Source organism: Leptonychotes weddellii, chromosome 15 (assembly GCF_054177405.1).
Source record: "Leptonychotes weddellii isolate Sample4059 chromosome 15, ASM5417740v2, whole genome shotgun sequence".
NCBI lineage: Eukaryota > Metazoa > Chordata > Mammalia > Carnivora > Phocidae > Leptonychotes > Leptonychotes weddellii.
The window spans coordinates 14,560,960-14,624,630 of NC_138383.1; the positions used below are offsets into that span (position 1 = coordinate 14,560,960).

General features: G+C 43.5%; 3 protein-coding genes and 1 non-coding gene across 11 annotated transcripts in view; 2 read left to right on the top strand and 2 right to left on the bottom strand.

Moving 5' to 3' along the window:
- Window positions 1-7,492: 7,492 nt before the first annotated feature.
- METTL2A (methyltransferase 2A, tRNA N3-cytidine) lies at window positions 7,493-29,661 on the bottom strand. 8 transcript variants are annotated; one of them, XM_081804756.1, is made up of 9 exons: window positions 29,504-29,638; window positions 29,205-29,296; window positions 27,177-27,535; window positions 25,179-25,228; window positions 24,829-24,889; window positions 22,514-22,653; window positions 20,261-20,367; window positions 8,139-8,196; window positions 7,586-7,680 (listed from the first exon to the last, which is right to left on the bottom strand). In XM_081804756.1, exons 1-8 carry the CDS (start codon window positions 29,611-29,613, stop codon window positions 8,180-8,182), a joined length of 936 nt encoding a protein of 311 aa, XP_081660882.1. In that variant the 5' UTR covers window positions 29,614-29,638; the 3' UTR covers window positions 7,586-7,680; window positions 8,139-8,179. The 8 variants fall into 8 exon arrangements, with proteins under 8 accessions (XP_081660881.1, XP_081660882.1, XP_006734409.1 ...); XM_006734346.3 differs by lacking the exons at window positions 7,586-7,680; window positions 8,139-8,196 and adding exons at window positions 17,554-17,756; window positions 18,563-18,628 and having other exon boundaries at window positions 29,504-29,637; XM_081804755.1 differs by lacking the exon at window positions 8,139-8,196 and having other exon boundaries at window positions 7,493-7,680.
- Window positions 15,172-15,316, top strand: LOC115941298 (small nucleolar RNA SNORA67). The gene has a single exon (XR_004076053.2). It is a non-coding gene; the product is annotated as a small nucleolar RNA SNORA67 (small nucleolar RNA).
- Window positions 29,662-33,104: 3,443 nt separating the features above from the next.
- On the bottom strand, window positions 33,105-60,623 carry EFCAB3 (EF-hand calcium binding domain 3). The gene is made up of 10 exons (XM_031029253.2): window positions 60,592-60,623; window positions 55,893-55,983; window positions 52,833-52,903; window positions 49,663-49,806; window positions 48,045-48,116; window positions 46,843-46,963; window positions 43,479-43,672; window positions 42,892-43,076; window positions 37,241-37,363; window positions 33,105-34,456 (listed from the first exon to the last, which is right to left on the bottom strand). Exons 1-10 carry the CDS (start codon window positions 60,614-60,616, stop codon window positions 34,130-34,132), a joined length of 1,353 nt encoding a protein of 450 aa, XP_030885113.2. The 5' UTR covers window positions 60,617-60,623; the 3' UTR covers window positions 33,105-34,129.
- A 2,427-nt stretch (window positions 60,624-63,050) lies between these two features.
- The window catches only part of LOC115941291 (uncharacterized), a 33,555-nt gene continuing 32,934 nt past the window's right edge, over window positions 63,051-63,671 (top strand). The window contains exon 1 of the mRNA XM_081805956.1: window positions 63,051-63,141. Within this exon, the coding sequence (XP_081662082.1) occupies window positions 63,051-63,141 (91 nt within the window). The remainder of the gene's footprint in view (window positions 63,142-63,671) is intronic.

Here is a 63,671-nt window from a genome sequence, read left to right on the forward strand (position 1 = left end):
CTGCGCAGCCTGGCCCTGCCCTGCCACAGAGACGAGGAAAAGGGACTTTGTCTCGCTGCCTGTCCAGAAACAGACCAGGAAAGGAGACATTCCCTGCTCAGACTAGACCTTGAACCTGGACTATTTCCTAAGGAAATAAAACGAGGGAGGGTGGGGGTTGGTTTGCTTAATTTTGTTATTATGATCATCATCATTATTATTTTGCTTCTAAATGGACTGTTTAATTTGTAAGGGGGCCAGGGTTACATCCAGATGGGTGTTTGCTGTGGAAAACCACTATTTCTGAGTTACACTAAGAGGGCATTTAAAACAAACTGCAGCCACAGCTTTTTCTCAGATCGGACAGAATCAAGTTTGGTCTTGATAAAAAGGAATATTAGAGACCTTTCCATATCTTGAGTAGCTCGAGTTTCAGCAACTCCTGGCTCCACCTCCCTCTCCTGGAACTCACTGCCTCCCTCCTGGTTTTTACCCCAAGGACCTCTGCAAGAGGCAGGCGTGGAAGGGAGCACGCTTCCCCCTGCCCCCTTTGCGGAGGACGTATTGGCAGGAGCTCCGCAGAGATAGGGCTGAACAGTGGGGTAACGGGGATAATCCTAGTCATGGGCTGGCTGCAAACAGCAGATGTGACAATAACCTCCCTCTTTCCGATTCCCAGGCCTGTCTGAGGGAGGCTTACACAGGATTTTCTTTGGTCTGTGAAGTTTCAAGACCATCCCTACCTAAGTTCTGTCCCTCACTCTCTCCTTTCCAAATTAATAGACAAAGCCAGGAGTCAGGACTCCTTCCCCTCCCCATCTCGATGGGCTCCCTGAACACCGCCCAAGGTCCAGACAACATTTGCTGCCCCTCTGGACTGTAGTGTGCTCAGCGAGGACCCAGTAAGCCGGAGCACGGCAAGTCCCCATGGCAAAGGAGCCCTGTCCCTGCCACCTCGTTACCTCTGCCTGCCAATCCGTTTTGCATCAATAAACTTTATGTTCAGGGCTTTGCAGAATGAATCAAAGGAGAGCAGCTAAGACTGATCTCTGACCTTGGCACATAAACAGCCTGCAGATTGGACTTGACAGTTAATAAAGGAAAGGCCCCGCAATTCTCGGATGCCTCTTTGCCTTGATTAGATCGAGCGTTCATAAGCTATGGGGAAATCTTCAGTTTGAAGAGAAAGACCCCACAAGGCAGGCAGTCACATCCCCACTCATTCATTCATCCGTTCAGACTGTCAGTCCCTTGTCAACAGACAGGTACTTGTCAAGCGCCCTGTTACCTGCGCCCAGTGCTGTGCGAAGGCTTTCGAGGAAAGGGCTACAGGAGCTCCAGCGTCCACACTGTGCTCTCCCGGAACCCAGCCGCTGGCCAGGCCATCGAGCACACAAGCTTCGGTGCAGACACATCTGAACTTGAATCCTGAATTCTGCCAGGTGGCCTGTGGCAAGTTATTTAACCTCTCTGCCCTTGGTTTCCTCTTGGGGTTAATAATGCCAACCGCCAAGGGCTGTCATCAAGACTAAGTGAGACCATCTGCACAAAGCATTCGGCACAGAGCTGGGCACCCAGCAAGCACGCCAGAAATGCAATTCCCAGGACGGTGCCCTTGGTGCCCTTGGCTCGCCAGCCGGCTCTGGGGGGGTAGGGGGTGAGGCTCAGCCGGTCACAGGGAGCCGGTGATGACATCCCCGGTCTCTGCCCTCAATGATCCTGGAGGCGACTGGTGACTGCTCTTAGTTTCTTCACCTCTAAAATGGGGCAGAGGTGGTGATCCCCCGAGAGGATCTGGAAAGAGCATTAGCGCCTTGCTGGGGAAGGGCCTGTGGGAATATTGAGTTCCAGCACAGCCTAGCCTGTGGCTTTGTCATCCGTGCCACCGCAGCCCTGCGGGCTGTCTTTAATAATAGATATTTTAAAATTCCCGAACCCACTTCATGCTATATTAGCTAGCACGCAGAGGTTTATTCAGTGTTAATCACATTAATCTGCTGTTTCATTTCACGCTGTGTGATGCCAACTTCAGTGAGAGCCAGGAGAGCAGAATTTACTCTCAAAGGGCTTCGTGCTGTGTTCACCCAAACGGCGCCTCGTCAAGGCATCTCAGAGGCCCAGGGACCTCTGGGCCACCCCCACACCCCTCAGGGGAGCCCCGAAGCCTTACACAGTCTGCCCTTCAAGTGTCTCTCCGTATATATTAGTTTTTACCCTCAATTAGAAATCTTGTAGGCAAGCGTCCAGTTTTTACTAGCTATCTCTAATTCTTAAACAATGCAAACACATGCTATTCAGTAAAAGCTCCCCAGCAGGTGCCTGTCACAAAGGGACTCTGAGCATACTGGAGTTTGGAGGGTCCTTTGAGATCTCCCAGTATGACCCCCTCACGTTACAGATGGAAAAACTGAGGTGTAAGGACTTGAATCTCTCCTCTCTTAGCTCCTTCCTTAAGCCAATGAATAACCTTCATTCAGATCTTAAACACAAAACAACACATTTGCCAGTTTTTTCTTGGCCCTGCGCCCCGATCTGCTTGAACCTCCCACTTGCCCTCGGGGTCCTGTCAGCCAGCTGCCAGCCCCAGATCCTACTTGCTGAGGAAAATGGAAGCCATCAGACAGGAACATCTACCACCAGTGACCCCGTGGCCCAGCCCAGCACGGAAGAGTGTCCCCCTGGGGCCACAGGCTGCCCTCTGTGTGCTGGTGGCCCTCCGCCACCTGCCTACCCAAGGACCTTGTCCCGCACCTCTCACCCCGTTCTTACTTCACCAATTTACCTTTCCATGGGATCATTCCTCTCGACATACGCACGTGCTCTCATTTAAAAAAATTTTTTTTTCATTTTTAAAAATTGTGTATAAAATCCTGCCTTGACCTTGCATCCTCCTCCAGCTGTGCCATTTCTCTCCTTCAAAATTCTGCAGTTTCCCTTTCCTCATCACCTGCCGCTCACTTTTTCTAAGTTGCTTTTTTCCCTTTTTTTTTCTTTTTCTTTTTTTTAAAGATTTTGTTTTGTTTTGTTTTTTTATTAGAGAGAGAGCACAAGTAGGGGAAGCGGCAGGCTCTCCGCTGAGCAGGGAGCCCAATGCGGGGCTCGATCCCAGGACCCTGAGATCATGACCTGAGCCGAAGGCAGACGCTTGAGCACCCAGGCGGCACCCCCCCACCAGTATTTTTTCTAGGAAAAACATAAGCCTACAGCAAAGTTGAAAAGTATTAAAGTACCCTCGACCTAGATTTTCCCCAATTAGCATTTTGCCACATTTGTTTTCCTTTTCTCTAAGAGATAATACACCTATATATAGTACATAATTTATATATAGGTAACAGATGCATAAATGAGTATATATAAATTATGTATATAAGTATATATAGGTGGGTATGTTTAGTTTTGTTGTTATTGTTGAATCACTGGAAAGTTGCAGGGATCCTGCTCCTTCACCCCTCAATACTATAATAAATACTACAATGTGTGTCTCATAAGAGCCAGGATACTCTTACTTACTTAACCACAGACCATTATTACAAGAAATTGAATGCTAGTACAATATTATTTAACATAAAGTCCGTTTTCGGATTTCTCCATTTGCACCAAAAATGTCCTTCATAATGATTTTTTAATCCAGATTCCAGTGAAGGATGAGGCCCACCCCAATTTAACTGCCAGATTAAACCTCCACCCAGACCTTCCAAGGTCAGGTAACTTCATTACCAAACCTAAAGGCTCTTTCTCTGGCCTCAATAGGGGCTCAGCCAGGGCAGTCTCCTCTGGACTTCCAGGTCTGCACACAGTCCTTTACTCCCTCTTTCCTGCTCCTTCCCTTCTCCCAGTCCTCCTCTGTCCTCTCCAGGCCTCTGTACTGAGCTCTCCTGTCCAGCTCCCAGGTGCTCTCATCTAGGCCCATGGCTTTAGCACCGGCTGCAGACGGATGCCACCCACACTTCCAGCATCCAGGGCCAACCCGGTCTAACCCATCTCCCCAACTCCAGACTGATGTACCCCACTGCCTTCTTCTCAGCCTCTCCCCTGGGACATGCCACCAGCACCTCCAACCTGAAATGTCCAAATGGAAGCCTCCATGTTTCCCTTCTTCCCCAACTCAGTAACAGCATCACCATCACCTACCACCTGGTCCCGAATCCACCCTTTCCTCCCCAGCCACGCCCCCTCTCCTGCCCCGCCCCACACTGGATCCTGTCTCAACTCACGCTGCCTCCATCTTCTGCGCTACCACAAAAGTCTGGTCCACCCTTAGCGGCTGGAATACCCCGGGGCGGGGGGGCGGTTGGGGGCTAGTTCCAAACTGCTCTCCACCCTTGCCCCACCCCCACAATACATTTTCCAGCTGTGTTAATCTTTTAAAATGTAATCCAGGTCGGACCACTCCCTCTCTTAAACCTCTCCAACAACTTCTCATTGTAATGAGAAAACATTCTAACTCAGCAGGGTTTATGAGGCACTTGGTGGTCTTATGAGCCCCGCCTCTTTCCCCACCTCCTCCACCATTGTTTCTGGTGACCCAACCCTGGCCTCCCTCGGGGTTTTTGTTTGTATGGTCGTCTGCCTCTGCCTGCTATGCTCTCACCCGGGATCTCAATGGCTGCTGGGCTCTCGGCCTTCAACTGCCCCCAAGCTCACACCGCATGGATCCGGCCACCAGCGTCAGCTGCCCTCTCACATTAACGTCCTGGGAAGGGCTCTGATTGGCTTAGCCCGTATCACATGCACACCCCATCCAATCATCTGTGGCCAGAGAGGTCATTGGGTGGAAACATGGCTGCCATGGTGCCTTGGTTCCTCTGGGGTTGGAGGACTGGGAGGGGGGACATTCCTGGAGAAGGGGGTTGTGTCATGAGCTGCAGTTTGCCTTTTCTACCTCTGCTCAGTCTTCAGTGCACGGGGCCGGTCAGCAGCGTTTAACCTATTGGGGACTGCCCCTTTTATTTGTCCAATGAAAGGTTGTTTTAACCAAAAAAAGGGCAATATATAGTTACTGATAAAAAAGTTCAAAAATACAGGGGGGCGCCTGGGTGGCTCAGTTGGTTAAGCGACTGCCTTCAGCTCAGGTCATGATCCTGGAGTCCCTGGATCAAGTCCCGCATCGGGCTCCCTGCTCGGCAGGGAGTCTGCTTTGCCCTCTGACCCTACCCCCTCTCATGTGTTCTCTCTCATTCTCTCTCTCTCAAATAAAAAAAAAAAAAAAAAAAAAATCTTAAAAAAAAAAAAAGTTCAAAAATACAGAAAATAATGGGGAAAGAGACCCCAGATTTCTACCAGCTGATGACAACCACTGTTAACCTCCTCTGGCTCTGTTGTCCTCTGGACAATTGCCAACCAGGAACCCGAAGGGCCGCTCTCCTCGCAGCTTCCTCAGAGTGCAGTTCTGATTATTTATTTATTTAAAGATTTTATTTATTTATTTATTTATTTATTTATTTGAGAGAGAGAGAGAGTGTGCGTGTGCGGTGGGGCGGGGGATGGGGGGCAGGGAGAGAGAGAGAGAGAGAGACCATGAGCAGGGGGAGGGGCAGAGGGAGAGGGAAAAGCTGACTCCCCGCTGAGTAGGGAGCCTGAGGTGGGGCGGGATCCCAGGCTCTGGGATCATGACCTGAGTGGAAAGCAGAGGCTTAACTGGCTGAGCCACCCAGGCACCCCCCCCCCTTTATTTATTTTTGTTAAGGAGGCTCTGCCCCCAAGCAGGGCCTGACCTCAAGACCCTGAGATCAAGACCTGAGCTGAGATCAGGAGTCAGAGGCTTAAACGACTGAGCCACTCAGACGACCCTTAGTTCCGATTCTTCTTTTCTTTTCTTTTTTTTTTTTAGGGTGGGGGAGGGGCAGTGAGGCTCTTAAGCTGGCTTCATGCCTAGCTTGGAGCCCAGGGTTCCATCTCACAACTCTGAGATCATGACATGAGCTGAAATCAAGAGTCGGATGCTTAACCTACTGAGCCAACCAGGAGCCCCCAGTTCTGATTCTTAAACCCATTTTTTTCTAATTCTCACTCATCCCGTGTGGTGGCTTCAAACCACCACCTTTGTGCTGGTGATTCCGTCATTAAATCCTCTCCTGCCTATTTCTTAGGTACAAATTTGTATCTGTCTGTTGGACCTGGCAAGTCCATGAGATGCCTGTGGGTGGCTCAGACTATAGGCTCGTCACACTCCCTCCATATCCTCACATCTCTTCCTCTCTTGACTGAAACCCTAATTATGGCATCCACATTCCTCCCATGGTTAAAGCCAGAAACTTCCAGGTTATTCTCAGTTTCTCTCACTCCCTGCCTCCCTCACCTCATACTCTTCACCAATCCTATCCATTGGACTGGTTAAATGTGACGGGCCCCGTTCTTGCTTTTCTGCTCTCATTTCCAAGCATTGGTTCATCCCATCTTGCTGTAACTCGTGGAATCTTCTTCCTGACCTCCCTGGCTCTAGTCTCCCCTGCCCCTGCATCACCCCCCCACCCCCCACACACACCCTTTCATCCCCTGTGATTATCTCTCTGAATTGTGGCCAAAGGTAATTTTCTTGAATGTCCCTGTAATTATTCTGTTGTCCTCCTTTTAGTGTCTCCAGTGGCCCTCTGCTGCCCACAGGATTAAGCCCCAACTCCTCAGCATGGTATCTGAGGCTCCCACAATCTGGGAGGAACTGACTGGAAGACATTTGTAATTCCCAGGAGACGCTCCAAGACCTGCGCCATGCTCTGTCCTCCTGAACAGCCACAACCCTGTCCACTTGTGGCTCCTCCCCATAAATGGGTCTTTGTGAAATTCCCTTCCTTTGATCAGACACCATCACCTCATCCCCATCCACCAGGAAAAATTTCACCCTCGGGGCACTTGGGTGGCTCAGTTGGTTAAGCAGCCGACTCTTGATCTCGGCTCAGGTCATGATCTAAGGGTCCTGGGATTGAGCCCCATGTCGGGCTCCCCACTCAGTGGGGAACCTGCTTGAGATTCTCTCTCTCCCTCTCACTGTGCCCCTCCCCCCAGCTCACACGTGCGCACACGCGCCCTCTCTCTCTAAAATAAATAAATCTTAAGAAAAAAACAAAAAACAACAACTTCACCCTCCAAGATCCTGCCTGAGGGTTACTTGCTTGTGACATCCTCCCTGAGACAAGTCCTGCTTTTCTGTGCTCTGGGAAAATGGAATTTTTTTTTTTTATTCTTATGTTAATCCCCATACATTACATCATTAGTTTTAGATGTAGTGTTCCATGATTCATTGTTCGTGCACAACACCCAGTGCTCCATGCAGAACGTGCCCTCCTCAATACCCACCACCAGACCAACCCATCCTCCCACCCCCCTCGGAAAATGGAATTTATAGCAAGAAATGTATAAACAGAAATCATTTCTGTAAGAATAAATGCAAAAGGCTAGATTTTGTTCCTTGATGCCCTGGGTGTTACCACACCAAACCCCTCACCCACAGATCCCGCTCCCAGTTAGGACCCGTCCCCCGCATGTGCATATATAAATGCTAAATACTTCACACAACGCTCCTGTCCACAGATAATGTTTCCCTGAGGCAGTGTGAGTTGGACAGAGAGGCAAGGCGGAGGGAAGGGCTCACCCACACTTACGTCTATCAGCTCGGCCCCTGCATCTGGGAGGCTGAAGCCAGCAGCATCCCACCGGGACTCACATGGGTCCTGAGCATTTCTGCATTCACGGGTCCTTTCCTCCCTTCAAAAAAAATACAGTTAACTGTATCACACATACATGTTGATACAAAAACAAACATAAGGCTGCCTTCATGATCATATATTCATTAGTGTTATATTCATTCTTTATTTTCTGGTTTTAAAATAAGTGATAATGAAGGGGCGCAGTTGGTTAAGTGTCCAACTCTTGGTTCAGCTCAGGTCAGGATCTCAGGGTTGTGAGATCAAGCCCCACAATGGGCTCTGCGCTCAACGCAGAGTCTGCTTGAGATATCCTCTCCCCCTGGCCCCCACCCCGCTGTGTGTGCACACACGCACACTCTCTCTCTTTCTGCTCTCTCAAATAAATAAATAAATCTTTAAAAAAAAAAATGAAAACATTTCCCAGGGCTCCTGAAGTACCACGGGCCTGAGGCACTGTGCCCTAGAGAATGTGCTCTGTACCTAATGGGGAAGCTGACCTTGACTAAGGGGAAATACTTGAAATTTGTTGAAAGCCCGGAGGTCTTACCTCCTCTTCTTCACAGCTCTTTGGGACCTTAGAGAAGAAACGTAGATTAGTGCTCTCTGCTACAATCTCATATACACTCACACAATAACACATGTTTATTCTCTCCAGGCCAAGGGATAAACCATTGATATAACTGCTAAATACACAACATATAATGACGTGTATCTTACACAAAGGAGTTTTATAAATACAGAACAGCCCACTGCAGTTGGCATTCAATGCCGTTCTCTGTGAGTTAGGCTTGTGTTGTGGGGGCCACTAAGGCTGCCAGATTATGTGTATTCTCTTACTTCTATCCAAATTACTGTTGAGGAAACTGAGAATTAGAGGAATCCAGTAACTGGGCCAAGATGGCACAGAGAACAGACGAAAGGGTGACTCCAGGATTTCAACCTCAGTGTGTGCTCTTATGAGTTGTTCTGGACAGTTTGAGTTTGAGGTGCCCAAAGGCCTTCCACTGGAGAGAGAGGTCTAGGAGGTATTTAGATAAACTAGCTCAAGGCTCAAGTGAGAGCCTTAACTCATGACACAGATTAGGGAATTATCCAAGTATTGGTGGCCTTTGGCAATTCAAAGTGGATCATCTTGTTCACTGTGTTGGTTTCTCTGTGTCACCGGGCCAGTCAGCCAGTTTCCCTAGTCCTGTTTCTGCACCTTTTTTTTTTTTTTTTTTTTACGATTTATTTATTTATTTTTAGAGAGAGAGAGCACGCATGCATGGGGGGAGGAGCAGAGGGAAAGGGAAAGGGAGAGAAATCTCAGGCAGACTCCCTGCTGAGCAGGGAGCCTGACGCGGGGCTCCATCTCAGGACCCTGAGATCATGACCTGAGCAGCAACCAAGAGCTGGATGCTTAACCGACTGAGCCACCCAGGAGCCCCTGTTTCTGCACCTTTAAACCATCCTGACTGGTCCTCCTCTTGGGAGCTGGGCAGCCTTGCTCCTTTGGTGGCTCTTACTCCCTAATCTTTTGCAGGGATGGCTGGTTTCTGAGAAAAGTTTAGGGGGCACCTTCCATCCACAGGCTCCGGGCTTCCGTCTCCAGACCCACCACTCCTCACTGGATGAGATGACAGAATTTGACTTTCTTCACTTCGGTGTCTGACATGCTCTAGGGACCCAGTTCCTGGGTGACGTTCTATGTACTCATCCACCTGAGAAATAGTTATTGAGCACCTACTATGTACCAGACATCATTGTAGGTACTGAGGATACAACTGTGATCAAAGTAGACAAAATCCCTGACCCCAAAGAGCTCATATCATAGTATAGGGGCAGGAGGCAGATAATAAAACATTAAGAACAATGCTGTGTGTCATGAGGAAGATAAGGCCGCATGATGTGGTATGATGGGGACGGGGAGGGAGGCAGGGAGAGGGCTCTAGGGGGTGGTGGTGACACTGGTCAAGGGCATCAGCAGAGAAGGACTCTCATAAGTCAGGGGACAGCCAAGTTGAAACCTGGATGAGGAGAAGCCACAAGTCATGGGAAGGTGGGGTACATGCAGGGCGCTGAGGTCAGGAGCAGCAAGTCCTGCGGGGTCCGGGCATGGCCTGTCTGGAAAGCCCGCCTGGCAGGAGAATGGAGAAGGGGCTTGGAAAGGCAGGAAGAGCCGAGGGTGGGCAAGGGATCCTGCCCTGGGCAAGAAGGCCCCACCCAGGGCAGCCAAGGATCAGCTGACTGGTGGGAAGGGAAAAGTAAGTCAAGAGAACACCACTCCTGGGGCGCCTGGGTGGCTCAGTCGTTAATCTCTGCCTTCGGCTCAGGTCATGATCCCAGGGTCCTGGGATTGAACCCTGCTTCGGGCTCCCTGCTCAGCGGGAAGCCTGCCTCTCCCTCTCCCTCTCCCCCTGCTTGTGTTCCCTCTCTTGCTGTGTCTCCCCCTGTCAAATAAATAAATAAAATCTTAAAAAAAAATCTTAAAAAAAAATTTTAAGGGCGCCTGGGTGGCTCAGTCGTTAAGCGTCTGCCTTCGGCTCAGGTCATGATCCCAGGGTCCTGGGATCGAGCCCCACATCGGGCTCCCTGCTTAGTAGGAAGCCTGCTTCTCGCTCTCCCACTCCCCCTGCTTGTGTTCCTGCTCTCGCTATCTCTCTCTCTGTCAAATAAATAAATAAAATCTTTAAAAAAAAAAAATTTTTTTTTTAAATCTAAAAAAAAAGAGAACACCACTCTTTCCTAAGAAGGAGAAAGAGGGAGGAAGAAGGAGCAAGAAGGAAGCAGCCGCAAGATGGTACACAATTTCCCTGGCCCTTTGTTAAAACGTACCAAGAATTCCCAGATGGCAGCAAGCAAGAGCATCGAGCCTCACTGGGCCCCTCTGAGTGCCTGGCGGAGCCACAGAACAGGACGCGTCCCTGATGCCGCCCCGGGCCGCGAGGAGCCCCTCCCGGGAAGATGAGGCGCAGGTCCTCCCTGCACTGCAGGGGGCTCACAGACAGGACTGGAGCACAGTGTCAAGGTGGTGGATTACATTTTTCTCTTTGGATGAAAATGTTGCAAATTGTACAATGTTGCCAAACCAACACAATTTATGTAGCTGATTTCGGGGACTCTACTTGTTCGACACTTCTGAGAGTTGCGGTGTTTTCTTTTTTCTTGGGAAGGCTGGGGTGGCTGGTGGGTGGAGGTGGGGCCGGTGCCCTTTCTCCTCCCTCCACCCCCGCATGGCAGGCCGCAGGGCTGACCTCTGAGCAGGTGTAGCATTTTCCAGACAGGCCCAGTTGGTTGGAGCCAAGAATGTTTAAGCCCATGCATTATGTCAAATACCATTTATATCAAAATACCCCTCCTTAATCTTAGGCTAATTACCTTATGATTAACACTAGTCGTCTGACCTCGGCAAACCATGTATCTCCCCTGAACATCAGAGTTCCTCATCTGTAAAATGGAGATCATTTTATATTTCACAGGGGTGCTGTGAGGATTAAATTATATGAAACGCTTTTTAAAGAGTATTAAGGTCTAAACAGATGCCAGTTAATGTTCCCGCAGATCTGCTCAGCAGCAGCTTCATCGGGGCAGATGGGGGACCTTGGTTCAGCCGCGGCTTGACAGAAACGTTGGGGCCACCTGACTCCCAGGCTCTAGTGTATTCTTAACTATCAACTTCTGATCTTCAGTTTCTCAAGTAGCTTCCTTTCCTGGGGGGGAATCCCCTCGCCTTTCAGTTATGTTTGAGATCACAGATCAATAATCCTGGCTTATGTGCCACATTCTTGTGAGTTGGGCTGGCTTCGTAATTTTAATTGTCCCTAGATGAACCGAGAAGAATCCAGACCTTGGACCTGAGGGTCAGTAGGGGACAGGTAATCATTCTTACTCATTTTCTTAGCACATAGTGCACTTGAGTAACACTCTCATTAAAATGTGCTTAAAGGCAGATGCATTTATGACAAGAGTGGGCAACGCAACGCTCCCGATGCTGTGGGGTGGAGAACGTGGGAGTCTTCCGCAATCCTCCTGCCTGTGTGGGGGCTGTTCCTTCTGCCTAGAAGGCTCTTCGCTCAGACACGCAGGAGGGAAGTCACCTCCTCCAGGAGACCCCATCTCAGAGGGCTCTTTCCTCCGCTCCCGCCTCTCCCTGTTCACCCGGCTCAATTCTTCCTGGCACATGCCCACCTGATTCATGTCCTATGGGCTTCTTTGGAATCTCTGCCACCAAATGTGAGCTCCAGGAGAGCTGTGACTGTTTGCTGTGGTGTTTCTAGGCTTAGGATTCACAGCCTTGGGCAGCAACGGGATCCAGCTAGCACTTACAAGGTTCTTTTGTTTTCACTGTATTTATTTATTTAAAAGATTTATTTTTTAGAGAGAGATAGAGCAAGGGGTGGGGAGAGGCAGAGGGAGAGGGGGAGAGAATCCAAGCAGACTCTGCACCAAGTGTGGAGCCCAACATGGGGCTTGATCTCACAACCCTGAGGTCAAGACCTGAGCCAAAACCAAGAGTCCGGATGCTTAACCCACTGTGCCATCCAGGTGCCCCTCACTGTATTTATTTTTAAAAATATCTTCTGTTGGTGCCTCTGGATGGCTCAGTGATTTAAGTGGCTTACTTAAATTTAAGAATGTAAGTTATTTTATTTTTATTATTATTTTGTGGGGGAGGGGCAGAAGGAGAGAGAGAGAATCTTAAGCAGGCTCCACGCCCAGCTGGACTTTTAACACACTGAGCCACCCAGGTGCCCCAGGATATTTTAAGTTTTAAGGGAGAAATCCAAACTCAGAGAAAGGAAGGTGGGGAATGAAGGACTGAATGCAATTTGGGGCTCACCTCAGGGTGAAGATGCCATGTTTGAGCCTTCGTCGAGGCTACTGGCCTCCATGTCTCGGAGACTCCCCCCGCCCCCCCCCCCAGCATGGGATCTGACTGTGGCTATTTGCTCGGTGACTTGATCATACACTATGTTCCATTGACTACATGGGAGACAGCGTCCAATCTTGGACCGAGAAATTCCCCGAAATAATGTGAGGTGGCGGCGCTGCACCATTTTAGTGTTTTTACCTGTGAAACTCACTGCCAGCACTTCTCCAAACCAACCTGCACGCCAAATTAAGAAGCATATAAAAGAGCTTGTAACGCATCGATGCAGCCGGGCTCTGAAAATAGCAGCCCAAACCACAAACCAGAGAACAGACCTTTGTGAACAGAGTGAAAGAAGCTGTTTGTCCTGGGCTCATCTTTTAAGGCACGGATACAATTCCCCACGATTACTGAAGTAACATCTTTTTTTTTTTTTTTTTTAAAGATTTTATTTATTTTTATTTGACACAGTGAGAGAGAGAGCACAAGCAGGGGGAGCGGCAGGCAGAGGCAGAGGCAGAGGGAGAAGCAGGCTGCCCACTGAGCAAGGAGCCCGATGCGGGGCTCGATCCCAGGACCCTGGGATCATGACCTGAGCCGAAGGCAGATGCTTAACGACTGAGCCACCCAGGCGCCCCTGAAGTAACATCTTGAGGCAAAGATAAGAATCAATTGGGAGGAAAGTAGAATTCTTAATACATTAGCTTTTCCTTTTCCTATTAAGTTTGCAAGGCCCTAATTTGCCAGCCGGAGCCCAAGAGAGCGAACTGACATGGAGGCAGGTCATGGAGCCAATGAAAAGCATAGGTTTGACAGCATTAGCAGAGGCCAGGCTCAGGATGAAGCATACAGACCAGGAGACGAATCTCAGACAATGAATGGGTTCGCAGTGCAAGAGCCCACACCCTCCACGTGTGACACCCTGACCCTGGGCACCACCTTCCCCAACACGGCTTTACCCCAGTGGTTCCAGTGCCCCGGTCTCAAATTAAACTGTTACTCATTTTTCAAACACCATTGAATTTCTCTCCTCAGCCGAATTACGACTACTTAGGCAGAGCAGTCGGTTTCGGAAACTTCTCCATTAGACCTGAATCTAAACCACGAAACTTCCTGAGCAGCTTCACACGTGGAGCTACCTTCCCAGCCAACGCAGCACTTTTCTTGCACCAAGAATGTCAAGAGATCAGACCTGAAAATACAAAGTACAAACTGGTGGTTGCCAGAGAGGAAGGACAAAATGGGTGAAGGGGACTGGGAGCTACAGGCTTCCAGCGATGGAATGAAGAAGTCACAGGGATGAAAGGCACCGCACTGGGAATATAGTCCATGGGACTAGAACAGTGTGTCGTGACCAGCGTAGCTCTGCATGCAGGGAACATAGCGTAACGTAGGCTGTTGAATCACTACGCTGTACATCCGGAATTAACATAACGTTGTGTGTTGACTCTATTTCAAAAAAAAAGAAAAAAAAAAACAAAACCAAAAACGAATACCAAGAGATACTGTTAGGAGTCAGACCCATAGTCCAGACAGTCTGTTTCTGAGTGGCACCAAAGTCCTACTTTCATCTACCCTGACCATGTTTAATTGTCCTCTGACCATTATTAGTGATTCCAAGGCTAAAAAATCATGCCAAGTCCCTTACGGAGTTTAAGGTAGCTTGACAGATTAAAAAGTCAGAGAGCAAGAGAAGAGAGTTTAGCAGATGACAGAGAAGATCAAGGAGAGCAGCAGGAGGGAAGAGGCTCATTTCTTACACTTAAAGCCCAAAGCTCAAGCCAGGTGGCCCGAAGATGGAGTAAAACCTCTTCCTGTTACTTTGAAATGCCTCAGAGATGCCAAAGGAAGGTCTTTAGTGGATCATTTAATAGATCTTTTCTTCCTTCCAAAAGATACATGAAATACCATTTCAGTGACTCAATCTTTTACAGTCTTAGGTAGATTCCGTGTAATGGAAGAGATGGGGAGCTAGCTCCCTCCCATCCTTTACAACTCACTAATGAAGCTAAGCAAGGTGGCTGTTAGTGCAAGAGTGGAAGGGTGTTGTGTGTGGGGGGGTGTTGGACCCACGGCAGGGTGAGGAGGTGTCTGTGCGAGGCAGGGAGCTGTGGCGATAGTAACTTGGAGTGGGGTGTCAGAGCCTGAGAGGTGAGGCGGCCCTCCATGTGTGAGTGGTGACAAAAGGAGGAATGTTATATATGAGGGCATTGGCCCAACGTATTGAGGGTCATGGGAGTTTGGGATCGTTGGAAGAAGAATCTACAAGTACAGAGAATAACAACTAGAAGAAATCTTGTGGTGCGATGCACTGAAGGCATTAATCTGAACGGATGGTTTTCAATATACATGTTTAAGTATAAAAATATAGATGCAAATATGCGTGTGTGTACATATGTGCAAATATCCCTGAGCCCCATCCACTGAGGGGGGTTGGGAACAGGAACACCCCAAAAGCAATGAGCACACTTAGCTTGGTTTCTAAACACCTTTCTGCATTAAAAGAAACCAGAACTCCTTGGGGGAAATTCAAACTGGGGCAGAGAAATGGGAAGATGAGCCTGGAACTTGTGCTTGAAGTGCTCAAAGAACATCGGGGAGTCACAAGGTCACAGAAGCTCTGAAGGGGCCCCCACTGGCCAAATCTGGGGTAACATGAGTACCAAAAGAATGAGAGTATATATAATGATCATTTAATAAAACAGAAATGAGTCCCTATTAAGAAAAGGAACAGAAAAAAGAAAGCTTTCATAGTAGCAACTTGGAATAAAATCTGGCATGCCTGAGGTTGCTGGGGGAGAGGGGATGTCTGTTTTCCTTTGTCTTCCTTTGGCTGCCTACACGCACTTCAATCCCTTCTGCATAGACTCTGTCCCCTCCCCTGACCTAGGCCAGAGACACTGATGTGCAGCAGGTTATTTTAGTCAATTATGACCTTCCCACCAACAGGGAACACTATATCCACAGAATCGGTCGTGGGGGATGATTTGGCCATAAGGGTGTGGCTATTAACATGATGACAGAAGCCAAGAGGATTCTTTGCGACATCAAGACCTTCTACAACACCCCATTGAGGAGACACCCCTCGATGTCGCTAACCTCATCTGCGGGGCTGTCCTGCTACCTAGCCCTACCCCGGGTTGTCTGGGGGCGGGCTGAAGAGGAGCAGGGGCGGGGAGGGAAGGGAGCCAAGGGATGGACATCTTGTCATTTTTTTTTTTTCTTGAATAAATGTCACTTTTTGAGGCAAAAAAAAAAAAAGAAAAAATGAAAAAGAAAAAAGCAAGCTTTCCTTAAAAAATGCCAACCAATAAATGTAGAAAGAATGGCGGGATTAGGAGACACTCACAGGCTACCATCATAGTAATTCAGCCAAGAAACTGCAACACAGATGCCAAACTAGTTTGATGAGGAATGGGTTATTTACCCGATTTCAAAGCACAACCCCACAAGATGCTTATTAGTAACTTTTCAGTGGAGAAACCCAGCAGATACCACCTCCATTAAGTCATCAAGGTTAACATCACCACTAATAGGGTGACTCAAAATCACCCTATTATGCCGGGATAACTCCCGACAGGATGGGAAGAGCACAGCATCACTTGATACTCCTGCCAGAAATGTGTAACCTGGAATCCAACCATGAGAAAGCATCAACAAACCCAAATTGAGGGACAGTCTGCAAAACAGCCTGTAATCTTCAAATGTCAAGGTCATTAAAACAAACCTGGATTGTTCCAGACTACAGGAGATGGAGACAGGACTACTAAGTGCAACTTTTTTCTGCTGATAGAATATTATTATTGGGGTCACTGGGAAAATTTGGTTATCTGTGGATGGTAGTGTTTTCAGGTTAATTTTTATTTCTGATGGATTTATTTGGTGATATAGAACAGCTTCAGTTACAGGAATTATGCATTAAAATATGCAGGAGTGTTGGGACATCACCTTGCAACCTATTCTTAAAAAGTATTCAGGAAAAAATGGACTATTCTTGCAATATTCTTGGTAATTGGTACTTTCCTTTAAATATGAAATTATTAGGGGCACCTGGGCAGCTCAGTCAGTTAAGCATCTGACTTGATTTCGGCTCGGATCATGATCTCAGGGTTTTAAGATCCATCCCCACGTTGGGCTCTGAGCTCAGCAGGGAGTCTGCTTGAGATTCTCTCTCCCTCTGCCCCTCCCCCAGCCCCCTCACCCCTGTTCTCTCTCTCAATTTCTTTTGTGTCAAACATTTAAGGGTACAATAAAAAAAGAAAATGAAACGATTTTGCTAAAAGTCAAGATCCTTTTAATTTTTTAGAAAGAGGTTACTTAGAGGGGAAACAGTGCTTAAAATTCCACAGAACTAAAGTTAGGTGGAGACCATGACCAAATAAATACATAACAAGGACTCGTTTTGATGCTCTTTAAAGCAGTGTTTTTGAATCAGGTAAACATCCAAAGAAAGAGGATTCTTCCTGATGTGCTTCTTGCTGAACAAAATTTGTATTCACCTTTGTATGTATCAACTGCCTAGCCTAGGTATTTGAACTCTGAAATAATTTAATGCAACTCAAATGACACTTTAACACATACAATACTTTTCTTGATTTCTTACATTCATATATAACAAATTCTTGATGCCTTTAAATTCATGATTCCCATGACCATTTCAGTTATGATAAATTACAAAATGGCAAGAAAGATCCTTTGAGATCTCAAAGAAAGAAACCAGAGGAAGGGGCGCCTAGGTGGTTCAGTTGGTTAAGCATTCAACTCTTGAACTCAGCTGAGGTCTTAATCTCAGGGTCATTGAGTTCAAGCCCGGCACTGGGCTCCACGCTGGGCATGGAGCCTACTTAAAAAAAAGAAAAACAAAACAAAACAAGAAACAAAACAAACTTGAGGAAAGTATATATTAAAGGCCTTCACAAATATGAAGGACAATTATTAAAATCTTGATAAAAAGCAATCTGTCCTAGGTTCAAGGTTCAAGTCTGAATCCTTGAACTTTCCAAGATCAAGACACCATTTGCATATGTTCTTTTTTAAAAAACTCCAATGATAAATAAATAAAATCTTTAAAAAAATAAAAAATAAAAAACTCCAATGAACTCCTATCATGTCAGGAGCATCAGCATCATCTCAGCCAGCACCAGACAGAAGAGGCTTGCGATATTTGCACTGAATCCAAACCCGGTACATTGTCAGCTGTTTCCCCCGGTTCACTTGCAATCGGCGATCCACCAGGTTTTGAACCTTTTCCAGTCCAGCAGTAGTGAAAAGCGTATCCAGCTCCTCTGGTTTGGAAAAGAGATGTTTATATATTTTCCGCTGAAGAAAAAACATGATCTACCACTTCCTATGTTTAATGGGGCTCCGTGAGACTGTTTTTATTTATATATTTTAAGTGGCTTGAGCCGTGCTGTTTATTTATAAATGTGGTAACAGTTTGGTAGCGGCAAGTTCACATTTAAATGGGGGAAGCCGAACCGTCTGGGAAGGGCAGCTTGGTATCCTGAGGGAGAGCTGAAGAGTTGGCTGACGGGGAGGAATTTTCAAGAAGGGCTTCACGGACACCTTAAGATTACATGCAAAAATCTACATAAATGTAACGTCAAAGCCACTTTTTTTAGGGGAGAGATTCCTCCACTTTCACCAGAGGCTCAAAAAAGTATGTGACAGAATAAAGGACCCAGGAATGGCAGTGGGCACATGGGCAGGGCCGGCCGCAGAGGAGAGCCATTCTGGTTACAGCCGAAGCCAGGGAGCACGGGCCTGGCTCCGGGGCCCCTACGGGGTGACCCAGCCTTCAGGGTGACACCAGTCGCACTGAAGTCCCGCAAAATGGGGCAGGTCTCCTGTTTTGGACAAAGGGACCGGGAGGAAGAGCAGACCGCAGGAGGGCCATGCGGAGGGCTGAAGGCTCCTGTAAGTGGAGCCTGTCTGCAGAACAGCGAACGGGTTCCGGGCAGCGGAGCGCAGGGTGGCGAAGGCCCCCACAGGTGGGAGGGCCCAACAGTCTTACTTCTGAGAGTACACGGAGCAACGTCTGAGCTGGTGTTTGGGGGACTACTGGCATACGCAAAGATGAGCGTTTTCATACCTTGTGTGAAGAAGTAAACTCTAGTACCGTCACCTCTCACGTAGAAATTTTCAGACAGACACTGACCTGTGGAGCGATGTGATAAAAATGAGAGAAACTTTAAAGTACTTCTTTGAATTTCACTGCCAATCAAATGTGCATTGTGATACCGATTTCTTGGGCAGAGAACAGAAGCCTTTCTTGGTTACTCTGGGCACCTTGCAGGAATTGGCAGTTTCGCTGCTATGAAGGAATGGTGCTTTGGAGCGAGCAGCCCCGGGGGCGCCATCAACCGCAGTGTTTGATCACACGGGCGATCCTCAGCCTTCTGTTCTAGAGCTGTTTCCTGTTGCAAACAGTGTTTCCCTCCTCCCTCATTCAATAAATACCACATACTCTTTGTAAAACAAAAATAAACAAAAGACAGGGACTTTAGCTACGCTGAAGGGAAGAAAACTTGAGCCACTGGGACCACTTCCCACGTCTCTCCATGCATCCACACACACTCACAAATACAACCCGCGTGCTGTTTTTATCATGGACGCTCTCCCCTCAGCTGCCAAGCCCTCTGACCTAATGTCAATTTACTAACCTGGTAGGTGATTCTGCACCTTTGGAATGTCAATATAATCTTACTTGCTTTACTTTGCTTATTTCTCCCCAGCCACTCTCGTATGTGCGATCAAGTTTAAAACAGTCACCTGCACACTGCTTTTCTCATCTGGGAATGCAGAATGGAAACCCTGCCAGGACTGCTGGTGTGGGGCCCACCTCATGCAGCAGGCACAATGTTCCCCTCTCCAGAGGCATTCACTTTGTTTCGAAGATTTTGCCTACATACACATTACATGCTAGTTCTTGAGTAATTCCCCAAAGGACTGTTAGACTGAGTAGATAACACCAGTGTGCTTCAAAAAAAAACCAAAAAACCCCAAACAACCCAAACACCATTAACAGGTTGTTATTTCTACCAGTAATGGAGAAGTGTATCTCCTTCTTTGAAATGGCCAGTGGTAGGTTTAAGAAGTGGTTATCTCACTCTAAGTTTTGTTACCTTGAAGTTTGTTTTTGGCCATTTGGATTTGCCCTTCTGTCAATCAACTCTAAAATTTTCCTTCCCTGTTTTTTGGGTGGGTTGCTGATCTCCTTATCAATTTACCAACAGGCCCTTGAAGAGCAGAGATAATAATTGAGTCTTTATCTGTTCTAGGCACCGAAATTATTTGTCTTTCAAATTTTTAATGGCATCTTTTGCCATGCCACATTTAAAATTACTTATGTAATCAAATCTTTTTCCAAAGGTAGCTATTTTTTTTTTTTTTAAGATTTTATTTATTTATTTGACAGAGAGAGACACAGCGAGAGAGGGAACACAAGCAGGGGGAGTGGGAGAGGGAGAAGCAGGCTTCCTGCTGAGCAGGGAGCCCGATGCGGGGCTCGATCCCAGGACCCTGGGATCATGACCTGAGCCGAAGGCAGACGCTTAACGACTGAGCCACCCAGGAGCCCCACCAAGGTAGCTATTCTGAAAGTAGCTGTCTTGGTTAAAAGATCTCCCAAATACCTAGATTATACATATCTTCAAAAACATACCACCGTTGTCATGTATTAAGTAGTTTTATATGTGGAGCTACAATTCTAGAGTTTCTATTCGATTTCACTGACTTCTAGGTCTATTCTGATGGCAAAACTGTTGCTTTGGTAATAGTAGCAAAATACCTTTTTTAAACCGAAGCTGAGCCATGTCATAGCGGCCATAATCTCGCAGAAGCATCATCCCTCCGGGCTTTAGAAGCCTGCTCAGCCTGTTGATGGCCTTCTGCATCCTGCGGGGCAACACAGAATGAAGATCAGGTCTCCTTAAGGACAGGATTCCTTTTCCTTGTAGCATGCCTGGAAAAGCCAGTGGACTTCCTAACCTTGACAAACGAACCCCGACATCTCAGCTCCTCTGCTCTTGCTTCAGTGAGAACGGGAGCACATACCCAAGCTTCTCAGGTGCTTCTGCTGTCTGCTCGTGACCGTGGCTTTGACCCACTCCCTCCACCAGGAAGAGGCCTGAGGATAATCCGCTTCTGCCGGAGGGCTCCACTTAAATACTCTGCATCTGGCTTACTTCCTACTCCTCCTGGGATGGCCTCATGGGGAAGCCACCTGTCCTGTGCTTCTGGGGCTCTCGGAGCACAGCCCTGAAAACCTGCGGTGAGGACTACTAGTTAGCTGACTCATCCGCCTGCCCCCAGGCCTGAGTGCTCTAAAGGCAGAGACTGTACCTCTCCATTTGTTAAATGAAGATGAAACCTCAAGCACTTATAGTTTACATGGTGAGTCAGAATGCAAATGGGTGCCCCTGGCAGAGCGCTTTACCTTCTGACTGCACTTCCCACACGCAGGCTTAGTGCCGGTTTCGCCTGTACTAACCTTGGAAGTATCAATGCTACAAAGTCTACTTAAACGCTGAATAGAGAGCTTTTAATTTAATTTAATTAATTAATTTATTTTTAAGGTTTTATTTATTTATTTGACAGAGAGAGACACAGCGAGAGGGAACACAAGCAGGGGGAGTGGGAGAGGGAGAAGCAGGCTTCCCGTGGAGCAGGGAGCGTGATGCGGGGCTCGATCCCAGGACCCTGGGATCATGACCTGAGCCGAAGGCAGATGCTTAACGACTGGGCCACCCAGGCGCCCCGAGAGTTTTTAATTTTAGTGTTTTATTTCAGTCCACGTCAGTTTTTAAGTTTGTAGCATTTAAACTTTCCACTGATATTTTATCTATCAATCAAACTCTACCCCCAACGCGGGGCTTGAACTCACAACCCTGAGATCAAGAGTCACATGGTCTACTGACTGAACCAACCAGGTGCCCCGAGACTTCTGCAGTTATGAATGTTTAGAATCATGCCTGGCTTTTTGGGCTGCCTTGCACCTGCCTTTCTGCACGCTCACAATATCCCTGTCAGGTCAGATGACTCAGTACTCTCCTCAAGGAAATGTGGGACAGAGACAATCGCTCGCTCCTCTGGGTCTCTAGCTGACGCTGCTTCCTGAGGACAGTATCTCATCAGGACAGCTGGCTGTCCACGTCTAAGAACCTTACCAGTATCTTGCAGGGTTTGGCACCTAAACCGCATTTTATGGAATTTTATGGATTTTATGGAATTCCCCTGTACTGCAGTTTTCCAAAGAACTTAAACATAAAGGAACACCCGCGTTAAGCTTCACTATAAATTCTGTTGTTAATAAGCCTGGTTTACCAAAAGCATTTAAAAAGCCCAATGAGGGGCGCCTAGCTGGCTCAGTTGGGAGAGCGTGTGGCTCTTGATCTCGGGGTTGTGGGTTTGAGCCCTACGTTGGGCGTACAAATTACTTAAAAATAACATCTTAGAGATTTATTTACTTATTTTTTAAAGATTTTATTTATTTGAGAGAGTGTGAGCGACAGAGACAGCACAAGCAGGGGTGGGGCGGGGGAGGGGGGAGGCAGAGGGAGAAGCAGACTCCCCGCTGAGCAGGGAGCCCGATGTGGGGCTCGATCCTAGGACCCCGGGATCATGACCTGAGCCGAAGGCAGATGCTTAAAAGACTGAGCCACCCAGGTGTCCCTTAAAAATAACATCTTAAAGTAAACTAAAAAGCCCAATGAGGGGGCGGGTACTAATAGCTGGGGTTCTAAAACAGCGGGCTGCGATTATCAGCAGGGGTTCCCCCCCACACCCAGTAACGCTGCTCTCCCATCCCCCGGGGATGCTCAATCATAGCACCGAAAAGAAGAACCAACCGCTGCAGCCAACAGACAGAGGTTTAGAGGCAAAAATGTTTAGGAAAAGGGTTGAGACACTTGTATCACTTTGACAGAATGGCTTTTCCCGGCCTTTCAGATCATCCTGCTTACTTAGGGTCCAACCCTGGTATCAAGGTCCCTGACCCAAGCTTTGTTCTGTGACACTACTGGCTAGGGGACCTAAAACTTACTTGTCTGGAACAACGGCCGAAAGAACAAATATGAGGATGATGATGTCGAGGCTCTCCCCGGGCACTGGGTAACTCGTATCTTCATCACACAGATCGTGGACAAAGGCAAAGCACCGACAAGGATCGTATGCTGAATCTGTCTGCAGACAGTTGAGACACATAGGTTAGAAAACGTTCACACAGCCTGGAGGAAAGCTAATCTTGCTTTAAGTGTAACCGCTGCTCTGGCTGCTGAGGGCTATCGCTCTCATCAGGACGCATGCCTTCTTACTCAAAGCCTAAGAACGTCCAACAATTCCAGGGACAAGCCTGCGGAATCCAACTGGTATTCTTATTTATTTATTTTTTAACTTTTTTTTTTTTTTTAAAGATTTTATTCATTTATTTGAGAGAGAGAGAGTGCACGCGAGAGATAGAGCATGAGCAGGGAAGAGGGGTAGAGGGAGAAGGAGAAGCAGACTCCCCACTGAGCAGGGACCCTGCCGTGGAGCTCAAGCCTGGGACCCTGGGATCGTGACCTGAGCCAAAGGCAGACGCTTAACCCACTGAGCCACCCAGGCAACCCCCCAACTGGTACTTTTAAAACGGACTGTTTTGAAGGTGCCTGGCTGGCTCAGTCGGTAGAGCACGTGACTCTTGATCTCAGGGTCGTGAGTACAAGCCCCATGTTGAGGGTAGAGCTTACTTAAATTAAAAAAAAAAATTAAAAAATTAAAAAAAATTTTTTTAAAAATAAAATGAATGTTGGGGGGCGCCTGGGTGGCTCAGTTAGTTAAACATCTGACTCTTGGATTTCAGCTCAGGTCATTATCTCAGCATTGTGAGATCGACCCTGCGTTGGGCTCCATGCCGGGCGTGGTGCCTGCTTAGGATTCTCTCTCTCTTCCTTTGCCCTCCCGCCCCCCACAGCCCCCCTCTCACACTCACACTTGCCCTCTCTTAAAAAAAAAAAAAAAAGGAATGTTCTTGATTCTTCTACTTTTATTCTTTACTCTGATGCATAAAGTTAGATTTGAGGACTGGAAAGTGATCAGGAAGGTAATGACCACAAGCAAAAAGAAAAATCTCATCAGGAGAGAGAGAAAACATACTGACATTTAAAATCATGATTTAAAACAACTCCCGGGCGCCTGGGTGGCTCAGTTGGTTAAGTGACTGCCTTCGGCTCAGGTCATGATCCTGGAGTCCCTGGATCGAGTCCCACATCGGGCTCCCTGCTCGGCAGGGAGTCTGCTTCTCCCTCTGACCCTCTGCCCTCTCATGTGCTCTCTCTCATTCTCTCTCTCTCAAATAAATAAATAAAATCTTAAAAAAAAAAAAAACAACTCCCAACCCAACTATAGCATATTACACCGATCACAGAATTCTCCAGGAAAAATGTATTAAATGTGGAAAATTTAACTTTATATTTTATTGTCATAAAATTAACCAAAGAAAAAAATAAATAAAATTAACTAAAGAAAAGCTCAATATTCACCTGGTCTACATCCATAAAAGTAACACTCCAGAAAGACACGAATTGCCAATTCCAGACCTCCTATGCTAGGAGCATTAGACATGACTGTAACCAACACATTTTAGGGTAATTTCTCTTTCTGTATCTCTCTTCTCCAAAAATGTGACTTTGTTCCTCATTGGCCACAGCTAATTCAAACACAGCAAGTAGATTATCAGCTGGGCCGGGTCAACCAGACTCTTTCTGGGGACTTTGGAATCAGGACAAGTCATTCTGGTGAGGTTCTGAGAATGCCTGAACAGGGTGGACATGTAAGGGGGCAAGCACGTTGGTGTCATGTGACCAATCTATTACAGAAAGCTGGTAAAGAGGAAAACAAAGGGCAAACGGCTCTGGGCTATGCGATAGGAAACCATGAGCTGAGGGAAGTATTGTGACAGGAAGAGGAAGGAGTGGAAACGGCTCACCAGGAGCCAACTGGCCTTGGCATCTGCCACCTTTTCGGGGCTGAGTGCCTTGGCTACACTTTATGCCCTTGGGTTCTATGACCTTCTTTCACTGAATGAGTTTGTCTGGGTGTGTCTGTGACTTGTAACTCAAAGAACCCTGACTAGAAACAATCTTCTCATTTTAATCCTTAAAACCTACATTTGGAGAGGTCAGGAGACCTGCCCAAAGTTCCACAACTGGCCAGTGACAGGTTCCACGTTCATGCTCGGTTCTTTACTCGGGCTGTTCCAGCAAGTCTTTTACTTTCAGACCACATAAGAATAATAGAAATTTGCTAGAGACCTTGATTTTTAGGAGACCCTTTCCCCTTTAATCAGTGAAAATTATAGATAGGACCCAATGCACTTACCTGGACCAGTTCTACAGCCGTGGAAGAAAAATCACAACAGTAAACAAAAAGTCCCGGATCACTGAAATGGGCAGAAAAAACAGTAGAACAATTAAGACTGTAAACTGAATTATGTCCGTTCTCTTTCCTGTGTAGCAAACTTAAAATATCAAAGGTCCCATATATTGGCAGTGGAACAGGTTTTGGAGCTCACCAATTTTCCTGATGACAAAGATAACATAGAAATTGACATCTTGTCACCCATGGTTCCCAATAACCATTATTACCAGTTTGTTGAAGTAAGTTTTGAGAAACAACACACCCCCTTCTCCTCTTTGCTATCCTATAGTTAAAGTTTACAACACACTTACTTGTTAGTTTGTAAAATCGGAAAGACTGTGTTTCCCACACCACAACCAACCTGCGGACAGAAAAGAACTTTTAGTTACAGGACTTTCAAGGAATCAATTCCCTAGAGCTAGATAAATAATCAACAATAATCTTGCTTACTTGTAGGGAAGGTGCAGTGACCAGAGCTAAATAGTAGCCACGACATTCCCCAACCTTGACCTCAGGAAGTCTAAAAGAGGTAGCCATAAAAGACAAGAGCATTGGATTCTCGACAGCAGAAGGAAGCTGGTGTGGAAAAAAGGGCATGGATTGCTTTTACTTTTTGAGTTTTAGCAAATGGTCCTATAGATGAAATGTTTTTTTTCTCATTAATACAGTACTTAAATTTGTCTTCCCTCTGTCAAACCCTGAGCCAACCACTTTTCCTAGGCTGCCTGAGGAGGTATAGGAAAAGGAACATACAGGGCAGACGAGACACGGGAGAAAGACCTATGGGAGGTGGAGACAGCTCCTGCCCATGACAAAGAGGATGAGAAAGGCCACCATCAACCAAAAGAGAGAGCAGAGCCCAGAATGGCATAGAAGAGTTGTTGCTTCAGAGAGGGGGGGGATTCCTGGCATGACCAGTGATGAGGCTCCCAAACACAGTCCCAATTCCTGCCCCAGAGCCAGCCACACCGACGGCGGCAGCCCCAGCCCCGGTGAACTTGGCTGTGTCGATATCCCTTGAAATGGGACTGGTTCGGAAGCTGCAGCTAGTAATAAGTGAGGGGAGGGGCCGTGGGGCTGCCAAGCTGCGGAGGCTCTCAGCTGTCACGTCTCGGGTGGTTTTAGCATCGCTGCAGTTATCGGCTCAACAGCTGGGAGGGGCTCCTGACCGAGCAGGGGGTGGAGACGAACTCTGCACAGGTGCACATTTTCAGGGGATAAGGGGCTGTAGCAGGAGAGCTGCTCCCGTGCAGGGAAGACAGGGCAGATGAAATAGTCTCTTACTGAACTGCACTGTATCATTATTGGAAACCTGCAGAAAAATTCATGAAAAGGGGACCATGGATTCCACTGTCCTAAACATGGTGCTGGGTGTGCTAATAACAGTGACCCTTTGGGGTTGGGCGTCTGACTCTTGGTTTCGGCTCAGGCCATGATCTCGGGGTCAAGGGATCAAGCTCTGCGTCAGGCTCTGTGCTCAGTGCAGAGTCTGCTAGAGATTACCTCCCTTTCCCTAGCCCTCTGCTCCTCCCCTTGCTCTCACATGCGCGCCCTCCCTAAAATAATAAATTAAAAACAAAATAAAAAAAATCCCCAAACCCAAAAAAAGACAGTGACCATTTACTAAGGGCTTGCTACATGCCAGGCACTGTTTTTAGCCATTTTACGTCGTTATCTCAATATATGTCATTCTCATAACTACCATGAGGCAAACAGAGAGGCAGAAGTCCCCTTCTGCTTGGGGAGGGGAAGGGACTAGTAACAAGGTCAGGCTGGAGGACTCAACCCCAAGGCTAATCAGCTTCCAGCGGAGTATACAGTCACCGCTTCTCAATCTGCATTACAGTACCCACCTAGACACGTTTCCGGGGGTAGTCTTGCCTCCGCAACACCACCCAAACTAGGAAGACAAGAACTCTCCCATGCCTGAGAAGCAGGCACCATCGCGACTGACTTCCCCCCACCCCACCCCCATCTAATGTTACAAGAGAAGTAAAAGAATTTGTCCTGTGACTTGGGACTCTTGCAGGTGGCAGGTACAGCAGATCCTACAATGTGCAGAGGCAATGGGATGTCCCCAGGTAGCACCTCAGGTGATCTCTTTCTTTGCCACGACCACCGGATTATCTGGTCTGAATTTAGGACATGTCATTAGTTCAAAAATGGAGGTTTTCTAGGCCAACATAAGAGTCAAGTCTAGTCAGCTTCTTCAGACATAATCACTTCTGCGGTCAGCCTCTCGGTGCCACCCATGTGTATAGTAAAACAGCCCCGTTAACCCCACTCTCAGGACAACTGAGGGGGGTTACCTCGAGTATTCTGTAGGTGGCCGAGGATCCAGGGAACTCATCAGCACAGATTTCCAGGCGGCTGAGTTTCTGAGTTACATCTCCTTCCACAGGAGGCATCTGTGTTTTATGTCCAAGGCTATCTGAAGAACACATGTGCTGTTCTTCTGTCTTTAAACCAGGTCCGTCCTCCTTGCTCCTACCTTCAGGTACTTCACTCCTCTTGTTCTCTGAGAGCCAATCATTAAAGTCATTTTGGTCCGCGCTAGGTGCCAACTCTGGGAATTCAGTGAAAAGCCAATGTCTATCCTTGAAAAACCTGTTTTCGTGGATTTTGTAGAACTCATTCCAGTATTTGTGGGCATTGACTTCATAATCAACTGTAAATATTAAAGAATTAAGAAAACTCTCAATCTCTCAATATTTTATGTGTCCCTAATGTCAAATGTCATCCTGCTTCACCAAATGTTACTTTATACTAAAAGTATCCTCAAGTAGAGCTGGAAATCTGGCAGTCCTACCACCTACCCTACCTGAATTCCCTCTGTGTCTTGTCCTTCTAGGGAGGAACTTCTACCAGGGAACTTATTACCAATTCTCCACCTACATCTTCAGGTGGCTCTTAGCTAATTAGAAAATTCTAACATTAAGGAAAAAAAAAAATTCTAACATTAAGCAAAAAAATCTGTCTTCTGGTCAAAAAGTCCTACTATTTCTTAAGGCCATACAGAACAATTCTTTTGTATTTAAAGGCAGTTATTTTCCCCTCTAAATCTTCTCTTTTACAGGTGAAATGTCCCAGGTTCTTCAGTCATTCCCTATGTGAACTCAATGGTTAATGACACATACAGCTCTTCTTTAAATATACTCCTCTGTCTGTGGTTCTTTATTGAATGTGGAGCAAAGAAAGAATTCAATACTACTAAAAGATCCTAAAAACGGGACAAAGGCAGGAAAGGAGAAATGCTGACAAGAGGGAAAAATGTCTTCAGATGAGAAGAGTTTTGATGAGAGAGGACAGGAAAGACTTAAGGAGGGTAGACTGTTTCCACTATAGTTTAAGGTGATCAAGGCAGTGGGCAGTACTAGACTACTGTTTTCTGCTCTTTGCCAATATAGGACCTCAACTAGTGTAGTAGAAAAGAAAAAAAAAATCTAAGAAATTGGATTTTAGTTCCACCATTCCTACTACTAACTAACTGCTTACCTCTGGGTAAGGCACTTAATGTCCTGTGGTTCAAGTTTCTTTAACTGTAAAAAGAGGATATCGGACTATATGATTTTCAAAATCCCTTTCAACTCTAACTTGCTTTGATCTAGTCTCTGTCAAACTATGTAAGGTGAATACTTTGTAACTGGAATCTTCTTACTGTTATAGTGAACTGTGAGATACTACTCTCCCAATTTCTAGTCCTACTTTCAATTGTCATCTAGCACATAGGCTCAGCTAGTCCTAGTATTAGTATCTAGAGATATTTTGCAGTAAAATCATCCACCTCTCCAGAAGAGGTCTCTTTTTCTTTGGCCAGACTTACCTACACTCCTCTTCACCCAGCTTTCCTTGGCAGAAGCCCTAAAATCCTCATAGCCATCACACAAGGAAAAGATACAAAATTCACCAGTCATTAGCTCCCCCCCCCACAATATTTAGAATCTGATCGCTAGAATCTAGCTTCAATGACAACATTTCTTCAGCTAGGGTAATCATATAGACGAGGCACAGCATCCAAGTCGATCACGCGACCAAGCCAGTCGTATTAATATGGGTCTAGTCGACGTACTAAAAATTAATCCCTAGGAAATATATCAAGATACTGTTACTCCCTCTCAAATAAAGCCAAAACCCAAACTCCCTCTTCGCCCTAACAAGATTTTAGGGGGAAGCCCTTTTCCATCCTAACTCAGCCCCTCCCCTCCCGTTCTACCCCGGAGTTCGGGATCAGTCCAGTAACAAAGGCTCTCGGCGGTCTAGGTTTTCCGGCCTCTCCGGGAGAGCGCGTCTAGTAGTACGCTGGCTGCTGATACCACTGAGGGCCCACCTAGGCGCACCTTGCTTCTCCTGGCACACCCGCTGGGTACTGTTCTCCCGGACTTTCCTCTCCGCTGCGGCGGCCTGCTCTTCCGACCACTCCACATTGTCCCTGGGAAAATCAAACGGGCAGCTTAGGGGCCTCAGGTCCCAGCTGCGGGCAGGCTGCGTCGCTGGCCACGCAGCGCCTCTCCCGTGGAAGGAGAGCGCCTCGAGCAGGGCAGCGCGACTCGTGGCCGGCGGTCAGGGGCTTCTCAGAGCGCACGGGGCTGCGGGACAGAGGACAAGCCGGAGGCCGGACGAAGGGTAGGGCAGTTACCAGGCATTATGGTGGAAGACGCGCGCCGGATCGTTCAGGAACCTGCTTCCAAACTGCTGCCTCTTCGCACCGACCACAGCCGGAGCGCGCTCAGGATAGGGGCCGGCCATGACACCGGAGCCGGATATGCCTACTTTTCCGACACGCGAAAACTTCCTGTGGGGCCACTCCCCCTTCCGGAAGTCGCGGGGTCTGGGCGGGAAAAGAGCAAGAAGGGGCGGGGCAGTTCTGAAGCCCCGGTCTGGGTTGGAGCTGGAGCTCCGCCCTATGGGGGCGGGCCCTAAGTTGGGGAAGCGCTCTCGGTGTAAGGAGCGCTCGCCCACAGAATTTCTCTGAGCTGGCTTTTCCTCTCCCTGGAAAAGGGGCCGGTGGCGGTGCAGGCCCGCAGGAAAGTGGGAGACAGGGATCCCTGGGTGGTTCAGTGAGTTAAGCGTCTGCCTTCGGCTCAGGTCATGATCCCAGGGTCCTGGGATCGAGTCCCACATGGAGCTCCCTGCTCAGGGGGGAGCCTGCTTCTGCCTGCTGCTCTCCTTCCTGCTTGTGCTCATGCTCTCTTTCTCACAAATAAGTAAATAAAATCTTAAAAAAGGGGCGCCTGGGTAGCTCAGATGGTTAAGCATCTGCCTTCGGCTCATGTCATGATGCCGGGGTCCTGGGATCGGGCTCCTGGCTCAGCAGAGAGCCTGCTTCTGCCTCTCTCCCTGCTCATGCTCTCTTTCTGTATCTCTCTGTCTCAAATGAATATATATTTTTTAATCTTAAAAAAAAAGAGTGGGAGACATTACGATTGAGTCTCCTTTCTATGCTGGGGTCCTCTAACAGGTTTCCCAGGTTCCCTCAAGTTTTAAGACAGGAAAAATCTTGAATCACTTTGAGAATTAAGGGTGCCTAGTTCCATTTAGACCTGATGGCAGAAGAATTTGAGGAAGATAGCAAGCTGGCTGAGGAAATAAGTAGTTTTCCAGCTTCTGTAGTGGGCTTTTCGTAGTGTGAAAAGCTATGAAAAAGAATAAAAATACTATTTTTCTGGGGAGGGGGATATGGAATGAATTCTGAGAACATGAGGTTAATTTATATAATTATATAATTTTTAAACTATGTTTTTTTTTTTTTTTTAAGATTTTGTCAGAGAGAGAGAGAGAGAGCGAGCACACAAGCAGGGGGAGCAGCAGAGGGAGAAGCAGGCTCCCCACCGAGCAGGGAGCTCTAGTCCGCTTGATCCTACTGATCAGAAGGCAGATGCTTAACGCACTGAGCCACCCAGGTGCCCCTATAATTACATAATTTATAACCACCTACTTCTTGGAATTATCCATACCCGAGCTTGTTCACACAATCAGGACTGTAATACAACACATAAAGCTTGTTATATTAATACATTTTCAGCCTTACATTTCTGTTTCGATAATTACTATAAACTGATTCTCAAAATAATCTAGAAGAAAGTATCCTGTTGATATAAGGTTTAGTTGAGAAGAGTTCCAGGCGAGTAAGGACTACCATTTGGAAGAAGTTAAGGTAACAGTTAATTAGTTATTTAAGTGGTGCAGTACTAGATAGCCCACTGGTAACTAGTGATCATTTACTTCATTGAACATTCTTTCCATAGGCAAAACTGAAGGGAGCTATGAGAGATTCTGTGTCTTTCTCAGAAAAGAAATGGGAACAAGCCTTAAACCTCCCCTAATCACAAAGAAAAATTCGTGAGTGAATCGAAAAAATAAGATAATAAAGAACTTGTACTTTATTCGAAAACACGTTTGCCATTCTCACGGTCTTTTGAAACATTTTGAACAAAACCTCCTTTCCAAAAAACAAGTACAAGGATTTTTATCTTTTCTCAAGGCCAGTTGTTTGATGTAGTGGTTGGTTTATATTTATTCTTGGCATCTTGTTCTCTCTTGCCCATGCTTTTTTCTCCCCACACCAAAAACTATTAACGCTCCTAGTCAGCAGTCCTACCGCATATTTCCTTGCATAGAGCTCACTCTGTTTTCCCCTGAAGTCACTTATTATATTAGTTCCAATAATTAGTCATTGAAAATGTCAAACAACTTGGTCCCTTTTGATGAAATGTGATAAAAGTATCCTAAACTTAATTTCTATACAATTATCTTTGGTTGACCTGTACAACTCATTTTTCTTCATCTTTGGGAGCACCTAAAATCATTTTTCTGAAGAAATTTGGAAGACATGGCTGTGAGTCCTTTGTAGTATCAGACTATATACTGGACTGTAGCTTCAGCAATACTTTTCAGGGGACCTAAGGGTCCCTCTGCTGGTGAGCCTCAAGAGATTTTCTAGCTGGGTGGCATGGTTTCAAAGCCTGGAAAAGTTAACTCTCAGTCTGGATTATTGCCTTGGGTGTCAACCTGGGACATGGGTAGTTAATTATTTCATGCCTTTCTTTCAGTTCCGATCAGTGGAAATTCTGGTCTGTGTAAGCATGTGCTCTGGAACTGAAAGGTGGGGGAAGGGTGTCCTAATTTGTTTCACGGAACATGCAGCAGCCCTAGAGGATTGAATATGCTGGTTTAACAACTTTAAACAGACTTTGTGGTTTTTTTCCTATTGCAAAATAAATATGTGTTTATTGTAGAACATTTAGACAAAAGAAAAAAAGAAACCACCCCATTCCATCCTTAATTTAATCCATTAAACACTTTGGTTTATATCTTTCCAGTCTTTTTTTCTAATTGACTTATAGAAGTAACCTTTACATTAAAATAGTTTCAGAACTGCGTTATCCCCTATTTTTCACAGCTTTATTGAGGTTTAGTTTACATACAATTAAATTCATCCATCTTAAGTGTACAGTTTGATACATTTTCATAAAAATCTATATTTGTGCAACTACCATCAAAATTAGGTTCTAGAACAACTCCGTAAAGTTTTCTCATGGCTCTGAGCAGTTGTAGCCTGTTTTATAAGTTGATAATAGTTTGTGAATATCATTCTCCTGCTTGAATGTTCTTTTCTAACATTGTTTTAATGACCCTGGTATTGTTTTATAGAGCTGTATCATGATTTGCTGGACATTTGGGCTACTTTAAGTTTCTTACTATTAAAAATCCAACATGATAATTATCTTTATAACTAAATCATTTGTATATTCATGATTACTTCTTTAGAAATAATTTCTAGAAGTGGAAGTACTGAGTCAGTGGTTATAATTAGCTGCATTACTCAGCTGTGAGGTCAGGGCATTTTACTGTTCATTCACTGTTACATATCCAAGTCCTAGAACTCGGGCCAGCACACATTATGCAACTCAATAAATAATTGTTGAATGAATGGCTGAATACCTGTTGCTATATTGTATTTCATCTGCAAGATGCCAGTTTCTACTGTCAACCACAGTGTGGGACAGATTGATAGACTGTATTACTATACATTTTAGATTTTCCAGAACAGATATACTTAAAAATATTCTCTCCTGTTATCCCATTGATCCAAGAAAATATCCCAGGAATTTTAATATTTTGGCATCCAAATTACATTTCTTAGATTGCCTATTACAGTCATAGCCATACCAAAAAAAATCTGTCAAACCATAAATCTTGTTTTTTGGGTAGAAAGAGTGGTCATGTCTATAAGATACTTTTTTTTTTAAAGATTTTATTTATTTATTTTTGAAAAGATTTTAGTTATTTATTTGACGGGGCGGCGAGGGGGAGAGAGAGAGCACAAGCAGGGGGAGCTGCAGGCAGAGGGAGAAGCAGGCTCCCTGCTGAGCAAGGAGCCTGATGCGGGGCTCGATCCCAGGACCCTGGGATCATGACCTGAGCCAAAGGCAGACGCTGAATGACTGAGCCACCCAGGCATCCCCAGATCTTGTTTATTTGAGAGAGACAGAGCGAGCAAGAGAGAGTGAGCAAGAGAAAGCACAAACAGGGGGAGGGGCAGAGGCAGAGGGAGAAGCAGACTCCCCGCTGATCAGGGAGCCTGACATGGGCCTCAGTCCCAGAACCCCGGGATCACGACCTGAGCCAAAGGCAGACGCTTAACCATCTGAGCCACCCAGGCGCCCTGCGCATCTTTATTAAATACACTAAAGAACAACAGCAACAAGTGTAATGGTGAGATCAACTATTTTTAAGAGGGATTCAAGAGATCAGCCCTATGATGTGTGACTAAGGAGCCTTAGGAACACCCAAATTTAATCAAGATTCCCTGGGAGATGGTGATATTATTCCCTGGAACTGAAAGATCATTGTCATCTGCTGCCTCTGGCCTCTTTTGCAAATAATCAAAAACCCAATGTCACTTAAACTCATAAACTCAGATGCTTATTGCTGAGAGAGCCCTCAGGGGCTCAGAGGGGCATCCCTGTGTTGAGGTAAGTGCCCACGTGCAGCTTTTCTCCTTCTGCCCAGGCACTTTTGAGCCAGGTGGGGGCAGCAGAGCGCAGCCATTTGCTGGGAAGATAACCGCATGGCCTCTAGTTACTCGTTCAGAATTAGGAAAGGGAAACCACATTATGACTTAAACTTTTTTACTGGTCAGAATCCAAAAGATGTCAACATTTCCAGCTGCTACGAATGTACTAGACAAAAGCAAGAAACCATAATTTTGATATCTATGAAAAAGTAGTTTGCAATGAGCTGTTTAGAAAATGTAGAAATTTCATTGTCGAAACCCTTTGAAACCTTTCCGTTTTCTTTTTCTTCCTGTCTCTGTGTCACACTCACTGATATCCGAGGAAGAAGAGTATACAGGGTTGTGGAAGGTATTCCTATTCATGTAGGCATCATATAACCTTAAGTCCTTCGGTGAAAGTAATTCTTGGCAAACATTCCAGGACCATGTATAGGTAGAAAAGGTGTCATAAAAGGACTCATTTTTAGTGTCTATTCCAATCAGATCCCCTCGGATCTTCCGCCAGAGGTTTAGCATGTCTTTCCGGTGCTCAAGGGCAATTCCCAAGTTATAGGCATCAGTAGCTCTCTTCACCTGCAGTGAGAGAACAGACATTTGCAGTAGTTAGCTTAACATATCTTTGACTTATGAACCACAATTCTAGACATCCCAAGAGTTACATTCCCAGGCTAGGTGAAAATCACCGAGTTTATCCATTGGGTGGAACCTCTAGAGGACATGTGAGTTAGGAGTTGATGAACAATCAAAATGTATGATTTGGGAATAATGAGATAAGACATTTATGAGAATATTAAAAACACAGTAAACTAAACCAAGGAGGAAATGTGGGATGGAGATAGTCTCTGGAGATAAAAGGAGTGCCAAGGATGGCACTCAATCCAGCCTAGGGCAGGGAGGGAGAAGATGCTGAGTAGTTCCTCGAGGATTTAACCGGATTGAGGGAGTCAGTGGTAATGGGAAGGTGTTATAGGGAAAGGAGAGAGCATAAACAAAGGCAAAGGTAATAAGCCTCTGGAGTTGGTAGGAGGCACAAGCATGTTGGTAGTGCTAAAATGTCGAGTTTTGAAAGTGAGAGGGAAGGAATGATGCAGGTAAGGCAGGCAAAATGTTGTCTGCTGTAGGGGCCCTTAGATTTGATCTCAGTGAGGCTGAGAGAGCCCTTTACTCAGTGAAAATCAAGCTGTAGTAAGTCACTACTTCTTTCTTTCTTTCTTTTTTTTAAAGCATTCTTATTTATTTATTTATTTATTTAAGATTTTATTTATTCATCTGAGACACAGAGATACAGAAGGAGAGAGAGAGAATGAGCAGGCGGAGAGCAGAGAGAGAGGGAGAAGCAGGCTCCCCGCTGAGCCAGGAGCCCAATGTAGGGCTCCATCCCAGAACCCTGGGATCATGACCTGAGCCGAAGGCAGAGGCTTAACCATCTGAGCCGCTCAGGCGCCCCTGTAAGCCACTATTTCTGATGGAAGTGAGACAAATCTCAGTGTGTGGAGCAGAAAATATAGTTGAGAAATCCTGCCATTGTTGAGAGGGAAAGATTCATTTGCAAGCAGGACAGGGATATAGCTACACCTTCACAATAGATCATTAGCAGCTGCGTGGAGAATGGGTGGAGGGGAGCAGCTGTGAGGCAGGGATAGGAGGTTGGAGTGTGTTGTCCAGGCAAGACCGAATGAGGGCCTCAATTAAGGCAGTAGTGGTAGGATGAAGGGGATGGATTTGAAAAATCTTCAGGAGAACAAGAGTAGCCACAGTTGGTCATAGGTGGATGTGAGGAGTGAGGACAATATATAAATTAGGATGATTCCTCGCCTTCTAGTTTCATCGATGGGGTAGATAGTGGTATCAATACCTGATGTCAAGAAGAATTCCCAAGGGAAGAGCCAGTTTGATGCAGATGATGAGTTTGGTTTGGACATGCACAATTTGATATGCTGAGACAGTGAGGTAAAAATATTCATCAGGCAGTGAGATAAGTCAAAAATACTGGAGAGAAGTCTACACGAGTGACAAATTTAAGAGTTATCAGGATGTAGGTGGCAGCTGAAACAAGGAGGGTAGACTGAGATCATCTGAAGAGTACTTGCCCTAATTGTTCCTTCACTTGACACAGAGATTCCCAATGTTCTGCTGGGTTACAGGTATGCCACCTTACTGATCTTCTCAAGCTTCTTAGCCCTTGGGGCAGCTGCTGCTGTAGACTGGAGGTCTCTGGCTATAAGCAGCCTCCATTTACTCCAGCATGAATATGTGCCATGATGAGACAGAGGTTGGGAGCCCACTCCTCTGTGGCATGAAGTACTGATGACCTACAGTTTCATTTATTCCCATATATTACTACTGCGTATTTCCTTCTCTTCCACCCTCACTCCAAGCTCTAGATCATGGAGGGCAGGAGCTATGTGCCCCCCGTGGCATCCCCTAATCCTAGAACTTTATTAATAATGTATAAATATTTACTAAAAAAATGAATGGATTAGTGCATATAATGGGAAGAGCAGTAGGATGGGACTAGAAAACAAGGAAATATCAAGACTTAAGGGGTGAACATTCAGGAAAGTGAAGTGAGAGGAAGGGACACAGAGCTGCAAGATGTAGTCTTTATAAAGGCTAAGGAAGGAGAAAATGCCAAGGAGAGTTTGATCACTAGTGTCAAATGCAGAAGGGAGGCAGCATGAAATACATACACCTCAGTCTGTCTTTGTGGAGTACAAAAGTTGCTAAGACGTCAGGGCACAAAAGTAGATAGGGAGCATAGAGCTGCAGTTAAAAGTGTGGATTCCAGAGCCAAGCTGCTCATGTTTATAATTCTGGCTCTTTTACTTCTGCCTTTAGAGAAGTCAACCTCCCTTGCATATTTGTAAAATGACAATGATAACAGCACCTATCCGGAAGGACTGTTGTGGTAGGTAAATTAATTAATGTCTGTAGAGTACTTCTAGAGTACTGTGCCTGGCACCTAGGAAGTGCACTCAAACTCTTCTTCTTCTTTTAGCTGCTATAATCAAGATGCTTTCACTCATCATGATTCCCTTAGTACACCTGCTCACTGTGACTGCTGGTTTGCTGCCTTAATTAGTTGCTATTTCCAGCACGACACAAACGAAGGTTTGACAGAAACGATGCTGGGTATGGTTCCATGGGTGATTAGCAGGATGAATTATCACAATTAACATTTGAATCCATTTGATCACAGAGCAAGAAGCGTCATTACAATGGGTAAAAATGAAAAATGATCTTGTCTTATTTTAAAGACATAGAGCAGAAAAAATATCTTTGGGATGGTTGTAGTATTGAAGTAGAAAATATTCTGATCAACGCGTTCTGGGAAGGCATGCAACAGTGAATACTCACGTGCTGTTTCATTGCAGCTGCATCCGTCACTGTCCAATTCTGCTTTTTCTTGAGTGTTTGGTCAATGGCTAGGATGTCACTTGGATAGCCTGAGACTGGGTTGATAGGCTTTATATTTGCTGCCTTTATGCACACACACACACACACACACACAAAGAAGGTTAGTGATATATTTTGGGTTAAATATACAACAAAGACATAATAAACAGAAATATGTCGTATCAGGAAGGGGTTTGTATGTGATTTATAAGGTTATTGCTAAGCCACTTGTCCATTGTTTTGGGGCACCTGGTAGCACCATGTGTAACTGAGCATTTAGCGAATTCTCTTTTATAATGATGAAGCCTACTCAGAAGTGCAGACCAGAAGATGGTTTATGTGTGGAATGGATATGGAGGGTAGAGAAGAGCCGACTCTATCCTCACCAAATTTTCCAAGCCATCACCAAGCACTGAAAAGTGAAGAAGGTGCCCTCCACGGAATACAACCTGTATTACTTCCAAACTTCCACTGGGGAACCAGCTGTCTATTTTCCCTGTTCCTGGGCTGCTGAACAATGCTGGTGGAAATCACGTAAATATGTGGATTGCTTCTTTGAAAACGTGTAGTACCCAGTCTCATCCAGGCTATTAGTACTGCTTGACCCTACTTTCCTTCATTAGATGCTGTTAATTCTCTTACAGATCTCATAGCTGTCTTCTTAGTGGCTGCTGGAAAACCAGATCTGCACACTCCCTCAGCTAATGATTCTCTCTCCAGGACTAGCTAACATGAATTCTTTTCACTCTTCTCTCCACCTTAGGATTTCTCTCCATTGTGTAGCCTGATTTTTCCTCTTTGCCTCTTCTATGTGAGAGTTTCTTTCTGATTTCCAAGACCAAAGTCTCCCCCCTGTATCTTTATTAATTCCCCTCCTGGACCATTTCCCTTCGATTTTCCTTGTTCCATGGCTGACTTCATGGGTGTGAGACTTGTGCAATCCCATAGGACCAGAAGGACCCTGAATTTGGTTTACTGCTCTGCTGTTGCTGTCTTTAAATTCTTAGTAATTTTTGGACAAGGGGCCCTACATTTCCATTTTGCCCTTGGCTCCACAAATTACGTAGCCAGCCCTGCCTCTCTCCTACATCTTCAGTTTCTCTTCCTTGGCCAGTGGTTGTCAGCTTTGGCTGCATGTTGGAACTTTTAAAAATACCAAAGCCTAAGCCCCATCTCAATATCTGATTTAATTGGATAGGGTTGTGGCCTGGACACACGGTGGTTAAAAGCTCTCCTTGGTGGTTCTGTTGTGCAGCCCGGATTGAGAACCACAGCTCTAAGGGCCCTTCCTCCTGGCTACTAATGTGCTCAAGTTCCCCAGTCCCGAAACAACTTTTTCTAGATTCTGATTCTTCATGATCCATGTCTCTCTTCCTTAACAGGTACAGTTTTTTTGTAAAATGAGCTGATTTCCTTTCCCCCCCGCCTTTGGTCTGCTTCAAATTTCTAGAGATACATGATAAATATCTTCCACTGTGATTATGGATTTGTGTATTCACTTTTTTAGCATGCATGCCTTTAAAACGTCTAAAGTTAATCCTTACAATTCTGTGAATTGTCACCTTATCTGTCAACTTGCTAGGTGCATACAGGTTCAAGATAGATATATCTTCCTGACAATTTAAAAAAATAATTAAATAGCATCTTTATCTTTAGTTATGTTTTCCTTAAATTTTACTTTCCCCATACTAATATATTGATACCAGCTCACTGATTTGTATTTGCCTGATGTATCTTTTCCTGTCCTTTTACTTTCAAACTTTGTGTTGTATTTTAGATGTGTCTCCTTTAAAGAACAGATATCTGAAAATTATTAAAAATCAGTCTCAGTATCCTTTTTTTAGACTTGAAAGATGAACCATTGTCTATTTTTTCTTTTTAATACTTTTTAAATAAACTAGTATGTTTTAATCTTTTATTGTGATTATTGATATATTTGGATTTTCTGCCTATTTTATTTTGCACTTTCTATTTTTCCATGTTTTCTCTTTTTTCTTGTTCCTTCCCCCTTCTATTCAACAGTTATTCATTATAATGATTATTCATTAAATTATTCATGATTCATTTTAGTGATTATCCTCACATTTTTAACACTCATTATAAATTTAACAAAATATAGGAAGCTTTAATTCTGAGTACCAGCCTCCTCATCTCCTGTGTCACTGTGGTGTATAGTATTTTAGTTCTTGTTGATCAGTACTCCCCAAACCAGTAATTCTTCTTTTCTTTTTTTTAATTTTATTTTATTATGTTATATTAATCACCAATACATTACATCATTAGTTTTTGATGCAGTGTTCCATGATTCATTGTTTGCCTATAACACCCAGTGCTCCATTCAATACATGCCCTCTTTAATACCCATCACCAGGTCTTTTCTTTTTTTTTATAAAAGATTAATTTATTGGGATGCCTGGGTGGCTCAGTCGGTTAAGTGTCTGTCTTCAGCTCAGGTCATGATCCTAGGTCCCAGCATCGGGCTCCCTGCTCCATGGGGAGCCCGCTTATCCCTCTGCCTCTGCCTCTCTCTGTCTCTCATGAATAAATAAAATCTTTATTTTTTAAATTATTTAAAAAAAATTTTTTTTTAAAAATTTATTTGACAGAGAGAGACACAGCGGGAGAGGGAACACAAGCAGGGAGAGTGGGAGAGGGAGAAGCAGGCTCCCTGCAGAGCAGGGAGCCCTATGTAGGGCTCGATCCAGGACCCTGGGATCATGACCTGAGCTGAAGGCAGATGCTTAACAACTGAGCCACCCAGGCACCCCTAAATAAATAAAATCTTAAAAAAATGATTTATTTATTTATTTGAGAGAGAGAGAGTTCACGTGTAGGGTGGAGAGGGGCAGATGGAAAGGGAGCAGACTCCTTGCTGAGTGGGGAGCCATATGCGGGGATCCATCCCAGGACTCTGAGATCATGACCTGAGCCAAAATCAACAGTTGGATGCTTAACCTCCTGGGCCATCCAGGTGACCTTTAAATGTAAATTTAAATAGCCACTGTGGCTACCATTATTGGAAGCCTCAGGTTTAGATTGTGTAGGACCCTGAGTGTTACAGTAAGGATTTTGGCTTTTACTTTGAGTGATGTGAAAAACCATTGGCAAGTTTTGAGCTGATTTTAGCAGAGCCACTTTGGTTGCTGTGTTGAGAATAGACTGCAGAGGACAAAGATAGAAGCGGACCATTTAGGAAGCTGTGGACACTATCTCTGCTGATATGATTAGAGACAATCTTGCTCTCAATAAATAAAGGCTTTGTATTATAATTTCCTTTCATCCAAAAGATACTGAGTCTCCTATAGACCAGTTTCTGTTCTAGGTGATAGGGATCCTTTAGTGAAAGAAATAAAGTCCTTGCCTACATGAACCTTATATTCTGGTTGGAGAGACTGACAGTAAACAGATAATGATCACAGGTGGAGGGCTTAGTGTTGGAAAATAAATTTAAAGGGGAATAAAGTTCCCCTTATTTCCAACTTGTTGGTGATATCTGCCTGTGGGTATGACTTCATCTGGAGAGATAAATTCAAAGTCTGAAGTTAAGGTCATTTGTGACTGTGATACTCCTCCAGAGTCTATTTTTTTTTAAGTTTTTATTCAAATTCTGGTTAGTTAACATACAGTGTAATAATAGTTTCAGGTGTTTCATATAGTGATTTAACACTTGCATACAACACCTGGTGCTCATCACAACAAGTGCATCCTTAATCCCCATCACCTATTTAACCCAACCCCCTACCCACCCCCCCTTCTGGGTACTATCTGTTCTCTACAGTTAAGAGTCTGTTTCTTGCTTCTCTTTCTCTTTGTTTCCCCTTTGCTTGTTTGTTTTGTTTCTTAAATTCCACATGTAAGTGAAATCATACAGTATTTGTCTTTCTCTGACTGACTTATTTCCTTTAGCATAATATTCTCTAGTTCCATCCACATTGTTGCAAATGGCAAGATTTCATTCTTTATGCACAATGGAATATTGCTCAGTCATAAAAAAAGATGTATATATCTATACACACACACACACACCACCTCTTCTTTATCCATTCATGTATCACTGGACATTTGGGCTGTTTCCATAATTTGGCTATTGTAGATAATGCTGCTATAAGCATTGGGGTGCATGTATTTCTTCGAATTAGTATTTTTGTGTTGTTTGGGTAAATACCTCATAGTGCAACTGCTGGGTCATAGGGTAGTTCTATTTTTAACTTTTTAAGGAACCTCCATACTGTTTTCCAGAGTGGCTACACCAGTTTGCATTCCCACCAACAGTACAAGAGGGTTCCCCTTTCTCTACATCCTTGCCAGCACCTGTTTTCCCCTAGAATCTTTAAAAATTTTTTATTTGGGTGGCTCAGTCGGTTAAGCATCTGCTTTCTGCTCCGTCATGATCCTGGAGTCCCAGGATCGAGTCCCGCGTTGGTCTCCCTGCTCACTGGGGAGTCTGCTTCTTCCTGTGCCCCTCACCCCACTCTCATGCGCTCTCTCTCTCTCAAATAAATAAATAAAATCTTTAAAAAACAATTTTTATTTTATTGTGGTAAGAACACTTAACATGAGATCTATGCTCTTAACACATTTTTGGTGTACAGTACGTTTTGTTAACTATAGGCACAGTGTTGCACAGCATATCTCTAGAATTACTCATCTTGCATAATTGAGACTGTATGCCCGTTGGTTAGCAGCTCCCCATTAACCCCTGCCCCCAGCCTTGGGGACTCTTAAACTCTATGCCTGGAGGGACTTCTAAGAGGTTTCATAGTGATGTGAACACCACATGGATTTCTGGAACCCAGAGATGCCTCACTGGTCTCCAATCAAATCTTTTTTTTTTTTTTAAAGATTTTATTTATTTATTCAAGAGAGAGAGAGAGAGGACAAGCAGAGGGAGTGGGAGAGGGAGAAGCAGGCTCCCCACTGAGCAGGGAGCCTGATGTGGGGCTCCATCCCAGGATCCTGGGATCATGACCTGAGCTGAAGGCAGATGCTTAGCCGACTGAGCCACCCAGGTGCGCCTCCAGTGAAATCTTGATGTTCTGCAGGCTGGGAGGCCTGTCATAGCCAGGAGTGAGGCCAGAGCTTCCTCAGAGAATACCCAGAAACCAAGGCATGGCTGCCTGAGACTTTAACATTCAGAGCTTGAAGTAGGCCAGAAGGTGTAGCCAGGACTATAATTAGGGGTCTAGTCCAAGAGCAGGATGGCCACTCCATCACAGATTGCGCCACTGAGTTGTGGACCTGGTCCTCTCATCCCATCGTATCTGGCCCAACCAAGATCTAGAGCTAGTTGAGGGAGCCCAAAATGCAGCTTCTGGTCACTAGGTTGAAGGGAGAGCAGGTGTAGGTAGGATCTGAGGGCCTTTTTATTGTTATTCTTATACTCTCCACCTCTAACCCCAAGCCTAAGGTTGTATTTTTCAGTAAGTTTAACTATTTGTTGAAATTAAATGAAATATTTATACTTGGGCTTAAATTTAGGAACATGGCTATGGAATCTGGTTTGAAATATAATGACTGAACATGTTTGTCATTAAAAAAGTATTAGTTCTGTTAAGTTAGAACTTGAAAACCTAAGTATTTAAATTAACTAATGTGACATAACCAAATCTTACCTGTGTCTTCCAGTCTCTTTTATGGAAAAAGTAGTTCTCAAAGAAATCCAGAGGCTCCCTTCTCCTTAGCATTTCTAATTTCTGTATGTCTTTGAATGGCTTTCCCATCACCACCCCATCCATATTAGGAAACAATGGAAAGATGGGTATTTTTGAATATGGGCTATCTGAAGGAGGACTGCACCCTTAAAAGATAAAAACAAAACAAAACAAAAAGATAAAAACAAAATACCAAAAATGGTATTATGAACAGTGTAAGAAGAAATTCGCATAAAAGACATACACGTGGTGCCTATTTTGCTTTTTTCTAGTCTTCTCAATGGCCATGACCCTCCTTTTCACTCTCCTCACCTCCCTCCCCATACATAGAGTCTAGGCTTCATCCAGACTCCAGGCTTCACCTGTATCAGGAGGATTCAGGTGAAGATGTGGATTTGCTTTCAAATGATATCTGTGTGACAGAGACCAGTCACTCAGAATAGGCTGTGGTCCTGCTTCTTTAGCATTTGGCCTCTAGTATTTATTTCTGACCAGTAGTATACAAATAAATCCTTTACAACAAGGGGGAGAGGACAAATGGTTCTTACTCTTGAGCTCTTCAAGAAATTTAAGTAAATCCTTTTCTTGCATTATTGCAATTCGGGCAGCATTAGCAAAGGCAGCTGTGCTTGAGCTTGGAGGTGTGCATATGTCTGGTTTAAATCTCCTTTTCCCATAACCCAGAGTGTAGGGACTCCATGACATTCCTGATGTGGTATCTTGGAATTTTCTTCGGAAATAGCTAAAAAAAAAAAAAAAAAGTAATCCAAAAAAAGAATAGAAAGTGCTATATAGTCCTGCTGAAAAGGTGTCTTATTGGACAAAAAGAAAAAAAAGTCTAGTGGCAAGTTATATGCTGAATACATTAATTAAATTAATTCTTTTTATAAAGATCTTATTTATTCATTTGAGAAAGTGAGAGAAGAGAGAGAGAGAGAGAAACTGCATGAGCAGGGGGTAGGGTTAGAGGGAGAAGCAGGCTCCCCGCTCCAGGGAGCCAGACGTGGGACTCGATCCCGAGACTCCAGGATCATGACCTGAGCTGAAGGCAAATGCTTAATGACTGAGCCACCCAGGCACCCCCCTTATGATTTCTTAACTACCATCTTTTTTTTTTTTTTTTAAAGATTTTATTTATTTATTTGACAGAGAGACACACAGCGAGAGCAGGAACACAAGCAGCGGGAGTGGGAGAGGGAGAAGCAGGCCTCCCACAGAGCAGGGAGCCCGATGTGGGACTCGATCCCAGGATCCTGGGATCATGACCTGAGCTGAAGGCAGACGCTTAACGACTGAGCCACCCAGGCGCCCCTCTTAACTACCATCTTAACCACGAAATCTAACTCTACCTCTTCAGTCCTGACTTCACTTGGCCTCACTTTAGCATTTAATACTGGGGGAAGTCTGTCCTGGTTTAGATTTGTCTGTGGCCCTGGCTTCCGACTTCACACCATCCTGGTTCCCTTCTTGATGACTAATGTTTCCTTTGCTGACCCGTCTGTTTCTTTCCATTCCACAAGTATGGGAATTCCTTGTGGTTCTGTCCTCAGTCCTTTGCTTCTTTCCCCGCCCCCTCCCCAGCATGGGGCTAGGGAGAAGTGCGAGGCTATGAAGCAGGTTTAGGAGGTCAAACGGGTGGGACTTGGTGATTAGCTGGATGTGGGGAGTGACGGAGCAGCCTGGCCTCAAGGAGGCCAGCACGGACTGAGCGGAGTAACAGGGGGCAAAGAAAAAGAGGTCAGAGGTGGGTGCAGATCACCTGGAGGGCCAGTAAGTCATGTGAAGTGTGAGGCTTGCACTCTGAGGGAAATGGGAGGGTTTTGAAGGTTCTGAGCAGAGGAGTGACATGATCCGACACTGTGCTAAAAGGACCATTTGGTGCTGTAGGCGTCAAGGCATCAGCTAGGCAGAGGGAGTGTTGAGAATAGACTGTGGAGCCAGCAAGTCATGCGGGTGGGAGTCAAAAGGTGCAAGCAGGGAGACCAGTTAGGAGACAGTGATCCAGGAAAAAGCTAATGCATGTAAAGTGCACACTCAGAACTCTGCACGTAATGCTCAATAAATGCTATAGTCAACTACAGGAATACCTATCAAATTCTACCATTATCCAGCTTGAGACCAGCTTTCTCAGAAACTAAATGAATGACCTTTGCCACTCATTTGACAGTTATTTATGTGATATATTTTGTGTCATTTCACTTTTGTATATTTAGTAATCTACATACTTATGGCTTTTTCTCTCAATTTATATTTTAAGTTCCTTAAATGCAAATGCTACGTATTAAACACTTGATCTCCTTAGAAACCAGGTGTATGAAAAGCAACAACCATAATCATCATCATAATAAAAACACCATCAGCTAAGATTTCCTGAGAGGCAGTCTAGGAGGGTAGATGGGAGCATGGGTTCTAGAATCAGACTGTTTGTGCTAAAATCTAGGCACCACTGCCCCTTGGGTGAGTTACTTAATACCTGTACTTCAGGTTTTTCATCTGTAAAATGAGGATAATAGTACCCATTAAGAAAGTGAGGATTAAGGGCGCCTGGGTGGCTCAGATGGTTAAGCGTCTGCCTTTGGCTCAGGTCATGATCCCAGGGTGCTGGGATCGAGTTCCGCATCGGGCTCCCTGCTCCTTGGGAGCCTGCTTCTCCCTCTGCCTCTCTCTCTCTGATGAATAAATAAATAAAATCTTAAAAAAAAAGAAAGTGAGGATTAAAACAGATAATATATATGTTTTATGACTATTCCAGCTACTTCCACATAATAATAATATATATTGAGCTCCAGGAATTTTTTTTTTTTTTTAAGATTTTATTTATTTGAGAGAGAGAGAGAGCACCAGCAGGGGGAGTGGGAGAGGGAGAAGCAGGCTTCCCGCAGAGCAGGGAGCCCGATGCGGGGCTTGATCCCAGGACCCTGAAGATCATGACCTGAGCCGAAGGCAGACACTTAGCCGACTGAACCACCCAGGCACCCCTAGCTCCAGGAGTATTTATTGAACTACTTCACCTGCATTATCACATATTATCCCCACAACTGCCCTATAAAGTAAGTATTATTATCATTATTATTTTAAGGTAGGTATTATTATTGTTGTTCCCATTTTATAGGTGAGGAAACCAAGGCTGAGAAATTAAGCAATGTGTCAAATTTGTGTACCAACAACAGGCATTTAATAAATGCCTTTGAAATGGAATGAAGAGTAGAATTTTGTGTACCCTCTGGTTCCACATCTGACAAATATAGGATAGCATAGAGAGATGATTATCCATTGAGGATTCTGAAAACATTCTGTATTTTTAAGTCTGAAAGGGAAAGCAGAATGCTTTGAAAGAATATGAGCTAAAAGGATTGATAACAGCAATATTCAATATCTATAATACAATGATATAAATAGTTTGAGGAAATTTATCTTTGGTGGTATTTGCTGGAATAAAACACATTTGAGTGTGAGGATGTTTCTTCATCCTCTATTCTCAAATTCAGTTCTGGCTCAGCTCCAGTCCAAAGGCTACTTTGGGAGGTCTGAAATTGCTCTACATCATCCCAGAGTCAAAAGAGCCCCTGGTAGTTCCAGCATGAATGGGAGTGTCTTCCAAACTAGATTTCCAAGCCCACCCGAAGTCATCCCTGGAAAAGTTTTACTCTTCTGGGATTCTCTAGCTTAGGGTAGAAGAGTCTGAACCTTCTTGGCTATCTTAGGCCCTCAGTGGGCCCTGAGATGGTCTGAGGTCAGTCTTGCAATTTCAGAGTTAGCACAGTTGGGATGAAGGAATAAGGTCCCATGTGGCATGTGAGCTTTGCCACAGACTCCTTCTCCTTTGTTTTGGAGCAGACCCTGTGGAGTAGGATGTAAATAGCCTCATAAGTGCTTCTAAGAAGGCCAATTTTACCCTTCTTTGCCACTTACCTTACTATTTCCATTATAGCCTTTCTGGGTAAAGCTGAAGTCTCTACAAGCTTTGATAGGATTTCAAACAACAGGATCCCTGGGTTGCCAGCTGAATCTAAACATTTCTCCTTTTCTGGAACTATGAAGGGGAAAAAAAATTCAAAATGCCTTCTGAAAAAACATCTATCAAAGGAAGTAATAAGCCGACAGTCTTTTTAGTCTATTTACAATATTAATACTGAGCCAGGTACTAGAGAATTATAGAAAAACATTCAAAATCTGTTCTGTTTGGTAGAAAGGTCATTTTGATTATTGAACAGACACAATAATCATTAAAAAAATGCTTTTAGTTCCATGACTTCTAAGTAAATATTGACTTGTAAGTTAATACATTTAACATAAACATGATTTATGTATTAAGGACTATTGTCTTGTTCTTCTGGGTAAAGGAATTGCTGATCAATGTATCTCAGGCTTGCAGGTAAACCCTCGTTACTACAGTAGTACTTGAAGCAGCAGCTTCTGTCTCTTCTAAGGACAGTTCACTGCCTATGAATGAATGTATTTTCAAAACTATACACAGTATTTGGAATTTGGTATGTATTTATCCCAGAAAACATGGCACAAATTGTGATTAGTTTTTCCCAGGCAGACTGTAAAACTCATAAACCATCAGAGGACTTAAATAACAGTATGTCAAGGACACCTCCACATCACTTACAACCTTGTGTGAGAACATGCTCTTTAGCCTCCAGCCAATTCTCCCATCCTCCCACCAAGGGCAGACTTCATCAGGGTGAGGAAGAAATCTTTTGGGAATAGTGAATTATTGATACCCCCCAGTTTGCAAGAAAGAGAGCATTTGTCTTTTTCTAAAGAATTTTTCATTTGTAAAGGGAGTACCTTCCAAAGTAGCACATGCACTTGGTAAAGAACATTATAGGAGGTGACAGAATTTTTCTACACTATTCCAAGTGTTCCTCATTGGAGACCAAAAAGCAGTGTCTCCTGCAGAAGGACTTGATGCATTTAAGTTAAAATTCTAAAACTGTATCAATTTGCTTAGCAAATATTGTTTCGGAGAAGTAGTACGACAGTAAATCTCATGCCAGAGTACACCTTCCTCACTTGTCTCCTGCTCGGAGGCCTAAATGAATAATGGTTACTATGCAGCGAATCACAGCCACCCAACAGCCATGTTCAGCAATCTCTCTACTCACCCACAGCCTTAAGGAAGCGGTTCTTATCTGTTAGCACCTTTATAAAGTCTGAGAAATTCACCTTTCCATCTCCTGCAACAGAAATCTAAGGCTCAGAACAAGGATATAAGATGCATTTTAGTCATCAGATTACATACTAAATATAAAATGAAAACACCTTGGACTATTCAATACTTAAAATCAGACAGCATGGGGGGGCGCCTGGGTGGCTCAGTTGTTAAACGTCTGCCTTTGGCTCAGGTCATGATCCCAAGGTCCTGGGATCAAGCCCTGCAATCGGGCTCCCTGCTCAGCAGGGAGCCTGCTTCTCCCTCTCCCACTCCCCCTGCTTGTGTTCCCTCTCTTGCTGTGTCTCTGTCAAATAAATAAATAAAATCTTTAAAAAAATCAGACAGCATGTTAAGGCTGGAGATGCGCTCAGGGAAGCACTGGTCTTCTTGAAGTGGTTTTGGCATCGTTACGCGAATCACCCACAGCCGCTAGGAGCAATGGTGGGGTATAAACATCAAACCAGGGGCTCCCAGTCCCTGCAGTCCTACCCACTCACTCCTTTCTGAGAGACTTGCCATTTTTGCAAGGAATCCATTCCCGCTTTCCCACTCCATACCCACCTCTGATATTTCTATTATTCTAACACCCCCAAATTGTACCCAGTCTCCTCTAACTTATAGGATAGTGTTATTAAAGACATATGTGTGTGTTTTGATGCAAGAACAGGAAAACTGGGCAGTTAGTGGAAACAAGTGACACCTTAATTAACTGGTGACGCTGATTCATACGTGGAGCTTATGCTAATTGAATGGGGCACTGCAGTTGGGTGGGGAGAGGTAAGAGGAGGTAATTTGCTAACTATATATTCCATACAACATATCAGCTTGGGCTATCTTCACTAGGTCAGTATATTCAAAGGAAATATTATCTAAAAGCTTTAAAAATATCAACAAAAATGCTGTGGCATTTAAAATTCAATATAGGTGGGCTCTAAGGATCAAAGGAAGATTTGTACTAATATGATTCAAATGGAAACAAAGGGCTTGGATTTTCTTGGTAATGTGTCATTTTTGAAATTGTCAATGCCTTTGTATCTGTTATTTCAAGGCACCCTCCAAAATGTATATCATGATAGGTAATCTGAATTTAATATTGAAATGCGATAGTCACTTTTAGTTTCCATACAGGATTTTTCAAAGAATAGTCCATTTTGTAGCATTAATTTGATTTTTTTGCATTAATTTGATTTTGTAACTTGTACACATACTTTACTGATATCCTTAAAGAGAAACACATATATGTACTTTTGATAATGAGGTATATTTGTTTATATAATCACTGAAAGAAAAATATATATTTATAAAAACCTTTTTTTTTTAAAGATTTTATTTATTTATTTAATTGACAGAGAGAGAGAGAGACAGCGTGAGGGGGAACACAAGCAGGGGGAGTGGGAGAGGGAGAAGCAGGCTCCCCGCTGAGCAGGGAGCCCTATGTGGGGCTCGATCCCAGGACCCCAGGATCATGACCTGAGCCGAAGGCAGTCGCTTAACCAACTGAGCCACCCAGGCGCCCCTATTTATAAAAACCTTTTATGAGAAAAATAATTACAAGTCAAAGTACTCACGATCAATATCAGCACATCTTAATTCATTATAGACATCATGCTTGGTTAGATTCATTCCCAACTTAGCTAAAGTGCACATCATTCCATGTAAATCAATACAGCCAGTTTTATCCTTGTTAAAGAAGTTGTAGGCATCTTGAAAGGCTGAGGAAATGTAATTAAGTTAGTCAGGCAGTTATTCAAGAATAAGTACATATTCTAAGGGAACTAGGACTGACTATATAGTTGATTGGACATCACGTTCTGAAAAAGTATTGAGAGAAAAATGGGTACTTAATAGACATTTCATATAAAGGACAATGTCCTTCCATGAGATTTGAATTGGAATAAACTAGTTTGTGGAAAACCAAATATGTTGGTAAAATGGCCTTTGAAAGCAGTCCATACCTTAATTTCTAGAATCTGTGAATGTATTACTTATACGACGAAAGGGACTTTGCAGATATAATTAAGATAAATTACTCTGGATTACTGAGTGGGCCCAATCTAATCACAGGGTCCCCTAGGCAGCTAGAAGCAAGAGAAATGTAGCAGAAGGGATCAGAGAGATTCAAAGCATGAGAAGGACTCTTGCTGGTTCAAAGACAGAAGGGGCAATGTGATGTGGGACACAGACCGCTGTCAGGGGCTGAGAGAGGCTCCTGGCTGACAGCCAGTAAGGAAGTGAGATTTAACCCTAGAACCACAAGGAACTAGGTTCCACCAAGAACCTGAATAAGCTTGGAAGAAGATTTTCCTTCAGAGCCTCTTTTTTTTTTTTAAAGATTTTATTTATTTATCAGAGAGAGAGAGAGAGAGAAAGAGTGTGCACACAAGCATGGGGCAGGGGCAGGCAGAGGCAGAGGGAGAAGCAGGCTCCCCGCTGAGCAAGGAGCCCAATGCGGGACTCGATCCCAGGACCCTGGGATCATGACCTGAGCCGAAGACAGACGCTTAACTGCCTGAGCCACCCAGGTGTCCCCCTTCAGCGGCTCTTGATTAGAAGCCAGGGTGGCCAACTCCTTCATTTTGACCTTGAAAGACCCAGAGAAGAGGAACTAGCCAAGCCCAACTGGACTTCTGGTTCACAGAACTGTGAGATAATAAATCTGTGTTGTTTTAAGCTGCTAAGTTTGTGGCAATTTGTTATGGCAGCAACAGAAACATGATGCACCAAAATGGACCCAAATTATATGCATGTGAATGTTTTGAATAGACTCAAAGACATACTCAGGGTGTTAACTGGAGCTGAAATTAGACACGTATTTTCTAACATTAGTGAATGAAGAAATAAACCCAGAACAAAGTATATCTCAAATGGCACCAGAATAAAACTTATGTGAAGTCACATTCAAGTGTTAGCATCTGCATGTATGAGAGTCATTCATCCTATAGAGATATAATGGTACCTGCCTTATAATTGTGTGAGTGGGTAACATCTTTCTCCCTTGGTTGAAGGCAGGCTTCTCTAGGGTGGAGTCATCTCTGACTTGTTTCTAATTTCTCCCAGTATTTCTAGCATGTTAGTAGGCATGCCTTCTATCTGCCAGGCGCCTAGGATACATTAGTGCCCTAAACAGAGATCTTTGCCCTTATATAAATGTAATGAATAGGTAAGTTGGATAGCATGTTAGAAGGTTAGAAGATGTAAGTGCTCTGGGAAAAAGAGAAAGTAATGCAGGTTGGGGGGGGATTGGGAGTTCCAGGGATTGAGGGATAGGTTGCTTGTATTAAATAGCTGAGATGTGAGCAAAGATTTGAGGGGGGTGAGGGAGTGGATCTCTGGGAGAGGAGAGGACCAGACAGAGGGAAGATCTAGAGCAAGGGTGCTAAGGGGAATGGGCCTGGCATATCCCAGGAACAGCAAAGAGGCTAGTGTGGCTGGAGCAGAGTGAGCAACAGAAGAACAGGAGAGGTCAGAAACGTAATGTGTGTGTGTGCACATGGTAATGTTTTACAGTTTTAGATTTTATTTTATATTATTTATTATTTATTTTTTTTAAAGATTTTTATTTATTTGAGAGAGAGAGAGCAAGCACAGAGCACAAGTGGGGGAGGGGAGCAGAGGGAGAAGCAGACTCCACACTGAGCAGGCAGCTCGATGCGGGGCTTGATCCCAGGACCCCAAGATCATCACCTGAGCCGAAGGCAGCCACTTAACCGACTGAGCCACCTAGTCGGTTATTTTTTTTTTTTTTTAAGATTTTATTTATTTATTTGACAGAGACAGAGACAGAGAGAGCAGGAACACAAGCAGGGGGAGTGGGAGAGGGAGAAGCAGGCTTCCCGCTGAGCAGGGAGCCCGATGTGGGACTTGATCCCAGGACTCTGGGATCATGACCTGAGCCGAAGGCAGTCGCTTAACAACTTTGATTTCTGTTTTGTTTTCAATTGGTTCCAAACTTGGAGCCTTAGCCTTCCCAGAACGTTCTTTCTTTCTTTTTTTTTTTTTGGACTTTTTTATTGTTATGTTAATCACCATACATTACATCATTAGTTTTTGATGTAGTGTTCCATGATTCATTGTTTGTGCATAACACCCAGTGCTCCATGCAGAACGTGCCCTCTTTAATACCCATCACCAGGCTAACCCATCCTCCCACCCCCCTCCCCTCTAGAACCCCCAGTTTGTTTTTCAGAGTCCATCGAGGAGACTTTCTTTTATGCTCCCCAAACACTTTATACTTCCCCATCATAACTTGTATCATATTGTGATTTAAATGTTTCAGTCAAAAATGCATGGTTTAATGGTCTGACTTCCCTGAAGGACTTCCTATCAGGGCAGTGACCATGTCTGATTCGTTACTTGTTATGTTTCCCATGCTTAGTATACTGTGGGCTTTACATGAATATTTCCTGTTTGGACTAATAAACAATAGCCAGTATAGCTATTTATACTCTGCTCCGTTACTTGATTTCTATTTGACTTTGCATTTGTTTTCTGTATACTCACAAGTTCTTATTTGAATAAAATTATTTGTCCAGGACTGTCCAAATTCTAGGAAGATGTCTGTTTGAAAGTAATCCCCCTTCCTTCCCACAAATTAGACATTGAATTAGAAATTTTGCTCTCAAAAAGCAGAGTACTACAGATAACTCTTGAAATTGCAGATCTCTCTTAGAGAAGAAAATGATCAGATTTATCAAGGGGCCTTAGTTGGTGCTTTCATTTGAGGGCTTATTGTCATTACCTTGCATTTGTGAAGCATTCAGCTTCTTTGCTTTGCTTTGGCAGGGGAGAGATCCTGGTAAATCTTTATCCCTGACAAAAGACATGAAAAGATTTAATACACATATGAAACCAGCAAATATTAGTTCCATTCATCAGTTTTTGCTGACTGGAACGACTGCAAGCATCACAATATATCCAGAGTCTCACCTCCTAAGGGACCTGTTACTGTCACTCACCAATAGTTACAGGATGGACAGTGAGAAAATGCTGGCCACTGAGGTCCACATCTGGCCTATACCTGCCCATCGCCCTTACACCCTTAAAAAAATCTGATTTTCTACATTTTACAAAAGAGGAAACTGAGGCTCAGAGGGATTAAATAACTTGTCCCAAATTGCACAGATAATAGGTGAAAGTCATGGGATTCAAATTCAGGTTTATCTGACTCCAATGCTCAAGGATATAAGCCCTACACTATTCTTATTGCTAGAAACAGAAGTTGTTTCAAATTTTTAAGTGGTATAAATAATCTTATGGTGAATATCCTTATATTGAAAGCTTAGTAACCATAGTTATCTTATGACTTTAACTGCCAAACTGTATTTTTACCAGCATATTAGATAGAGGTAGATATAACTACAATTCTATACTTATACATCATCTATAGGTGTATCAACTATCTATCTATCAATATCTATCTATCTATCTATCTATCTATCTATCTATCTATCTATCTATCTATCATCTATCTATCTATCAAATCATCTGAGACAGAAAGCGCTTCTGGAAAGTCTGGAACCCTGGGCGACTTTTCATTTTCTCAGAAAAATAAAATCTGGAAAAAGAGAAAACATATTAATACTTTGGGGATATTTTATATAGATCTGCAGGAGGTTATTAGTTTAGGAATATAAAAAATATATTACGCAAAACTGGATTTGCTTATAATATGGTCATTTAAAAGTAGACTTAAATAATCATGATTTTATAAGTTAATTTTATTTAAAGTATATTTAGCTGTGAAACTAAACTAAAAGTTTTAATATGGAATCTCTTAGTTTTTGTTTTTACGAGAAGCAGTTAAAAAAGTGAAATGGGAAGAAATACTAAACACGCTAAATTTAAAAAGTTATGGTTTATGAATTTAGCATCCTCTATAGTATCTAGTAAGTTCAACTCATTTTCAAAGACGGACCTAATAAAAACAAAGGTGATAAGGTCTCAAAATGCACCATTCCTTTTTTGACATGGAATTTTACCTAATTAGTCTTATTATCTCTGCTTTTACTAATACCAATTTCTTCTTCTGGTGTTTCTGTTCTATCACCTATTTGAACCTCTGAAAACTCAAGTTGGCCCTTACGCAGATATGTTATTTTATATTTGTTGTATTTCTAAATATAAACGAATTTCTTTCGCATGACATAAAAGATGCAGTAGATGGAGAAATATAGAGTTCTCAAGAAGCAAGAGGAAAGTAGAAGGCCAGGCAGTATGAAGTCTTTACTAGCTACATCAAAAAAAGGATACTCTTGGCAGAATTTCAAATCTTATCTTGGCTCACACATGAGAAACGGTCTTTTTAAATTATAACGTTTCAAAGGTTTGAAGTACCTTAGCTTTGGAATGAGCTCAGTCTGGCCTCTCATCTCATGTAGGAATTCCCTCCATGTGTGGTATTGTCAAGTCTTTGCTTGACTACTTTCAAGCATGTCACTTGTTCCAGAGACAGCTTGTAATGCAGGGTAAGGGAACCATGAGATCAAGGGATTTGGCAGCTATAAGGCTGTCTTACCCACATGCTTCTAAAAAAGGTCAGTAAACTGAAGACAGTATGGAATTTGGAACCAACCAGACCTGGGTGAGATGTTAACTCTGCCACTTAGTAGCTAGGTGATTTTGGGCATTCTGAAAAGTGGGAATAAAAATATCCATCATCTAAAAAAGGTCAGTAATCTATTCTTATAGCAGCGGTATAGTCAAGGGCACTAGGGGAAATACTCTCAAAGTGGCACAGAAAATGGTTGGTTTGAGAGAGAAGAGAGGCTTTTCTTCTTACACTCTGATAAAATATAGATCAGGCTCTTACTTGCAGTCATTAGTGGCTGAGGTTTATTGGAATTTGTAATTACCAGACTGAGAAAAAAAGCTATTGTTAATGTCACAGGCAAATCTCCCTTCCCAATTTTAGCTCAAGGTTAGTCATGACTAATTTACCCAGATTTCATTTCACTGGCCACATTTGAGCTATAGACTATATTGACTTGCTTAGGGGATTAGGTCTTCTTTCTGATCCTCTAACATTATTCTCCTTTAAACTGGCACTCAAAATATCTTAATGTATTACTGACAACTTCTTAAGCCCTCTAGGGTATTCTGACCCCCCACACAAAAATTCCCTCTCATTTGGGGGAACAGGAAAGAGGACTTTTTGTTTCTTCAATCTAAAAGAATATATATATTTTTTTCTTTTCATAAAAAACCTTTCTCTTCAATTCATATATTTGGTTTTATAACCAAATTTATCACAAGGTACTTGAAGAGCCTTCTAACTTGTTTCCTCATAACCTTTATGGTTATTTATAATATTTATCACCTTAATAAGTCTTCACCTTAATCTATTCGGGGCGCCTGGGTGGCTCAGTTGGTTGGGTGTCCAACTCTTGATTTCGGCTCAGGTCATGATCTCAGGGTCATAAGATCAAGCTCCGAGTCGGGCTCTGTGCTTAGAGCAGAGTTGGCTTGAAATTCTCTCTTTCCTCTCCCTCTGCCCCTCCCCCTGCTCATGCATGCACGTGCTCTCTCTCTCTCTAAATAAGTAAAAGATTTTATTTATTTGTTAGAGAGAGAGAGAGAGAGAGAGTGAGCACAAGCAGGGAGACCGGCAGGCAGAGGGAGAAGCAGGCTCCCTGCTGAACAAGGAGCTCAACGTGGGACTCAATGCCAGGACCTTGGGATCATGACCTGAGCTGAAGGCAGACACTTAATTGACTGAGCCACCTAAATAAGTAAATAAGTAAAATCTTAAAAAAAATAATTCTTTACCTTAATCTATCACCCGAATATATTCATTACTTACCTCTTGCCATGGGAGCTGGGTACTTTTGTTAGAGGATTTAGCTTAAATTTTGATTTAATGTCAGAAACCGCCATGGGGCCAATAACTCTGTCTGGAATTCAGAAGATACAAATAGGATCAAATCACAGATTAATTCCTCTATTTTCTTTTGCAACTTTCCTAGCTCAAGACCTAGATTTTGAAGTCCAGGGCCTTGAGGAATAGTAATATGTGCAAATTCAAGTTAGAGGTATGTGCAAAGTTGGAAGGCCATGTGGAAGGATCTCTTCACTGTCCCAAGATCTCTAAGCAAAATGTCTTATCCTTGTCTCCCCCCCCCCAATAGTGTCATTCTAATCATATATAAAAATAAGTGATACCATATGACATAGATAAAGCATCCTGGAAATATGTGCAAAAAGTTATTTAAATAATTTTAAATAAAGACAAAATTTATTTTTTAAATCAGAACATTTCATATTATAATTGACAGAGAATAAAATGTTACAGCATTTCTAAAATATTTACCTAATTGTTTATATCTTGGATACCTGCCTGGTAATAAATATTTTCTAGGATTTCCTTCTGGGAGGTCCATCCCTGCCCTGTCAGTTCTTACGAACCCACTGTATGGGAACCCAAATGTAGGAGCAGAGGTGGGATACAATGCTCTTTCACCACCCTAGACCCTCCTGAATGAACTTTTAACCACTAGAGCCTCCCTGGTCCTGCCTTTCCACTTCAGCAGTTTGGGTATCAGGGCCTATGGACCAGGAGCTGGGTTGGTAGGGCTTCCCCCTTCTATTGGTGGTTTTACCTCTCCAATTGCAATTTTCAAAGTGTAGACTGTATTAAATAATACTGGGTTGCTGATTTAGGAATGATAGACAAATACTATGAAACCACAAAGAAAGTCTTTGAATGTGTAATTACAGTTTGGTCCATTTTCCTAGGTCTTCACCTCAGAGCCTGGAAAGCCAGTTGTTTCTAAACAACTCAATTACACGTGTTCAAAATCTGGAAACCTACCACAGAGCTGGGAACTCCGGAGAGGCTCAATAATTTAGGCACTTGAAAGGGGCTGTGAAATTATCCTCATGGTGCAAAAATAATCATTACTTTAAAAAAACTACCTTCAATCTCTCATAGAGATGAGAGATTTAAAAAAAAAAAAGGACTCAGCATAGATTCCTACAAAATCCAGATATTTGCCTACTTTTAAGCCATGCTACCTACCACTTCTGGGCTTCAATCAGATCAAGAATCCAATAAAGGGTTTGTTCCATCATACAACTGTGACCTCATTCACTTCTCAGGCTCAGGCCCAGGTGAGAATGACCTACAAGCTCCTTCCAGGTTTAGAGCAACCATGTTTTCAATGTGGTCTGTTTAGCACCCTTGGGGATGTGTGGGTGTCAATTACAGAGTGAGAACATTTTGACACTGTGGGGATTTCAGGGAAGGGGAAGTTTTTTGGTTTTTTGGGTTTTTTTGTTTTAATTCTGTATTACTATAGTTTCATGTTAAACATTAGTCAGTTGGAAGTTGTTCAAATGAAAAATTTTACCTAAATGCCTTGATTGAATGGTGATTAAGTACCATTTCATTAATTGCTTAAGCCCAGGAAGGACAAAAGTATCCCAAACTCTCATAGGCTTGTAGACTATAGTATTACTGGAAAGAGTGATTTAAAAAGAACAATTACAAAAAGATTATGATTGTTTTAATTAGAAACCTTAGTATTCAAGATCTCACATGTCTCATGGCATTGTAAATCATCTAGGACAGGAGTTAGGCATGTCTTTAGTCTTCATCATGGCCAAGCACAGATACCTTTGGCACCCAATGTTTAGCTTGAGCCCCCCAAATTATTTCAGGCCTCACTTAGTAGCTGCAGTTCTAGAGGCTTTCTATTCCTGCTCTCAGAGTTTGTTTATTGTGGGCATAATTTGACATTTCCCTAGTCTTTCTGAACTTGGTACATTGCCTCCTATTCCGCTTTGGGATACAAAGGAAAAGAAAGGGATGGTTTAATTTACAAATTAATTAAACAAGTATTTAATAAGGGCCTACTATGTTAGGGCCTACCAAGATTAAAATGGGAATAATGGCAGTTCCTATTGGATGGGATTGTTGAGAAACATATTAATATTATTATTTTAATTATTATTATTTCAAATTGTGGTAAAAAAAGAAAATTTATGATCTTAACCATTTTAAGCATACAGTTTAGTATTTTTTTTAAAAGATTTTATTTATTTATTTGACAGAGGGAGACACAGCGAGAGAGGGAACACAAACAGGGGGAGTGGGAGAGGGAGAAGCAGGCTTCCTGCTGAGCAGGGAGCCCGATGTGGGGCTCGATCCCAGGATTCTGGGATCATGACCCAAGCCCAAGGCAGATGCTTAACGACTTAGCCACCCAGGTGCCCCGGTTTAGTATTTTTTTTTATTGTTATTTATTTGTCAGAGAGAGAGAGAGATCACAAGCAGGGGGAGCGGCAGGCAGAGGGAGAAGCAGGCTCCCTGCTGAGCAGGGAGACTGATGTGGGGCCGATCCTAGGACCCTGGGATCATGACCTGAGCAGAATGCAGATGCTTAACGGACTGAGCCACCCATCTAATCCAATCCATTCATTCCATAAATATTTTTTAGTGCCTATTTTGTTCTAGGCCCTGGAATACATCAGGGAATACATCTAGCCAGAAATATTGTTGATTCCATCTTCAAAATATATATGTAATCAAATTACTTTCCACCATCTCCACCTCTACCTGTTGTTCTGGTCTAACTGGTCTCCCTGCTTCTGCTCTTGCCTTATCCACTACCTGCCAATCTATCCTACACATAGAAGCCAGGATAATCCTTTCAAAACTTAAGTCAAATCATGTCATGTCTCTGTTCAAATCGTCCAGTATTTTCCTATCACTCAGGGTAAAAATCCAACCTTTATTTATTTATTTATTTTTGTGAGCAGCAAAGCAAAGTTTATCGAGTGATAGTAAAATCCTACCTTTATAATAGCCTTCAAGGCTTATATGATCTGTTCCTGGCTGCACCTGCATCACCTCCTTATTGGGACATCTTATTGTACAACCCTGGAATTGTGCATTGCATAGACTATGTGACTGAATGTGATGGTCCTGTCACCTAGTTCTATGACCTTATCTCTTCCTACATTGCCCTTGTTCACTCTGTTCTAGCCAGAATGGCCAATTAGCTTTTTCTCAAATACTGCAAGCATGCTCTTGTATAAAGGCATTTACACTTGCTCTGCCCTCTGCATGGAGTGCTCTTGCCTCAGATTATTTATGGCTCACTCCCTTACCTCTTTATCTTTTTGCTTAAGTGTCCTTTATCAGCAAGGCCTTTCTTGATTACTTTCCCTCACTTGCAGAATTCCCTACACCCCTTTTCCTTGCTTTATTTATTTATTCACTTTTTATATTTACATTTTAGGTAGTTAACACACTGTGCAATATTGGTTTCCGGAGTAGAATTCAGTGATTTATCACCTACATACAATACCCAGTGCTCCTTATAACAAGTGCCCTCCTTCATACCCATCACCCATCTAGCCCATCCCCTAACCTCTTCCCCCCGTCAACCCTCAGGTTGTTCTCTACTGTCAAGAGTCTCAGGGCGCTTGGGTGGCTCAGTCTACTGACCAACACTCTCTTGGTTTCAGCTCGGGTCATGGTCTCGGGGGTGTTAAATCGAGCCCATGTCAGGCTCTGTGCTCGGCACAGAGTCTGCTTGAGATTCTTTCCCCTCCCTCTCCCATCCCCTTTGTTCCTCCCCCCGCTTGCACTCTCTCTCGAAATAAATAAATAAAATCTTAAAAAAAAAGTCTTTTATGGCTTGTTTCCCTCTCTCCTTTTTTTCCCCCCCTTCCCATATGTTCATCTGTTTTCTGTTTTCTTTCTTAAATTTCACATATGGGTGAAATCGTATGGTATTTGTCTTTCTCTGACTGACTTATTTCACTTAGCATAATACACTCTAGCTCCATCCACGTTGTTACAAATGGCAAGATTTCATTTTTTTGATGGCTGAGTAATATTCCATTGTATATATATACCACATCTTCTTTATCCATTCATCAGTTGATAGACATTTGGGCTCTCTCCAGAATTTGGCTATTGGAGATAATGCGCTATAAACATCGGGGTGCATGTACCCCTTCAAATCACTATGTTTGTATCCTTTGGATAAATACCTAGTAGGGCAATTGCTGGATCATAGGGTAGTTCTAATTTTAACTTTTGAGGAACCTCCATACTGTTCTCCAGAGTGGCTGCACCAGTTTGCATTCCCAGCAGCAATGCAAGAGGGTTCCCCTTTTTCCACATCCTTGCCAACACCATTCTGACAGGTGTGAGGTGGTATCTCATTGTGGTTTTGATTTGTATTTCCCTGATGATGAGTGATGTTGAGCATCTTTTCATGTGTCTGTTAGCCATCTGGATGTCTTCTTTGGAAAAGTACCTTTGCTTTATTTTAATCTCTGTAATCTCTGTCATACTATTATCTTATTCTTTTTGGTGCATATATCTCTTCACTAGAGTGTAAGTGCCATGAGGGTAAGGATTTTTGTCCTAAACATGTAGAATAAGGCTTGGCACATGGTAGACACTAACTGATTGTTTAAATGAATGCATACATGCATCCATTCATCCCTTCAGCAGATACCCTACTATCTGCTAGGAACAGACTCACCTTTAGAATCATGTCCAGTTTTCATCAACTTATGCAGTGGCACCATCCCTTTTGCTTAAAGAAAAGATTAAGAGTCACAATTATATACATTTACGAAGTTTTGAAAAGTAGAACAGGAGCAAATTATAATTTTCTTTTATTTTTTCCTCCAGTGAGTGGGAAAATGAAGAGAAAATGTCAGTTATATGTGACATACCTCTTGGTTTTTTTTTTAGAGTTTTTAGTTAAATTCCAGCTAGGTAACATTCACTGTAATATTAGTTTCAGGTGTACAATATAGTGATTCAACACTTGCATACAACACTGGCGCTCATCACGACAAGTGCATTCTTTCATCCCCAGTTAGCGATATACCTCTTAATTCATGTTGCCTCTTTTGGTGCCTTAATGTGTCAAGCTCCAAAAAATTGTTTTTGAAACAAAAAATAGAGTCAACATTGAAGGCAAGACTATTCACTTATCATCTTTTAGGATGAAAAGAAGTGAAGTGACTTTGAAAACTTGTTGACTGTCAACAAGGAGGACAACCTGCTATCCATTTCATTTTCATTAGTGCTTTGGTTATGAACTGTTGATGAGTTATATGCCTTTTAGTGGTACAGATATTTCTTTCTAGTGAATTCTCCTGTGAAGTGTGTACATACAATATTCATTATAATATTGACTAAAAATCTCTCCACCTTGCCCTACTCTACCCTATGGCCAGAACAACAACAATGAAACAAGTACTTTAATAGTACTGATTCAATTCTTCCTCTCAAAATGTTGGGTAGTTTGGTTTTCTATGCACAAAGAGATTAACTCAGGAGAAAAGTGCTGGGTATAATAGTTCAATTCCCTAAGTTTGGTTTAGTTTGACCAGATAAAGCCAATAATGCTATTTTGATATCAAGAAAGGTCAGTTGCAGGTTATGGAAACACGGAAAAGTTTTGGTAGTACCTTTAGGCTGTGAAGGCTCTACAGGGTAATACATCATGCAGAAGGCAGTACACATAAAGTAGGTATATTTTCCTTATGCAAAGGGAGAGATTAATACTAACATAAAACACATAATTTGTATGATTAAGAAGCACCTATCAAACACCTTTATTCCCTCCCTTGCCTCTCATTCTTCTCTTCTTCTCTATTGCTTGGTTCTTCTTCCTGCCTAGACATTAGTTTGCTAGAGGCATCCTATGCCATTCTAGGATGCTGCGTGTGGCACCACTCTGGTTGGGAATGGGACTTGGAAGATTTCTGTTTCTGACAAGAGGCAGACTTTATTTTTACACAGTAGGCTTTTTTCTAGATGTATTTAGAGTTTCTTTATAGCCCTAATAAGTATGGTTTTAGAAATTCTCATACAGAACCCTACAACCTACAACATTGCAGGCCAGAGTGGAATTTTGAATGTTTACCATCAAATGACATGAAATATTAGCAGGTCTTGAAGTTGTTCATATGAAGTGTCATTTTCATGTTATTATGCTTAGGTAACTGAAATTTACTTTTATTCCTTAGAAAAATAGAAATGGTGAAATGGGGATTGGAGAAAAAAGATAAGTATAAAAAATGCCATTGTCTAAAAAATGAGTATGTCTAGTCATCAAAAGTTGAGAGTGAAAACTTAAATCATAGGTAGGATGTGTTTGAATGTACAAAAAAAGTCAATACAGTATACAGTATTCAAAAATAAAATCTGTTCCCTTAATACCTGTATCTATAAAGAAAACTTAGTAAGTGGACACTGAGTAGTATTTGGTGAATTTGAGGAGTAGACACTGCTGTTAGAAGTTTCTAAAATTATGAGACATACTTTTCAATGTCTACATTTTCTTTAGTGTACTGTGGACTTCACAGAATAACATATATTTTGGTGGCAGCAAGTGGAATGGGCTTACGCAGTGCAGAAAGCAAGTGGGAGAGCAGGGTAGGCATGTGAACAGTGTACATTTGACAGAGACTGGAAAGAAAAGAGGAAAAGTCAACACTACTAAGAAAACAAGTGGCAGCAGGAGTGAGAGAAAAATAATCTATTAATAGAGACAGGAAGAAGAGAAGAAAAACCTGAAAAAAGAAGAAGGACGGAAAAGTAAGCAGATGGGACTGGGAGGCCGTGCTCTCTCGGCTTTGTAGAAGGGTTTTAACCATCGATTCTGATTTGGGTGGCTCACTTACACGCCTGGGGTTTTACATAGTGTTACATAACTCTTTCTTCTGAGTGGCCCAGATTGGGAGGGTTGTTACGAGAACAACCTCGATACAGCTGCTTGGGTTAGTGAATCTTCCATTATCTGAAAGCAGGAAACTACAACCTCTATTAGTCAATCGACAAGCATTTATTGGGCACATACTATCTACTCAAAAACAGGCTTGCTGAGAGCAGGAACTTTGCTTGTCCCTTTTTCATTGCTGAACTTTCTTTTTCACAGTGCTTGGGTACTCAATAAGTGTTTATTGATGAACACTGATCTTATACATGAACACAGAGGATTGCTTCAATATCCCTAAATTCAGCATCACGATTTTAAATGCTGGAGTTAAAAGCTACCAAGCAGACATTTTTGAAAGTTTTCTGGCACCAGTGACAGAAGCAGCAATATATGGCATAGAATGGGACCTATTCAAAGAAATCTTTTTTCTTTTGCAAATAATAAAATATAACAAGACTCATTTGGAAATGTTAAGTGTGGGTGCCCAGAATTTAAATTTATCTTCTCTTATTAAGATTCATTTTGTAGATACTTACATAAAGCACCTTAAATTATTCTTAAATTCTTTTTGAAACACAATCAGGCTTTCAGAGACACATCAATTTTAAAAAAAATCATTCTTGTTGAAAAATGCTGGTGCAGAAAGCAAATCAAAATTATTGGAGAATGAAGTACAGATTAAGTTTGGGGGGGGGCAGGAGGGCAGAAGACAAGTTTTAACTTGCCTCTCCTGACGAGTTTCACAGCATCATTTTTATTTATTTATTTATTTATTTTTATTTTTATTTTTTAAAGATTTTATTTATTTATTTGAGACAGAGAGAATGAGAGACAGAGAGCATGAGAGGGAGGAGGGTCAGAGGGAGAAGCAGACTCCCTGCCGAGCA

Coding starts and splice junctions, on each gene's coding strand:
- METTL2A (XM_081804754.1), bottom strand. CDS start 29,613: ATGGCCGGCCCCTATCCTGAGCGCGCTCCGGCTGTGGTCGGTGCGAAG. Junction 29,297..29,503: donor GTCTTCCACCATAATGCCTG/GTAACTGCCCTA, acceptor TGATTTTCCCAG/GGACAATGTGGAGTGGTCGG. Junction 18,629..20,260: donor TCAGCTTCGGTTTAAAAAAG/GTATTTTGCTAC, acceptor ATCGCTCCACAG/GTCAGTGTCTGTCTGAAAAT.
- EFCAB3 (XM_031029253.2), bottom strand. CDS start 60,616: ATGAAAACTGGACATGATTCTAAAG. Junction 49,807..52,832: donor GAATGCTTCACAAATGCAAG/GTAATGACAATA, acceptor ACATTTCCTCAG/CCTTTCAAGATGCCTACAAC. Junction 34,457..37,240: donor CAGCTGCAATGAAACAGCAC/GTGAGTATTCAC, acceptor CTCTCACTGCAG/GTGAAGAGAGCTACTGATGC.